The 60,948-nt window shown below is 49.1% G+C and overlaps 2 protein-coding genes across 5 annotated transcripts; both read right to left on the bottom strand.

Moving 5' to 3' along the window:
- Positions 1–3,396: 3,396 nt before the first annotated feature.
- Positions 3,397–16,283, bottom strand: Mpl (MPL proto-oncogene, thrombopoietin receptor). Of its 3 annotated transcripts, none has more exons than XM_038334965.1 (12): positions 16,205–16,283; positions 15,922–16,054; positions 15,459–15,637; positions 14,618–14,916; positions 14,085–14,247; positions 13,736–13,862; positions 8,714–8,904; positions 8,374–8,516; positions 6,237–6,396; positions 5,935–6,031; positions 3,913–4,000; positions 3,397–3,648 (listed from the first exon to the last, which is right to left on the bottom strand). In XM_038334965.1, exons 1-12 carry the CDS (start codon positions 16,281–16,283, stop codon positions 3,397–3,399), a joined length of 1,911 nt encoding a protein of 636 aa, XP_038190893.1. The 3 variants fall into 3 exon arrangements, with proteins under 3 accessions (XP_038190893.1, XP_038190895.1, XP_038190896.1); XM_038334967.1 differs by having other exon boundaries at positions 14,618–14,736; XM_038334968.1 differs by lacking the exons at positions 3,397–3,648; positions 5,935–6,031; positions 6,237–6,396 and having other exon boundaries at positions 3,935–4,000.
- Positions 16,284–30,506: 14,223 nt separating this feature from the next.
- On the bottom strand, positions 30,507–50,743 carry Tie1 (tyrosine kinase with immunoglobulin like and EGF like domains 1). 2 transcript variants are annotated; one of them, XM_038334985.1, is made up of 23 exons: positions 50,515–50,742; positions 47,217–47,534; positions 47,025–47,135; positions 45,621–45,776; positions 45,350–45,481; positions 45,069–45,209; positions 44,754–44,882; positions 43,598–43,743; positions 43,202–43,346; positions 41,139–41,297; positions 40,844–40,981; positions 40,349–40,639; positions 39,502–39,792; positions 39,062–39,252; positions 36,354–36,564; positions 36,104–36,214; positions 35,717–35,907; positions 34,588–34,701; positions 34,417–34,487; positions 33,442–33,482; positions 33,266–33,362; positions 33,045–33,144; positions 30,507–30,952 (listed from the first exon to the last, which is right to left on the bottom strand). In XM_038334985.1, exons 1-23 carry the CDS (start codon positions 50,570–50,572, stop codon positions 30,881–30,883), a joined length of 3,414 nt encoding a protein of 1,137 aa, XP_038190913.1. In that variant the 5' UTR covers positions 50,573–50,742; the 3' UTR covers positions 30,507–30,880. The 2 variants fall into 2 exon arrangements, with proteins under 2 accessions (XP_038190913.1, XP_038190914.1); XM_038334986.1 differs by lacking the exon at positions 40,349–40,639 and having other exon boundaries at positions 50,515–50,743.
- Positions 50,744–60,948: the final 10,205 nt, after the last annotated feature.

Below are 60,948 nucleotides of genomic sequence, written 5' to 3'. Positions count from 1 at the left end.
AGCCTAGCAGTGCTGACGTGTCTTTAATCCCAGCTGATGTGGGAGGGTCTTCTGTTTGAGTTGATTTCATTGGTTAATACAGAAACTGCCTGGCTCATTTGATTGGCCAGCCCATAGGTGGGCGGAGTATACAGAACAGAATGCTGGGAAGGGAAGTTAATTAATCGCCATGCCTCACCTCTCTGGGGCAGATTGCCGTGCCTCTCCTCAGGGAGAGAGATGCAATGAAGCCAGCCGCCAGGTCAGACATGCTGAATATTTCCTGGTAAGACACCGCTCATGGTGTTACACAGATAATTAGATATGGGTTAGTCAAGATGTGAGTAAGAGGCTGAAATTAATGGGCCAGGCAGTGTTTAAAAGAATACAGTTTCTGTGTAATTATTTTGGGGCATAGGGTGGCAGGAAGCCGGCCCACAGCACCACACTACACCCAGCACTCTGGAGACAGTGGCGGGGATCTCTGTGAATTTGAGGCCAGCTTGGACTACAGAGTGAGTTCCAGGACAGGTCTACACAGAGAGACCGTGTCTCCAAAAACCAAACCAAACCAAAGTAACAACAAAAACAGAACCTTACCATTTATGATATAAACTAGGCAAGGGAAAGATCTGGCCACTAGAGAAGCAAGTCACTGGTGATTCTGTGGGGAGGATGAGAGAACTGAGTGCTAGTGGTCCCTTCAAAAGAACTTGTAGGGGGGCTGGAGAGATGGCTCAGTGGTTAAGAGCATTGCCTGCTCTTCCAAAGGTCCTGAGTTCAATTCCCAGCAACCACATGGTGGCTCACAACCATCTGTAAAGAGGTCTGGTGCTCTCTTCTGGCCTTCAGGCATACACACAGTCTGCAGGGTTAACCGTGAACCCAGCCTAGTGTGCTAGAACTGCCATAACCAAGTACCACAAAGTGGGTGTCCTAGGTGATTTACTGCCTCACAGTTGAGGCTAGAAGTACCAGACCAAGATGTTGACAGGGATGGCTCCTTTAGAGAAGTCTGAGGAAGAACCTGTTCCATGCTTCTGGCTTCTGCTTCCAGTGGTTTGATGGTGTTTCCCAGTGTCCTTGCTATTTTCTCGTGGCTTTCTCCTTCCAAGGCTTTCTCCTTCCTTTCTCTAAACTCCGCCCCCCTCCCCAGTACTAGCCATACTGACTCATTTTGACTAGTTTTGTGTGTAATAACCATGTTTTTTTTTTTAAAAAAAAAAAATTACATTTGAGGTACTTGGGTTTGAGACCTCAACCTCTGAATTTTGGAGAAAGGGGATACGATTTTTTTTTTTTTTTCGAGACAGGGTTTCTCTGTGGCTTTGGAGCCTGTCCTGGAACTAGCTCTTGTAGATCAGTCTGGCCTCGAACTCACAAAGATCTGCCTGCCTCTGCCTCCCGAGTGCTGGGATTAAAGGTGTGTGTCATCACCACCTGGCAGGGGATACAATTTACCAATATCTTCCCATAGAACTCAAGCAGAAGCCAAAACTCTGGGAAATGATCCAGTGCAGACCCTGTGAAGGGTGTCTGTGAATTGAGGTGGAAAGAGATGAACTTGTGGCAATCGATGGATACAATACATTTGTGATTCACACCCGCCATTCCCCCGCCGCCATTTACAAAGACTCTCTTTTCCAAGAGACTCAAAACTAAGCATTTGAATTATTTATTCCTCTGCTCCCACCTACCGAAGGCAGGAGGCTTAGTCCCCCTAGGTTTGATGTCTCCCGTACTGCTTGGTGTCTAGGGTTGGTACCAGCTTTGTTATTAGCCCCACAAGGGACTATTCCTTGGTGGTTTTCCAAAAGCTCACCCTCCCCTTTAGTAAAGAGCCTTGTATTAAGCTTGTCAAATTGTCTGGGAGTGGTGGTGCATGTCTTTAATCCCAATATTTGGGAGGCAGGAAAAGGTGGATCTCTGTGAGTTCAAGTCCAGCTTAGTCTACAAAATGAGTTCCAGTACATCCAGGATTGTTATACAGAGAAACTCTGTCTTGAAAAAAACAAAACCAGCTGGGCGTGGCGGCACATGTCTTTAATCCCAGCACTTGGGAGACAGAGGCAGGCAGATCTCTGTGAGTTCGAGGTCAGCCTGGTCTACAGAGTGAGTTCCAGGACAGGCTCTAACACTACACAGAGAAAGAACCCTGTCTCGAAAAACCAACCCCCGCAAAAAAATTAGATAAACTTGTCCAATTACCTAGTATGTCCATCTGTCTCTGACAAGACCCTGAGTAGCAAATTGGGTAGAGTTGGAGCTAACAAAGACCCAAATGTTGTATCATCTGATTGAGAAATTGGATGGCTTAGAGAAATCCGTAGCTCGAGTGGTTCAAGTTTATTTACCATTGCACAGGAGAGGCATGAAATATGAAGGAAGTTGGCATGGAATTAAGGCATCATCGTTCAGAAAGATTTCTTTAATTTAGGCAATATTTATTGAAGGCCTATTACCTATCATGCCCCCAATAGTATCCAAGGTGCTGGGGGAAAGGACAAATCCTTGCCCTCATGGCTCACTATCCAGTAGCAAAAAACACACATGTAAAAAGTCACATAAAGCATCATGGGCACTATAGTAAAAGTCTGGGCTGGAGACAGGAACTTCTAATGGTCATCATAAAATAAAGGCCAGAACAGGAGATAGAAAAGAAATCATTAGGACTCTAGTCGAAGTATGTTGAGTATTTAACATATCTTTGCCAATGTGTCCTCAATTGTTTCTGCAGCTCTGTGGGGTTCTGTTACTGTCCGTGCTCTGTAAATGACAGGGGAAGGCTTAGAGGCTTTCCGCTCTTTGCCTAAGTTTGCACAGCTAGCAGGTGTGAAAGACAGGCATAGAACCTGGCTCTAGCTCCAGAGTTGGTTCCAGTGCTGGTATGTTCAGAGAGGCAGGTGCAGAGCCAGGGTGGAGGAAAATGCCGAGAGAGCAAATAAATAAATGATTAACAAGACCCTCTTGGATTGCATAATTAAAAAGGCTTGATGTGAACTTGGCCTGCACAGTTTCATTAGCAGCATGGCAGTAGGGGAACTCACTCTAAAGGGTCAATGGGAGGTGGGGGAGTAGAGACTTTCCCATATAAGAGGAGTTACAGGGCATGGAAACTTTAGTTCCAGCAGGCAAATCTCTGTGAGTTCGGGGCCAGCCTCTTCTATATAGCTAGTTACAGGCAATCAGGGTATATAATAAAACCCTGTCTCGAGAGAAGAAAAGTCAGAGGAGCCTGGTGGAGATTAGCCTAATAGTGGCTATGGAAAAATGGCTCTGAATTTGTCAGCAGCAGTATGGCAGGATGAGTGTTAGAAAGCCCAAGGAGATGGGTAAACAGAATGGATGATGGTGGTGTTAAGAATGGATAAGGTAGTATGTGGGAGCCCTAGGTCTGTGGTAGCAAGGGGAATGCTTTCAGGGTTGCTGCCAATAGCTGAGTGGTAGGTAGGAGTGGTTGGCAATGTGGGTAGTGCAGCAGGATCCCGGCTCAGCCGCGGGTGGACATACAGACAGGGGTATGGTCCGCAGGCAAGGTTGCAGCCCTCGGTAGTCCATCTGGGGCTGGGAGGAGCACAAGGGCAAAGGAGTCCTCTCTGAGGACTTAGGGAGGATTTCCAGGAGGCTGGGCTCCACTTCTTCACAGGTGTCGGGAACCGTGGTCTTAGGCTGAGAGAGAGAGGAGCCAAAGGAGATAGATGAATCCCAGCCCTTGGGAGGCAGAGGCAGGAAGATCTCTGTGAGTTTGAGGACAGCCTGAATTGGAGCAGATCATAGGGCATGGGGTGGGTTGGGTTAAATAATATTTAGGCGCGGGGGTATCTCCTAGGGATAGTACGTGTCGAGGCAAAGACTGTGAACAAGTTGCATTGTGGGAACAAGAGTCAGTGGTGGTGGGGTGACTGGAGGAAGGGAGGGCCGGAGTGTACTCACAGGACTTAGGGCTGCAGTGTCTCTAAGGTACTGGCCTAGGACCCGATGTAGGTCTGGAAGGGAGGGCCACAGAGCATGCCTCAGTCTTCTGTAGAGAAGGAAGAGAGAGGAGTCTGACTTGGGATTGATTTGGGAGTGATGAAGAGGGCACCAAAGTGAGGCAGAGAAGCAAACCTGAAGAGACGGGGCATAGCCAGAGCATGTCGGCCTTCCCTGAACACTGCTGATTGGGTACCATTCCTTCCCCATCACCCTCTATCTCGGGGTCTGCTGTTCTTCTTAACTTACTGCATATTCATTGTATTTTTATGTTAGTTTGTCCTTCTCTTACTCCACCAGAACACAAGCTCTGTGAGAGCTGGAAGATTGTCTGTTTTCCACTTCTCGATCCCCGGCCTTGAGCCCACAGTAGGTGCCCAAGAAATTGCTACAGTGAAGGAGGAAAAACAGTGGAGCTTCTTGCAATGTGATGGCAGAAGGTTGTCTGGGAAGAGTACCAATTAAGGTGTACTGAGGAAACTTCCAACTTGATGACCCCAGATTTTCATGTTCAGGGGTTTCAGCCAAAGGTGTCCAACCTATTCCATGACCTTCACCCCCATCTCCGGGGAGAAGTAGATTTCTGATCTCAGAAAAAAAAAAAAAAGCCTGTGTGCCTATTAGCAATACCACTTCCTCTTCTCTGTCCACGTTTTTTTTTCCTTGTCAGATATGGCTACCTTGAATAGAGGCTCCATTCTAGTTTGCTCTTACACAAAGGCAGATTAAAAGTTCAAAGAAAGTCAGGCATGATGGCTCATGCCTGTAATCCTAGGACTCAGGGTGGGGCAGGGTGGGGGGCAAGGTAGGAGGATTGCCATTGCCATGAGCTTGAGGTCACGCTGGTCCATACGGTGAGTTCCAGGCCAGCCTGGGATACAAGTAAGAACCTGCCCCCTCCCCCCCAGAAAAAAAGCACAGCACTTCTCCGGAGTTCCAGAGAACCAAAACACACACTCTACACTTTGACTCCTGAGCTAGGTGTTCAAGAATCAGCAGGTTCTTGAACCAATTGAATGACTGAGGTGGTGCGGATTTTATCTTTAGGTTTACAATTTCTCCCCAGCCCTCACATAAATGAGTCATTCATTATGACATTTATTTAAGGGCCTTCTACTTGGCAGGCACTATGCTGAGGATTTAAAAATGACCAAGAAAGGTATGATGGGGAAGACGTGTAAAGGAATAAATGCTGGGCTGTGCGTGTAGGGCAGGGGCAAAGCCCTGCTTAGCGTGCATGAGCCCTGGGTTCAACACTCCTCGCACCAAATACATAAGACTAATGCAGGAAAACATTACGGGAGCACAAAGGACCAACCAGTGAGGGAAGGCCAGGAGAGGTTAAGAGTTAGTGAAGAAAGTTATTTAAAGATGACTGGGTAGTCAGCCTAAGAGGATATTCCAGGCAGCAGGGACATTGTGTGCAAAGGCGTTGAGCAGTAAAACAGCCTAACTGGGGGTAAGTCAGGACTTTGGCAAGGCTGATTATACAGGGTAAAAGATTTTGTAGAGCTTTGTTGGGTTCTATTCTGGGTAGCTACTGAAGGAGTTAGGCAGGTCACCATAGGCTAATGTGTATTTAGAGAAGAGGCACTATTTCAATGAGCCAGGCAGTGTGCTGGGCCAGAGAAAGGAAGCTTTGTTGGATTCCTTTCCTGAGGTGGACTGACCAGGCCTCAAGGCCAACTGGGTGAGGTGGGGTTGGGAAGACGCCCACAAGAACGCTGATTTGGGCCAAGGTTGGACAGTAGCCCTGTCACTGAGCATCTAGGTGGTGGGGCTGTTGAAAGTGTCCACAGAGTGGCCAGGCTGGAGTGTAAAGAGAAGGTGCCACTCCCAGAGGAGTGTGGAAGCAGCTGAAAGGGTGGGTGTGGATGTTCTGTGGGCCCAAGAGCAGTGTCATCAAGTGACTCTAGAATTCTGGTTCAGAGGCCACTGGCCTTGCAGAGACCACGCCCCATCACCCTCTCGGCAGGGCTGTACCTGTAGTGCGCAGGAAACTGCCACTTCAGCAGCCCCAGGCCCAGGAGGACACTGAGGCACAGCACCAGGAGCAGAGCAGTCACCAAGGAGATCCAAGCTAGGGGACAAAAAGCGTGTGACTTCGGTCGACCCTCGGCCCCGCCTAGGGGCGTGCCGGCTCCAGCCCTGGCTCCACCCTCAGCTTCCCAAGCGCCCAACACCACCCTGAGACAGAGAGACCCCGGGAGCTCCGAGGCCCGCCCATCGCCCCGAACCACGCCCTCTACGCGGCGTAGACCAGCTTCAGCCCCGCCCATCCTCACCGGTCTCGGAGCCAGTGTCCACCCTAGTTGGGGGAGACCAGGCGCTCCAGGGGCCTTGGTAGGTGGGGCCGTTGACCCTGGCGCGCAGCTGTAAGCTGTAGCGAGTTCGGGGACGCAGCTCCAGGGTCCCTCCCCGAGCCCCGAGGGACGGCTCCAGCACCTGAGAGGACAAGCGTGGAGCGGACCCTCAGAGCCACACAGACCGTGTCCACAAGTTCCGCACGAGGCGTGCAGGATCAAAAGCCCTGCCTGAGTTCACGCCTGGGAACACACCCCGGCACTCACAAAGCTGTGCATCCAGCCACAAGATGTGGGGACCCGGCTACGGGCGCTCACCACCTACACAGGTCATGCCTTGGATTAGAGACATGCTCGGACCCTCAGAGCCACACAGACAGTGCCACAAATTCTAGAGCGCAGAGGACGCCAGATTTGCGCTAGCTGCCGGGGGGCCACAAACACTATTTTGCACAAGCAAGGATACACTTAGCAAACATTTGAGTTGCTTAGGAAATGCCAAACATTGAGCTAGGCGCTAGAGACAAAGGTAAGTGAAGTGAAATACAGCTTTATCTGAAGAAGTAAGTAGGCAGATAATCGCAATTAATTAGTGCAAGGTACCATGGGAACACAATGAAACAATACTGCCTAGTTTAGTATGCCAAGAACACGGATGATCAAAGGGAAAACCAGGAGTGAAGCGTGTTTAATACGTTATTCAAATTACTTTTTGATAAGTAGGAGAGAGGGAAGTGAAAGGAGGAACCAAGGATGATTCTAGGCTCCGGTCTTGGGTAAGAGGTGGCTCCATGGTCAAAGAGGTGAGAGCAGTAATCTTGAAAATAAAAACTGCATATGAGTCTACTTTATAGAAAGTTTAGCTTCAGTCAGATGAGTAATGCCAAGATAGTGGCCAGCTTTGGTTACTATGCAGGGCCACTGTAGGAGGCATAAGGATCTAATGGAGTTTTGTATATGTTATATGTAGATTTGGGTAACTGACAAATTGGCTACATGTATGGGATACACATGAAAAATTTATGCTATATTTAAGGTTTGTATACATTATTGTTTATGAGCTATATCTAGTAAAAGTACAACTGGGGAGAAAATGAGTTTAGCTTCAATACAGTGCATCTGATCTGTTGGAGATGAAGTTGTTTACTAGAGTTGTCTGGTAGGAAGATACATATATGTGTGTATGTATATATATATACATATATGCATGTATATATGTACATATATGTACACATACATATATGTACACACACATATGTATATACATGCTAACTGAGATAAAAACAATGTTTGTGTATTGAGTACCTTTCTATATGCCAGGAATTTATATATTAAATTTTTTTAGATTTATTTTAATTGTATGAGTGTTAGTCTGCATATACATATGTACATCAGGTGTGTGTCTGGTACCCTCAGATTCCATGAGGAGAAACTGGAGATATGGAGTTATGTGGGTGCTGGGTTCCCTGCAGAAACAAATACTGCTAACTGCTGAGATATCTCTCTAGTCCTTATAGTTAATTTTTATTCAATTCCAAGACAGGTTTCTCCCCATTTCACTAATGAGACTTCAAAAGTTTAAGTAATTGGCATGTGGTGCTTAAATCGCTTTCTATGTGGGGTCTAGAATGCGAGGCTGTTAACATTTAATTGATGTATAGCCATTGAAACCGTAGGGTTTGAGCCACTCACCTAGGCAGAGCAGACATTATCTAGGAGAGAGCATTTTGGATGGGGTACTAGTAAGAACAACTTGTGTCATGAAAGAGTAGACAGGGGGAGTCAGGGGAAGAAGAGATAAAACTCAATCAGAGAGATAGGGAGGGGATGAGGGAGGCCACCAGCTCACAGACAAAGGGAAAGAACTTTTTATTAATGGTTCTGGGATGGAACCCGGGCCTCCTGCATGCTAAGTGAGTGCTATGCCACTGAGATCCACCTCCAGCATGGGGAGAGAACTGTTCAAATGGAGTAGCCCACGGTGCCACATGCCCACGAGGGAGTAAGACAGCAGCTGAATCAGTTAAACATAGACAAGTCCAGAGACTGATACAGAGACAGTGTTGGCATGCGGAATGCCATGTGTGGTGGTCCACAGGCATGCGTTGCTTTATGGTACCTTCCAGTCCTCGTGGCCTTCTCCCGTGTAGCGGAGCTGGTAGCAGGTCTCTTGAGCTGCCCAGGATGACTGGTGCTGCCACTCCAATTCCAGCCTCCCGCTGGAGACCTCTCTCCAGTGCAGGCTTGGGGTGGGGAGGAGCACTGCAGGGGTTTCAACAGGGACTGTGCTAAGCCCTTTTGTGTATTATGCCTCATGCCACCAGGGCCATGGGTCAGAAATGTTAAATAATAATAGATATAAAGACATGAGCAAAGATGAAAGAATGTAGTCTATAGAGTTCAAGTTTCAGCCTTCCAGTTAGACTTGGTGAAGGTGGGAATTATGTGGGGATACTTACCAGCCTGGTGGATCCAGAAAGGTGAGCCCAGGTAGCTGTGAATGTCACCATGGGCTGTGGTCACCTCTACAAGGATGTGAATAACACTGTCATTTTGTGGCTTGAAGTGGCAGCGGGAGAATAGTGCAGGCTGTGATGCTGGCTCTGTTTCTTCTTCTTCTTCTGCTTCACATTTCTCCCAGGTGGGATCTCTAAGAATCAATCCGAGAGAGTCACTGAGTCAGGTTTGCCCCAGACACCTCTCCATCCTCCCCAACACACGGGCACTGTGTCCTGCATGGATCATGACTGAAGTCCTCCCTCACTGCCTTGGGGCTCCAGGGCTCTCTCTGCCTTTGTGCCATGAGGTCTAGCCTCTTTCCTTGAGGAAAGGGCAGGCATGATATGTGAAAATAATGTGGTTATATGATGGAACCCACAACTGTGTACAAGCTTAATAACAGCATCAATGATAACAAGAATAATAAGACATGAACATAATCTATAGTCAGCACTCAGCCTCCTAGTTCATACCTTGGTCAATGGTGTGACTTCTCTCTGTTCTAGCTCCCTTCCTTTGAGGAACTGTTTTGATACCTACCTTGCAGGCTGTTTCCAAGATGAAAGAGACGATCGTTTTAGAAGCAAACGTATTTATATTTTCAAATTTGTTCTTAATCAGCAGCCTTCTGACATTGCTTCCAGAATTTGTTTCCCAAAACTGATTACTTGCTAATTACACCCAAAACACATATCACAGTGTGACCTTTGCTGTTGCCCTGTGAAGTGAAGTCACCATTGTCGCTTGCGTGGGTTAAAGTAAATTCTAATGGGTGGGCATGTTACTGCTTTTTTCCTCCCTCTTTCTTTTTCTTAAAAGACTGGTTCAAAAAAAAAAAAAACCAAACAAAAAATAAAAACAAAACACTGGGTCTCATTATGTAGTCCTGATTGACTTGGAACTTGCTAAGTAGGCCAGGCTGGCCTTGAATTTGAGAGGCACTCGCCTCGGATTACTGGGATGAAAGGTGTGTGCTTTTTGAGGCAGGGTCTCACTCCTAGCAAGGCTGGTCTCAAAGGCCTCCTCTTGATTCTAATCTCTTGATGATCTTATCATTCCTAAAGTGGTCATTCTTGCATTCACACATCTACCCACTTAATCAACAAATAGTTGATACTCAGGTGCCAAGCATTGTGCCAGGCCTGAACACTATAAAGATAAAAAGTAATCTTAAAGGTGCCTCCGTGTCAAAGGGCAAGTCACAAACACAAACAGCGTGTTCTCCTGTGTGGAGCACGGGCTGACAAGAGAGGTCACAGCAGAGCATAACTGGGCGGGAGGGTCAGGGATTGCTTCCTGGCGGGGACAGTGTTTACACTGAGGCTCAGACTATGAATAGTTAGGGAGGGGGACAACTGGCTATTCCAGGCACATGCTTTGCAGACATAAAAGAAGTATTGTGCTGTGGGGTGATTTTTCTTTTCTTTTCCCTGAGGCAGGGTATCACTGTGTAACAGTCTTGGCTGTCTTGGAACTTGTTCCATAGACCAGGCTGGCTCAAACTCACAGAGATCTATCCACCTCTGCATCCCGACTTGTGATAGGGGTGGGGTAATTGTGTAGTAGATTCTGGTTTAGAATGAGGGATGGTTTTAGGACCAAGAGCTTGCTAGTAAATGGTAAATGGGACTGCAGACCCTGTCATGGACAGCCTCTTTAAGGAGCATGAACTTTTGGGGGGATGGTAAGAGAGTCTCACACTACCTACTTCTGGCATGCCTGGAGCTAGAGGTGAGCCTCCTGCCTCAGCTTCCTAAGTATGGGGATTAGAGCAGGAGCCTGACCTTAATCTCATAGTTAGGAAAACTCTCAAATATCGTAACCAGGGAAGGGTCATACACGTTGTAATTCAGAAGACTCCTCTGATTGCTGTTTGTGGAGAGCATTTGGGAGGGGAGAGAAGCAGAGAACTCCACTAGGACATTGTCCTGATTTTCCTATGCAAAGTAGTGAAGGCGAGAAGACGGTGGAGACAGAATGAGAGAAAGGATGCAGGAAACTTCTGTTTTAACACGGCTATTTCTGATTAGACCTGGGGGGCAGGGGAAGGAAGAAAGTCCAGGGCGATTGAGGTGTGGTAGAATAGAGCAAGAGAAAATTTGGGTTAAAAAAACGGATTGATCCCAGCACTCGGGAGGCAGAGGCAGGCGGATCTCTGTGAGTTCGAGACCAGCCTGGTTTACAAGAGCTAGCTCCAGGACAGGCTCTAAAGCTGCAGAGAAACCCTGTCTTGAAAAACAAAACAAAACAAAAACAACTGATTGATTTTATTTGTTTTGTTTTTCGAGTCCGAGTCTCTGTTTTGCCTTGGCTGTCCTGGAACTTGCTCTGTAGACCAGGCTGGCCTCGAACTCGCAGAGATCCGCCTGCCTCTGCCTCCCCAGTGCTGGGGTTAAAGGCGTGCGTTTCTATGCCGGGCTTGATTTGCTTTTGTCACCTTAAATTCACCCATGGATTAGAGCTGCACCCTATGAAAATCTGTGCGACCATTTAAAAGAATAACTACTTTTTTTGTTTGTTTTTTGAGAGAGGGTTTCTCTGTAGCTTTGGAGTCTGTCCTGTCACTAGCTCTGTAGACCAGGCTGGCCTGAAACTCACAGAGATCCCCCTGTCTCTGCTTCCCAAGTGCTGGGATTAAAGGCATGCTCACTCCACCACCGCCCAGCCGAGCTACTTTTTTTTTGGACTGAGTTCCAAAAAATATTTAAGCAAAACAGTAAGCTAATGAACCATTTAGGGTTGTGGGGGGAATAGTTTGGTGGTACCTCATTTGCTTAGCCTATGATCCTGTCCTTAGCATCATAGAAACAAAAATGAGAACAGGGCTGGACAGAGTTAATCCCAGCACTCAGGAGGCAGAAGCAGGTAAGTTCAAAGTCAGCCCATGCTGCATAGCAATTGCCAGACCAGCTTGAGCTACATAGTGAGATCCTGCATCAAAATCAATCAATAGTATAGATAATAAATAAAAATTTCATGAATGTGAATATATAGTGTGATATAATTTATATTTAAAAATTAAACATTTTTATTTGCTTTGTTTTTCAGAACAGGGTTTCTCTATTATAGCCTTGGCTGCCCTGAAACTGGCTCTATAGACCAGGCTGTCCTGAAACTAGCTCTTCTAAGACCAGGCTGGCCTCAAACTCACAGAGATCCACCTGCCTGTCTCCCGAGTGCGAGGATTAAAGGCGTGTGCCACCACCACCCAGTTTACAGCAAAACTCTTCAGAGTGACTCTCGTTATTCATTTGTTGAGGGTTTTTTCTTGCATATGTGTCCTTGTGTATGTGTATACACCTGTGAGTGCACATTCATGTGAATGTGAATGCACATGAGGAATCAGAGGACATCCATGTGGTTGCTGGGAACCGAACTTGGGACCTTTAGACAAGCAGGCAGTGCTCTTAACCACTGAGCCATCTCTCCAGCCCTGTACTAAGGTTTTTAATTAAATAATCACAATAAGGATAAATGTTAAATTGCATCTGATATTAGTGTTTAAAAAGGAGAGACTGGGTGGTGGTGCACACCTTTAGGTCCAGCCCTCGGGAGACAAGGCAGGTGGACCTCTGTGAGTTCAAGACCAGCCTGATCTACAAAGCGAGTTTCAGGACAGCCAGATCCATTACACAGAGAAACCCTGTCTCACAAAAACAGAAACAACAAAACAAGGAAAGTTACATAGTAAACAAGCATGTATAAACATGCTAACAAGATGGTTCCACTGGTAAGGACACTTGCTGCCAAGCCTGACAACCCAAGTTCCATCCCCAGAACCCACATGGTGGAGGAATAGACCCGACTCCCTTACGTTGTCTTCTGACTTCTGCTGGCACACATGTGCCCTTGACCCCTGCAGCAAAGTAAGTAAGTTTTTTAAAAATGCGTAATTCTGCTATTGGACCTAATAAAGAAGGGGCGGTTTCCGGAAATCTGAAGGATAAGGGACAGTAAAGAGGAGAGAGAGCCAGATAAGCAGCCTGTCAGAGGTCAGCAGAGCAGGAAAGGAGCCTGTGCTGGAAGAGAGAGATCAGCGGAGTGTAGCATAAGACGAAGCTGAAGTCACAGGCACAGCGCTCCAGCAGACAGACTTCGTTAAGATCAGTGGGAACTTATCAAGGGTTTTAAAGCAGGGGGTGTTCTGTTTATTTCTGAACTTCTGGATCTCTCCAGTTCCTGTGTGAAGAACTCTTTCCAGCAAACGAGTGGGAGATGATAACCCCCCTCACCCACCTCCAGGACTGGGGATTGAGCTCAGGGTCTTATGCATGTCAGGCAAGCCCTTTATCAAGTAATCTGTCTCCCCAGCTTAATGGATTGTAATCGGGCAATGGCAGCGACACAACTTTGGGCACACTTAGTATGCAAAACCAACAACATGGTAATAGACTGAATTCAGAAAGGATGAAGGTTCAGAGGGGTGTTTGGGAGATGTCCCTGAAGGCCAGGTTGCGTTTTGGATAGATTTACTAGATCACAGATCACAGGATATTGCAGTACATACTTGAGTAGCAGAAGGTTGTGACCAGTAAGTTTCACAAAGCTCTGCAATGTGGGAGGTTAGCATCAGGGGGAGCAAACTGAAGGTAAATAGAATTGCCAAGGGTGTCCGACCTTTTGATATTGTGAAATGACCTGGTTACATAAAAAAAAAAAAAAACCCTCAAACTTAAGCGCCACATATTTGGGTCACACAAAAACTGCGTGTCTTAAGTAAGTTTTTGAGTTGGGTCAAGGTCATAGCTGTCCTTGGTCACATGTGGCCTTTGGGTCCTATGTTGGACATGCCTGCTAGGCCGTCTCAAGAGTCCAGATGAGATGATTAAGTCTGACGAAAGCAAGCCATTCCCAGCAGAAGTGAAGAGAGACAATGAAAACACTCATCGGAGTACGGGAGAACAGAGAACAGCGCCTGGAGGGGACCCACAGCCACGTTGACTTTCCGCAGGTTCAGGCTCACCCAACAGTTGCAGTCTTACCTGGCTGTGGGGCAGCATCGTGTCCTGCTGTGGTGGAAGAAGCCTTGGGAGCTAGTGTGGTCCCGATGCTGCCACTGGCAGATAACCTTCTTTAGATCCAAGGTAAAACACTGAAGTCCAATTGCCACTGTGGTCAAAGAAGAGGGCTGAGGCTTTTTATTCAGGAGCATCCCTAAACTGTCTCCACACACACACAGCAGAGCATTCTCCCCTAGTCTCTGCCTGAGCACAGCTGTCCTGTGCAATGCCAGGTTTGAGATCATCAGGAATGACCATGATTCCCAGCCCAAGTCTCCCTGGAGGTCTGTCTTAATCCCTTCCCCATCTCCTCATTCCTTTACTAACCCACCTGCATCTCCTGGAAGGTCCACAGTCACAGGAAGGGACCAGGGACCCCAGGAGCCACGAAGGGAGACCCCATCTGGTTGGCTGCGTAGCTGGAGCCAGTAGGATTTGCCAGGCTGGAGCCCTGAGATGAGGCAGCTTCCACCCTTCATTGTCAGAGATGGAGCCTGGGGGGGGGGGGCGGAAATCCCAGACTTGCTTCTCAGCTAAGACAGCTCACATACCTCATATTTGAACCATTGTGCAAACCTTGGCTCCTTGATGGATAGATACACACCAGAGCAGGGGCTGTGCTGACAAATTTTGGGTGGTGTTTAGGAATTTTTACAAAGTCTCGATTTGGAGGTCTGAAAGGCTTCATTATGCTAGTGTGAATGATCCAAAGTGGGAGACCCCTAGACAGGGCTCCTGAAAGCTAGTCAGAGTCTACTGGCCCCTCAAAGGCCAACCCTATTCAGGGTTCCCTAAGGATGACCTTTCTTTTTCAGGGGACATGTTGGGGTAGGAAATAGGAAGAGGAATAGAAAGCTAGAATACTTCTCCAGGTGGGGAGGTCCTCATGGGTCCGTGCTGTTGGGGCACTGTAGGCCGAACACATGGAGGTCGGTCATGAGCAGAAACTGGGTTCAGCATCCACAAAGTGGGGCAGCAGGTTTCTGTGGAGAGCAGCTGCATGACGGAGGGGCCAGTGGAGTTGCTGGGGTCCGCAGGGCCATAGCGGAGTTCATGCCTCAGGAAATCACTGATTTCAGGAGCAGGGGCCTTCCAGTGGATCTGAAGTTCCCCTGGTTGGCTCCCACCCCTGGCCTTGATGATACTGGGGGGAGCTGGCAGGCCTGAGGGCAAGACAAGGCACATCAAATCGCTGAGTGCCAGTCTATGGTTCAAGCCATGGACTGCAGAGAGGGCTGTGGAAGACTGAACAGAGCAACTCTGAACTAAAAAAAAAAGGCACTGGTTCTCATCTCCATGGAGGGGGTAAAGAGGGGGCTGCCTGTCCTCTTAGCCTCTTGAGAATAATGAGCTGACTATGGTGTAATGGTTCGCTAGATTTGTAGCTCTTAAAGAAAGCAAGGATCTCTTTCCATCCCTGTTTCCTTGTCGCCTGGCACACATCGGTGATCTAACTGTTGAACAGGTGAATATATGTATATGTTAATGAGAGGAGCAAGATATCCTTGATGTGAAATGATTTATGGGAGAAATCTAGTCCTGGGTGCCAAGGCTGGGAGGAATAATAAGGGCAGTGGTCTGAGATGCCTCTGGGAATCTCAGAGAGAAGGGTGCCCACATTGTCCCCAAAGACTACAGGTGAGCCTGATTCTGGGTGCTTTGGCAGGCAGCAAATGGAGGGACAGTGTGATAGCAATACCCTTACCTACACTGTCCACAAAGAGCTCCCGCTGTGTCAAAGTTTGGTTGAGGACCACATTCTTCAGCCAGAGGTGCAGCGGAAAGAAGAGGCGTACTTCATCCTGGGCTGGAAACCGGCACACGTATCGGGTTCCAAAGGTGGGCACCCTCTGGGAATGCAGGGGACATGCACGGGGATTCTCTCTGTTGGCACAGGAGAGGTTCTACCTACACAGTCATCATGCTCATCCCCGACAACCCAGGTTGAACCCATGCCCAATTTCTGTCTCCATTATTGCCATTTTCTTCTCGCTGCTTGCGGTAGGAATTCCATAGGGACTTGAGCTGGCCCATTTATAGAGTGGTGATGTATTGGGCATGCAATTGGAGTAATCCTCTGATAGGGCCAAAGACAGGGAAGCTAAGAGTGTGACTCAGCTAAACATAGGGACAGATAAATGGGGATCGGGGCTCAGTCCAGAACCTACCCTTTGTAGGCATACAGCAGCTGGTACGTCCCACTGGGTGCTGCCTCTTCCTCATTCCAGAAGCAAGTGAGGTCCTCAAATGTTTGGGAGAAGCAGTTCAGGGGCTCTGTGCCCAAGGCCAGCAAGAAGACATCTGAGAAACAGTTGGTGAGTCGGGCTCTAGATTCTTCCAGTCATGTTTGTGGGTAAGAGTAGGGGACCAGTGGGAGTCTCTTACCCTGTATCCCCTCCCAGGGCTCCCTTTGCCTGAGCATAGATAATCTCCACCCTCTATACACCTCACCTTGGTTGGTGACTTGTGCCTGGTTTGGAGGGACCAAGAGGAGGCAGGAGGTGACCATGAAGAGGGCCCAAGAGGGCATCTTCTCCCGCACTGTGTGCCTGCCTTAGCCCATCCTCCCTTCAGGAAGCTGGGCCCCAATCCCCTCCCGGGCCAGCCCCTCAGGTTCCTGTCAGATACAGCCCCACGTCCTGTCCCTGTCTCTGCCCCTCTGGGGCCCTTCCAGACCACACTGGGGCCAGGGGCCAGGGGAGGGGGCGTGGGCAGGAGGAAAAGAGGAATTCAAAAGAGAAGACATGAGTCTTTTCTTGGTAGGGACATGGTGGTATGTATTTGCCTGTGACTCAAAAGGAGGCACCATGTGGGTGCTTGCACTACCGTGGAAGAGCATATGGTCATCAGGACAGTGTTCACCATGCTACACGGGGTGACTCAGCATCCATACAGTAGCCTTATTTCCAACAGGAAGATGAGAAAGATGGGGTACAGCAAGGTTAAAAGGTTACTCAAGGTCACATATCCAGGAAGATGGAAGGTGCGGGAGATTACACTTCAGAACCCGAGTGCTCAGTAGTCATGCCACGCTCCGGGATGATCTGCCTGTCTCCCTCAAAGACGTGCCCGGTGGTGGCTATTTCCATCTTAACAGGTTCTGGGGCCCTGTGTATAAACAAACACACGCTCCTGGATAGGAATGGCCTGTCTATCAAAGGTGGTCTTCTCGGAAACCTTAGTGTTGTCTATAGACAGCAGTGACCGAAGCCCTGGCAATGTGTCAGGAATGCAGAATCCCAGGCCCTTTCCTCGACTCTCACAAACACTGCATTTACCAAAATCCCCAGATGGTTCAGTACACAATAAAGTTTGGAAAGTAGGGCCTTCAGTATTTCTGTCTGGTTTGCTCAGAATGAGGAACACTTGGGTCTCAGCTCTTCAGCTGTGCCTGCTTCATGCCATAGCAGGGGAGGGTATATGCTTTCTTCATGGGAGCCAGGCCTTCGGGCTTTGCTGGACCAATAGTTCTGAAAGCTCCTGCTCTTGGCTTAGGGAAGAGATGGATTGGAGGGGAGCAGCAAGTGACCATGCTAACACCACATTTGCCCCTTCGACTTCATCTGGGCTCCCAGGGGTGGCTCTGCAGACTAAGCGTTCTCAGTGTCACCTTCCTTTCTTCTTCCTTGTGCGTTAATTTTATCAAACAGAATTTTAGGAGCTGGGTATGGGAAGAGGGAAATCTTTTAGGGTTCCTCTACAGTCTTCTTTTTTTTTCCTGGCACCATTTCCTTGTCAGCTGTAACAATTCAGTTAGTCTGGCTTAGTCCTACTAGTTCCCAGGTTACAAAGGTCAGACGTCACACTTTAAATGCCCCCCCATCCTCTTCTCAAATATAGAGCTACCCAAGCTCAATCAAGTCATGTAAGAGGGGACACACATAATTTCTGTGTTCACATAGTCCCAGACTTTTGGTAGGAGGTGGATGCTGATGACTTCAAAGTCGGCTATGATTTCACTCCCGGGCTCCAGATTTGGGTAACCAACTGCTTATTTGGCTTCTTCTCTACTTGTGTGTCTATAATATTTAATATGCCCAAGCTGTGCTGCATGCCTATAAGCCCAGTGCACAGAAGGTAGAAGCAGGAGGATTGTGAGTTTGAGGCCAGCGTAGACTGCATAAGGAATTTCAGATCAGTCTTGACTGCATGGGGAGACCCTATCTTTAAAAGCGAAACATGGGAACAAATGGCCAGACTCCGAGTGGTTGCTTGCCAATAATCTCAGCTACTTGGGAGACCGAAGAGGGAGGATCACTTGAGCCCATGAGCTTGAGACTAGCCTTGGCAGCATAGTGAAAGAACCTTTATGGGGGCGGGTGGGGGGGCGAAGTCTCGTGTAGTAGAGCACATCTTTAATCGCAGAACTTGGGAGATAGAGGTAGATGGATCTCTGTGTGTTCAAGACCAGCCTGTTCTACAAGTAAGTTTCAGGCCAGACAGGGCTACATGGAGAGACCTTGTCTCAGAAGGAAGGGAGAGCGGGCAGGAGGGAGAGAGGTAGGGAGGGAGGGAGGAAGGGAGGGATGGAGGAAAAAAGGAGAGAAGGAAAGAAGGAAGGAAGGAAGGAAGGGAGGGAGGGAGGAAGGGAGGGATGGAGGAAAAAAGGAGAGAAGGAAAGAAGGAAGGAAGGAAGGAAGGGAGGGAGGGAGGGAGGGAAGAGGGGAGGGAGAAGGAAGAAAAGAAGAAAAGAGCAAGGTCTAGATTCTGGTTCTTATCCCTAACCCTGTGCCTTTTGTTTCCCTATCTCGCCGTCTTTGTAAATGGCATCTCCACCTACTCAGTGTTTAACCCTAAACATTAGTACTTGATTCTTTCCTACACCAATTAATTAGCAAGTGCTGTGACCAGAGTCTGCACACTTTGAACCTCTCCAAACCCCTCATCCTATGTTTGGCTCACTGCACTGTGATCCTTGGCTCCGCTCTCTCCTATACATCGGCATGGCAGGCAGATGCTGTTGTGAGAATCACCCTTGGGCAATTAAAAGAAAGGAAATTTTGTGTTGTTTAATTTATTATTAGCTAGTGAGTATAAAATGTATGTGTCATAGCATGTATGTCAGGTCAGAGAACAACTTTTTTTTTTTTTTTTTTTTTTTTTTTTTTTTTTTCGAGACAGGGTTTCTCTGCAGCTTTAGAGCCTGTCCTGGAACTAGCTCTTGTAGACCAGGCTGGTCTCGAACTCACAGAGATCCGCCTGCCTCTGCCTCCCGAGTGCTGGGATTAAAGGCGTGCGCCACCACCGCCCGGCTCAGAGAACAACTTTTGAGAGTTGGTTCTCGCCTTCTACCGTGGGATCTGGCATTTGAAGTTGGGCCATTAAGTATTCCAGGCAAGTATTCTTGCCAGCAGACCCATCTCACTGGCCCTAGATTGGTATGTTTCACATGCCTATCCTGTGTCTCCACTCCTCATTAAAATCTCCAGACAAGTTCCCAGTAGCATTTGGAATACACTGCAAATGCCTCCTGATGGCACACCAGGTCCCAGCCAAATGGGCACGTGCAGACTTGAACTTCACCTCCCTTCGTTTCCTTCTTCATCCCCACCAGCTGTCATAGCCTGATTGTGGCTCTCGCCTTAACCCCAGTCCATCTCAAGCTGTTTGCAACACTTGGTATTCCTCCTTCTGGTCTACAATGTCGGCTTCTCTTGGTTTCCCATCCTGTAGCATTCTCTCCGTGTTCTCCTGAACCTTCTTTTTTTCTTAAGTCTTGCTGTTTCCATGTATCCTTGCTTGGCTCTTTGTGTTATCTGAGTAATCACACTGCTTCAACTCTTTCTACAAACCAGTAGCTCCCAAGACCTCATCAATCTTAGCTGCTATTGAACATCTATCTCTGTTCGTTCTTCCTTGGAACTTCAAAGCCATCAGGTCCCAAGCAGAAATGTTACCCTCATCTGCCCTGTGAGCCTCTCTTCTTATTTCTTGCACCTCCTATGGGCTAACTGGGTGTCTGAGCCTTAAACCCAAGAGTGATTTGTAAGCGGAGTCTGCTCTTTTGTTCCTGGCCTCCTAGAAACGAATAAACACACAGAAACTATATTAATTATAATACTATATGGCCAATAGCTTAGGCATATTCCTGGCTAACTCATATTTTGAATTAATCCATTTCTATTAGTCTGTGTATGGCCACGAGGCTGTGGCCTTCCAGTAAAAGTTCTGGGTGAACATCTTTCTCCTTCAGCAGCTATATGGCATCTCCTTGACTCTGCCTACTTTCTCTCTATGTATCTCTATTCAGATTTCCCGCCTGGCTGTACTCTGCTAAGCCATTGGCTGAAACAGCTTTATTTATCAACCAATAAAAGCAATACATATACAGAAGGTCATCCCACATCAGTGATTCTTACATCTTCCTTCTCGCTCTACTCCTGCGTCCAAGTCCCTACCAAGTTCTGTGACTTCTAAGGGAGGTGGTACACTAAGCATAGAGTCCACCGGGACTCTATAACTGTCAGAGAGCTGAGATGGGGGCCTTTGGTTCCTGCCTAGGAGGATGTTCAACTACCTGTCAATGTCATTGTCCTTTTTCCTCTGCATTTGTGCAACTAGAAAGAGCTACTGTCCCCAGTCCTTTATTGTAGAGGTCCAATGCTAGCCCAGATCCACAGTTATTTCTCTTGATCAGACTCCAACATAAACTATCTTTCCCTGGACCAGTGTGGAGGCACAGAAATAAAGACACAACTCTCATGGCTTTATAGGCAGGGAGATCCTCAGTAGTCCCTCATGAAGTCTTGAGTTCACATCCTGAAGAATTTTTCTTGTTTATTCTCCAAACAGTCTTTATACCAAAACTTAACTTAGGGGAAATACATTAGCATTCTGTCTCCTAGGTAACCAGGTAAATGGCTTTCAGTCACATCCACAACAACCTGTCTGCTGTGTATACTAGTTGTCACATAGGTTTGAAATAGCATTTCTATCAGGCATCCTCCAAATTATAAAGAAGGAGCAACAACATCCTGACCTTTTGTTAGGTTGCGAGGGCCTGTTTGGTAGGCTACGTGACCATCCTCAGATGGGGCCTATGGCTTTAGAGCCTGGATGCCACATCATATAGAAATATGGGCCTACACTTCATTTCTGTAGAAAATCAAGCAGGAGCTGGCACATGCCTAGGACAGAGGAAATCATGTAGTTCTGCCTCATTTGGTTAAAAAGTCCTGAAGACTCCAAGGTCCAGGACAAAGCAGCAGGCTTGGCTTACATAAGCTGGTATTCGGGCTGGGGAGATAGTTCGGGCAGTAAAGAGCTTGCCATGCCAGCCTGATCACCTGAGTTTGATCCTTAGACTCCCTGTGAGAAGAGGTGGGTGATCTAGGTGTGGTGGTTCATGCCTTTGATCCCAGCACTCAGAAGGCAGAGGCAGTAAGATCTCTGTGAGTTCAAGGCCAGCCTGGTCTGAAGAACAAGTTCCAGGACATCCAGGACTGCATAGAGAGATTCAGAAAAAGTCGAGTGAGATGGTGTATGTGCATGCTTGTAAACCCAGTACCAAAGATGTATTGATAATAGATCCCTGGGCTACTAGCCTGATTTACTTGTTAAGTTCCAGGACAGTGATAGACCATGTCTCAATTAAAAAAAAGTGTCATGTCATATAAGAAATGACACTCAGTATTGTCCCCTGGTCTCCAAATGCACACACAACTGCTATTTAATATCTGGGTAGCTATGGCTCAGAGAACTGGAATTGCTGGTTGTGCATTGGCCGGGACAGCAGTGTACTTTTAAACCAGTCTGCAGAGGAGGGTGTCCTCTTCATACCACTTGCTGTTTTTTTGTGGCACAAATCCTGCTGCCATAGACAGTTTGTGGCTCCTAAATAAGATGCCATTGAACAGAGGGTTTGAAGAGAGTTGGCTCTGGACCTGTGTTCTTGCTCTTTATCTCCCAATTGATTCAGATTTCCCAACCTCTGCCAGTTTTAGCAAATCAGAAAGTCTGGATTCAGGTAGCTCTAGGCTCTAGGATTCTCCATCTCTCCATCTCTTTCTCAACATTGTCAAACATCCTTTTTGAAATGATTCCATTTATTTATTTATTTATTTTTTGGTTTTTCGAGACAGGGTTTCTCTGTAGCTTTGGAGCCTGTCCTGGAACTAGCTCTTGTAGACCAGGCTGGTCTCGAACTCACAGAGATCCACCTGCCTTTGCCTCCCGAGTGCTGGGATTAAAGGCGTGCGCCACCGCCGCCCGGCTCTCCATTTATATTAGAATATTAGAATACTCTCCTTGATCAATGTCATCTTATTTGTTTCAAATTGTTGTTTGCATTTGTGTGTGCCTTGTGTGTGTATGTGTATACACGTTCCTATATGTATAGTTACATATGTGTGCATGTAGAGAGTCTCAAACTTGATGTTGGTTATCTACCTTGGTCACCCTCTGTTGATGTAAATCACAAAACAATCCTATACCCTCCGTTTGATTTGTTGAGGTAGGATCTCTAGATGCCAATCCCAGTTAGTCCAGCTAGCCAGTTTTCCCCAGGGATCCCTTGTTTCTGCTTCTTAAGTGCTGGGACTATAATACCCATGCCTGTACAGGCTCGTACTTGGGTTTTGGAAACCTGAACTCTAGTCCTTAGCAAGGGTTTTAGCCACTGAGCCACCCTCCTAGCCCAGGCAACATCATCTTAAGTTTGCCATTCTGGTTTTATTTGTTTTGTTTTGTTTTGTTTTTTTTTTTGGTTTTTCGAGACAGGGTTTCTCTGTAGCTTTGGAGCCTGTCCTGGAACTAGCTCTTGTAAACCAGGCTGGTCTCGAACTCACAGAGATCCGCCTGCCTCTGCCTCCCAAGTGCTGGGATTAAAGGCGTGCGCCACCACCGCCCGGCTTAAGTTTGCCATTCTGATAATCTACAAATGGTGTCTTGTTATACCGTGTCTTTTCTGAGGCTCAAATATCCTTAGATTCTTTCCTTGCTTAAAATATTTCCAGGGAGTGCAAGCTGGTACAGCCCCTTTGGCTGTGTGGTGATTGCTCAGAAAACTAGGAAACAACTTTCCTCAAGACCCAGAAATATCACTTTTTGGGTATATATCCAAAGGATGCTCAACCATGCCACAAGGACATGTACTCAACTATGTTCATAGCAGCTTTGTTTGTTATAGCCAGGACCTGGAAAGAACCTAAATGCCCTCAACCGAAGAATGGATAAGGAAAATGTGGTCCATTTACACAATGGAGTACTACACAGCAGAAAAAATAACAACATTTTGAAATTTGCAGGCAAATGGATGGGACTAGAAAACATCATTTTGAGTGAGGTAACCCAGACCCAGAAAGACATATGTACTCATATGTACTCACTCATAAGTGGTTTTTAAACATAAAGCAAAGAAAACCAGCTTACAAATCACAACAATGAGGACCCTAAGAGAGATGTACATGGATCAAAACAATATGGGAAGTAGAAAAAGACAAAATCTCCTGAGTAAATTGGGGGCATGGGGACCTTGGGAGAGGGTTGAAGGGGAGGGGAGCAGAGAAAAATGTAGAGGTCAATATAAATCAATTTGAAAAAATCTTTTCAGAGCTCCCCATAGTCTTTAGGCTTGTCCTTCCATGCAGGAACCCGGGGCCCTTCTCGCCTTCGCATCTCCCAGAGTTGGGATCTCTCCCTCCTAATGTGCTATTTTCTAGTCCCTGAATCCATCCAAACGGAGGACTCCCCTCATTGTCACGGCTTCCTCAGGCACAGAGCCTCCCAACTCAACAGCTCACAGGGACTTTCTTTGTGTTTTTAGACCTGTTCTTGAGTTCAGCCTCTTGGGAGTCCTTTCTTGTCTTCCAGCAGCTTGTAATGAGGGGACAGACTAACTAAAAAAGAGGGAAAGCAAGATGGATCAATTGAAGGCACTTGTTATAAACCTTAGGGCCTGAATTAGATCCCTAGGGCTCAAGTGGTGGAAGATGTGGTGGCATTTAATTTGTATTTTAATCTGCTTGACGATCAGAGAGTAAAACAGCCCCACTGGCCAGCCTTACAGACCAGGCAGTGTGACACACACCTTTAATCCTAATAGCAACTAGTTGCCATAGAAACCAGGTGGTGCATGCCTTTAATCCCAGTGGTGCACACCTTTAATTCCAGCCCTAAAAGGGATTTTAGGATGGGAGGAGACAGATCTCAGTCTCAGTCCCATTCTGAAATTCCTGGGGACAGGAGACTGAGACTGAGGTAAGAGAGAGTGGCCGGCTCTTTTGCTTTTCTGACCTTTAGGTTGAACCCAATTTCTCTCTCTGAGTTTTTATTAATTGTGCTTCAGAAAGGAGAAAACAGACTCCCACAAATTGCCCTCACTTTCACTTGCCCACTATGACTCACAAAAGTGGGCACCCACAAATAGATGTTTTTTAAAAGTGCGTGTGTGTGTGTGTGTGTGTGTGTGTGTGTGTGTGTGTTTTGGGGTTTTTTTGTTTTTGTTTTTGTTTTTGTTTTTTGAGACAGAGTTTCCCTGTAGTTTCTAGAGCCTGTCCTGGAACTAGCTCTTGTAGACCAGGCTGGCCTCAAACTCAGAGATCCACCTGCCTCTGCCTCCCTAGTGCTGGGATTAAAGGCATGCGCCACCACCGCCCGGCTGTATGTGTGTTTTTTGTGTGGAGAGTTAGCTTAGCAGTTAAGAGCACTTGTTGCTCTTGCAGAGGACCAGGGTTTGGATTCCACCATCCCCGGAGTAGGTAAAAACCGTGAGGTTGTTCCAGGGGATCTGGTATTCTCTTCTGGCATGTACAAATGAATAAAAAAAGAAAATCTTTTAAAAAGAGAGATTCAAGTTCATACCCTTTTCACGATCGCCTTTCCTGTGCGGCCAAGAGCAATGCGATAGGTCTTGTTCTAAAATGACGAGGACATAGTTTTGGTAGGAGGCCATAAAATAGATAAATATACCGAACCGGGGGACAGAGGAGAGGGAGAGCCAGGCTGAGGAGGATGGGCAGTAATGAGACATTAGTCGAAGCCCCACCCTTTAAACAGTGGTGCCCACTTCTCAGATTAAGCTCACTCTCTATTCTGTGACGGTTAGCTTCCCTGCAGCATGTCCAGTGAGTGTGTCCCATGCCCCAAATCTTACATCCTCAGCAGTTTGGGAATAACAGAAAAGGCATCATGGCACCTGTGGAGCTGAGAGGATGGCAGCCATGGAAACTTTAGGGAGAGCATGAGTTCAGATTGAGAATGGTGAGGATGTGAACCCAGGGAGGTCTCTGGTAAAAGCAAAGGGGCAGGGAGCGGTACCTCACATAGGTGCTCGGGAGATCCAAGTGGAAAATCTTGAATTCGGAGGCCGGTCCAGATTACATTGCATGTTTGAGGTACATTGCCTGTCTATACAATGAGCTATAAATTTAAAACGATTTTTATTTATGTATATGTGTGCATATATGTGTGCTCATGAAGTCCAGATGAGCGTGTCAGACCCCACAGGACTAGAGCTATAGGCAGTTGGAAGCCACCTGATACAGGTGCTGGAAACTAAACTTGGGTCCTCTATAAGAGCAACAAGTGCTCTTAGCCACTGAGCCATCGCGACAGCCCTGGATATAATTTTTAAAACGACCCCAAAGAGCTGCTAGCCCTGAAAACCTTGAGAACACATCTTTCCCTTTTCTGTCCCGGTAGAACTGCGCCTCTGCGGGTGGGGGAGGGAGGCGTGTGCTCTGTGCCTCTCGCTTCTGGTTTCAGTCATTTGTCACACCATTTGGTGTCACACCATTTGGTGTGCCTTGCCTGCTGGGGTGTTTTGATATGTGAGTTAACCGGACTATCTCACCACCCTAGCTAGAGGACATCCCCAAGAAGGAACTCTACTGGGGTTAGGACAGTGGAGGGTGCTCTTCCTGGTCACTCCCTCTCTTATCCTCTAGCTTCCAGAAACAAACACTTCTCCCTGACAGCACTATTGTGACACCCTGTCCTCCTCTTTTCGGAAGAGAAGCCAGGTTCAGAAGGAGTAAAGGAGTCGCCCAGAGTCATTGTGAAAGGGGACAACTGAGACTTGAATTGAGATCTGTTTGTCTCTAATGGCTATTTTTTTTTTTTTTTTTTTTTTGGTTTTTCAAGACAGGGTTTCTCTGTGTAGCTTTTGTGCCTGCCCTGGAACTAGCTCTTGTAGACCTGGCTAGGCTCGCTCAGACTCACAGACATCCACCTGTCTCTGCCTCCTGAGTGCTGGGATTAAAGGTGTGCACCACCACTGCCCAGCCTAATGACTAGTTTTTTTTTTTAAAAAAAAAAAAAAAAACAAATGTTATTTTTAATTATGTATAGACATGTGTGTGTCTACATATTGATGTGTGCATGTGAATGCAGGCGCCCAAGCTGGCCAGAGGCATGGAATCCCTTCAAACTGGAATTGCAAGCTGACTGACAGGGATGCTGGGAACAGAATTCTGGTCTTCTGGAAGTACAGCAAGTGCTCCTAACTGCTGAGCCATCTTTTCAGGCCCAAAAGGCTATTAAAAAAAAAAAAACTTACACAGATTCCTTGGCCAAAGAGCATCTTGTAGCACTTTACTGTGTACTCCTTATTTATCTAGAATCATGTACTAGGCATGGGGTCTTCTTGAAGTTGGAGGCTGAGTCTAAAACCCCCTCAGAAGGGCTGTGATGTTAGCAAGTGGGGAAGTACCCAGGAGCATCTCCAAGGGAGACGGCTGGATGGGTGCAGCCTGGACAGTCGGCTGTGCTGTCTCCTGTCCTCTGCGAGACATTCTGGCTCCTGAGCTGCCCTACTTAGGCGGCTGCTCTGTCACCTCTGAATCGAAGGCCCAAATCCAAAGAAAGAGGAGACTGGCCCACTACAGCAGCTTCGGGTTGCCAATGGAAGAAGGCCTGGGTGAGATAAGAGATACACAGGCCTGCGGAAGGAGCCTGCGCTGCCCAGAAGGCCTTGCAGGAAATCGCCCCCTTCCTTGAGGGCTAGAGGGAGTGAATGACTCAGAGCAAATTGGTTTGACTTCCGTATTTTACAGCCAGGACTGGGGTGAGACCTTTCGACCAGGTGCCCATCAGCCTCGCCTTTCCCAGGGGTCTTGGTCTGTCTAATAAGACTTTTCTTCTGGCTTTTTCCATTGCTTCTCTGGAATCAAGGTAGCACGACTGGCTCCGTCTCTTGTCCCAACTCCTGCCCAGGCCACGTCCTGTGAGACCAGGGCCAGGAGTGGAGTAGAAGGACACGAAGCGAGAGTGGGTGGGGCAGTTGAGACAGAATTTATGGCTGTGTACTGTGCTCATCTTTCTCAGTGGGGGCTGTGGTCCTTAGAGTCCATAGGGGGAATGGAGGACTCTCCTACGGGAGAAAGGCGCCTTCTTGACACCCTAAGATGTGCCGCAGGCTTAGTGGTGAATTTGTAAATGCACTGGGCCCGGAGCAGCTCTCTCCCGCTACGCCAGAGAAGAAGCTGAGAGATCCTCCGGAGCCAGGGCCTCTAGTTCAGAATGGCAGCCTTGCCACTTACCGTCAGGTTTTAAGTCAAGTTGCTTACCCTCTCAGACCCTTCTCTTCTACACAGTAAGGGTGATGGAAATACCCCCCGGGTGAGCGTGTTGAAGACCCAGAAGACTTAATGTGCGCAGAGTGCGCACCGTACCCAACCCGGAAACACGAAACCATTGTCTGTTTTAATTCCTTTAGTGGTAGACGTGGATCCAGTCCTAGACTCCTCCCTCGGCTCCTACTCTCGTGGCCAGCTCCCGCCCACCCTCCACCACAAGGGCTTCTTCTGGCTCCTTCCGACCACATACCCTCGGGTTCTCTGCACACTTGGTTTCACGCCCGCTTTCACCGATCTCGTTGCCACTACTCTCTAATCCTTTGTGTAATTACAGTCAATTATCTATGCTTATTTGCATACATAGGCATGCACACGTGCCGCAGTGCAGGTACAGAGGTCAGAGGAGTCCTTTCTCTTCGCCATGTGAGACCCAGGAATTGGTCTCAAGTGGCCAGGCTTTGGTGGCAAGTGCCTTTACCCAGTGAGCCGTCTAACTGGTCCTCTATAGCTTCATTTTTGGAGACAGACTCTCTAACTCGCCCTAGCGCTCACCCCCAAGGCTAGCCTGGCTGGTCATCAGGCCCCAGGGACCATTCTGTCTCTGCCTCTCCAGCAGTGAGGTTGTGGTGTATACTGCTACACCCAGACTTTTATGTGGGTGCCGAGTATTGAACTCAGGTTCTCAGGCTTGTGCTGCAAGCCCCCTGGGCTCTCTGAGCTTTGTACCCTGCCTGTCCTTGTATTTGTACCACACTGGCTTGGTTTTTGTTGCTTTACGGTAAGTTTTGAAATCTGAAATTGCAAGCCTTCCAATTTTGATTCTTCTTTTTGTTTCAACTATCCTGGATTTGTTGCAATTCCATATGAATTCTAGGATACGTCTGTTTATTTCTGTAAAGAGAGTAATCGAGATTCACCTTCACCCCTTACTCTATATAACCTAACAGGTGTGTGCTTCACCTTTACCCCTTACTCTATATAACCCATGTGCTACAGGGCAGCCAGAGTGATGCTTCAAAAAAAATTTAAAAATGCCAATCTTGGACCAGCTGGATGGCTCAGTGGGTAAAAACACTTGTTACACCACCCTACCAACCCACATGTCACCCCCAGAACCCATTCAAGGTGGAAGGAGAGAAATGCCCTCTGACCTTCATGTACTCACCGTGGCACACTTGCCCACACACATATCACGCACACACAATAATAATAAAAATAAACAAAATGCAAACCTGATCCAGACACACCTTTACTGACAGCTCTTAAAGATTTTATTTATTTATTTAGGTTTTTTTTGAGACAGTGTTTCCCAGTAGCTATGGAGTCAGTCCTGGAACTCACTCTGTAGACCAGGCTGGCCTCAGACTCACAGCAATCCACCTGCCTCTGCCTCCCGAGTGCTGGGATTAAAGGTGTGCACCACCATCTCCTGGCTAAACTTTTTTTTTTAAATTTATGCGTATGTGTGTGTAAGCTGTGCATGTGTATGTTGGGTGCTTACAGAGGCTATAAGAGGGCATCGAATTCCCTGGAACTGACATTCCAGTAGCTTTGGGCTGCCTTGTGGGTGCTGGGAGTCTGAGTTAGGTCCTCCGAGTCATCTCCCTGCACTAATTTTGTTTTTGCCTTTGCACGAGCTGCTCTTGCTAACAACCCATGTCCTTGAGGCTGCCTCTAAAGCCCAAGATGGCCTGGCCTTTGTCACGACTTTGATGGAAGAAGGCCCTCTTTGTTCCAGCTCTGGGAAACTAGACCAGGACAACCTTGAACTTCTGACTCTCCTGCCTCTACCTCCGCGGTGTTCGAATTGCTGGTTTATAATACCATGTCCAGGTCTACAGCGCTGGGAACTGCAACCAAGGACTTTGTGTGTGCTAGGCTGAAACTGTTAACTGAGCTACATTCCCCAGACTTGAGCAAACTTTTTTTTTTTTAAAAAAAGATATATTCTATTTTAAAAATTATGTATGTGTGTGTGTCTAGGGTGGCAGTGAGGTGTGTCATGTGGGTGCAGGTACTTGTGGGGTTAGAAGAGGGGGTTGTATCCGCTGGAGTTGGAGTTGTAGGCACTGGTGAAAGGTCCGATGTGCGTGGTGGGATCCAAACTCCCATCCTCTGGAAAAGTAGTGCATGTTCTTAGTCATTGAGTAGCTCTGAAGTTTTATTCTAGCACATTCCATCTATCCTACATTAGCTTCCCATTTACTACAATGGATTTCTTCCTCCTGATTCATCTCAGGCTCCGACCATTCAGCTCTGTTCAGCACAGATCTTGCTGTCTTTTGATATTACACCATCAGCGGACAGCACTCAACGACGCACGAGATCCAGCTCCAGGACTGCGGAAGATCTCATTCAGTACCAGCGACAACAAGGCGAGGCGTCTAAAGTCAACTCCTTTCTCAGGGGAGGAAAACAAGCTCAGGGAGGTTAAAAGATGCGATGAAGGCCACACAGATAACGTGTGCCCTGCAACTCTTGAGCCCAGGCCTGCAATTCTAGCATCTGTGTTGTTAACCACACTGTCATTCCAGGCTTATGTCTTTTTCAGGGGGGGGAGGAGGGTGTTCATCTGATTCACTGAAAACAAAAATTCCGTTTGTTTCCTAAGAATCAGTGGGAGAGACATCTGAGGACAGTCCTGAGCAGTCAAAGGAAAAGCCAGTTGGAGGCCACACATCATGGATGGGGTGGGGATGGGACTCCCTTTCAGCTAGGAGAGAAACACCTCCCCCAGCACCAGCACGAAGGAATCTACCTCATCTGGCTAAAGTTGGGAGGTGCCTCTGCCTCCCTCCAATTAGCTGTCTGTAAGCTGGTGACCTGCCAGGGAGGGATGCCTGGAATCCAAGTGCAAGAGGGGAACAATGACCCCAAGTCCAGCCACCATCTGTCTGAGGTAGGATGTCGCTTCAAGCTGAGCCAGGGTTCAGCCAGTCCTGGCATGGACTGCTTTGGGCAGAGCAAAGATTCTGAGGCTGTGGTGACTCCTCAGAGATGCAGGGAGACACTCTGGGAAGGAGGCTGGGAAGCAGGAAGGGGAACAAGGAGAGATGGTAATGCGATTGGGATAGAGATGGGGACTGGTGGCACATGTGACCAATGGGTGTTCCAGAACACCCCGCACCCCTCCCGAAGGGCAGCGCTATGGGACAGCGCTCTTTCCTCGGAAGTCCAGGTTTCACTCTTGGGATTAACTCTTCCCACCTTGGACCAACCATCTGTAAAACGAAGACAGGTGGCTACTCAGCATGTTTATTTTTTCTGAGGTCAAGCAGAGAGTGGGAGTGGCTAAACGGGGTATTAGTGGCATGCATTCTGCTTTTGGTGGAGGATCAGAAGAGGGGTGTAGGGAGCAGAAGAATGGGGAGCACACACGTGGAGGAACACAATGAGCCGGAAGGAAGGATAAAAAGGGTGGCTCTGAGAGCAGCTGCCAAGAATGGGGGCCCCTGTTTCCCTCAGCCCGTGTTTCTTGGATCTTTTCTTTTTTCCTCTGAGTTAAAAGACTTTCTTGAGACAGCTTGGGTTTGAGGTTAGAAGGGCCCAAAGTCACAGGTAGGTGGGAGGGTTTGCTCCGGCCAGCAGAGCCAGGTTCCAGCGTGTGGGCAACTCAGGCCTCCTCAGCTGTGGCGTCAATGCCCGCATAGGTGAAGTTCTCAAATAACGACATGTTCACATAGGCCTGTGGGAAGAACAAGTCTTAGTGGAGCAGAAGCAGGCAGACCTCTGTGAGTTCAAGGCCAGCCTGGCCAACCCAACAAGCTCCAGGCTAACCAAGGCTACACAGTGAGACACTGTCAAAAAAAAAAAAAAAAAGGCTGGCTGATTCATCACTCATGAAGGCTGTTGTTGATGGTTTGATCATTTGTATATGTGATTATTTGATCCTTCCTTCCCCCTTTCCTTTCCCTCCCTTCCCTTTCCTCTCCTTCTTTCTCTCCCCTTTCCTTTGCCTCTGCTCCCCATAAACCGTTCCCTTCCCTGCTTTTGAGACGGCCTAAGTCAGGCTGTCCTTTTATGTAGGTGGGTCATATATCTATGTGTTACTTTCATTGGTTAATAAAGAAACTGCCTTGGCCCTTTGATAGGACAGAAAATTAGGTAGGTGGAGTAAACAGAACAGAATGCTGGGAGGAAGAAGGCAGTGAGGCAGACGCAATGAAGCTCCCACCCAAGATGGACGTAGGCTAGAATCTTCCCAGTAAGCCACCACCTTGTGGTGCTATACACATTAATAGAAATGGGTTAATCAAGATGTGATAGTTAGGCAGTAAAGGGCTGGAGATAATGGGCCAGGCAGTGTTTAAATGAATACAATTTGTGTGTTGTTATTTCGGGTGTAAACCTAGCCATGCGGGAGTTGGGCAGGATGAAAAGCAGGCCTGCTCGCCTCATCGCTACAGTCCTTGAACACGCTTTGTAGGAAAGGGGGATGACCTTGAATTTGAACTTCTTATCCTGCTTCCATGCTGAGATTACAGGTCTATACCACCAAGTCCTGTCTATGGAGTTCTGGGGCTCAAACCCAGGGCCTGGTGCATGATAAGAAAGCGCTCAACTGAACTACACCCTAGGCCATATTTGTTTTGTTTTTGAGATAAGGTCTCACTATGTAGTTCTGACCGGCTTGGAACTCACTCTGTATACCAGGCTGGCCTCAAACTCACAGAGATCCTCCTACCTCTGCTTCTGAGATTGAAGGCTTGTGCTACAGCACCCAGCCCGCTTTTTCAGAGACAAGAGTCTTCTTCTTCCTTCCTTCCTTCCTTCCTTCCTTCCTTCCTTTATTTTTCTTTTTTTGAGACAGGGATTCGCTGCTGTAGTTTTACAGCCTGTCCTGGAACTAGCTCTTGTAGACCTCAAACTCACAGAGATCCTCCTGCCTCTGCCTCCCGAGTGCTGGGATTAAAGGCGTGCACCACCACCACCCGGCTTGAGAGACAAGAGTCTTACATAGCCCAAGCTGACTTTGAACTCAGTCCTCCTGACTCCATCTCTCAAGAGCTGGGGGCATAGACACACATCACAGACAACCCGCTTCCTTCCTTCTTAAGGTAATTATTTAATCAATTCATTATTTTCATGGGTGGTGGCACACACTTTTAATCCCACTTTTAATCAGAAGGCAGAGGCAGGAGGATTTCTATGAGTTCAAGACCAGACTGGTCTGTAGAATTAGTTAACAGAGAAACCCTGTCTTGAAACAAAACAAAACAAACAAAACAAAAAACACCAAAAAACCCCAAACTAAAAAAAATCTACAAAAAACCCTGTTTTCATATTTATACATTTTGCAGTATTTCTTCTTTCATTTTAATCTGATAATTCATCTATTCACATGGCTATTTGACTCAGTTATTGTTACATTATGTTTATTCATATGAATATTGTATCACCCACTAATTCCACTTATTTATTTAGCCCTTCCTGTATCATCCAGCCCCTCCTCCATTTTGGGTGACCATTCATGCATTTTCTCTGGCCTGGACCAGGTGAGGAGAGGGGTCCCAGGATAGAATGGGCTTGGAGGAAGACAGACTAGCCATCTGGAATTTAGAGGAGGGATTTGCTGTTGAGACTAAGCAATAACAGCTCTGAAAAGAGTATATATGTGGGCCTAGTGTCTAAACCTGGCATGGGCTGCATTCTAAATGCAATCAGCTGTAGTGATAGCCCCAGCTGAGGGAGTTTGGGTAATGTGTGAGGGTGGGAGACATAGTGGCCTCATACGAGAGCTTGGAGGGTGCCCATCCCCACCTTGCCCATGCTCTTACCTTCCTGGCTTCTAGCATGCGGCCCAACTGTAGCGCGATCTGAGCAAAGGGGGGGCGCTCATAGGGACGATCCCGCCAGCACTGCCTCATCAGCTCGTACCTGTGGATGGGAGTGGTGGTGCCGTAAGAGGAGGGACTGACTGGGGGCAGCTCACAGATTCAAAGCCATGGCCACTCATCTCAGAGTTGAGGTCCCAGAGCTCCAGGGGCCATGAACTCACACTTCATCGTCACAGTTTCGAGGCTGCTCCATACGGTAGCCCTGAGGCAACTTCTCGTAGAGTTCAGCACAGGTCATGCCACAGTAGGGCGTGCCACCTGCAAAGGGTACAAGACTCCCTCAGTCCAGGGCCCCACGGTAAGGTGGGATGCTCTGGAGAACTGGGTGTAGGCTTACCAAGGCTCACTATCTCCCACAGGAGGACCCCGAAGGACCAGCTGAAATGAGAAGAGAGCACTTAGTGACTTGTGGGAGACACATGGTCTAATCTCCCCATAACCAAGCTGCCTAACCATACCAGGTCCTGCACACGGCTTCTCTGCTAGTATCTGGCCTTGGCCAGTTGCTGTCTCTATTCCAATGAAGCTCGTTCATAACTCCTGGTCCCCAGACTCAACTAATTGTAGTAACATTTTGTGTATTTCTGTGTGTGTGTGTGAGAGAGTGCGTGCGTGTGTGTATATACCTCTGTATGTGCATGTGTGCCTGTGTGTGTGAGCACATGCATGTGTGTGTGCATACCTGTGTGTGTGTGCGTGCCTGTGGTGAGCACATGCATGTGTGTGTGCATGTGTGTGTGTGTGTACCTCTGTGTATACATGCGTGCCTGTGTGTATGAGCACATGCGTGTGTGTGTGTGTGTGTGTGTGTGTGTGTGTGTGTGTGTGTGTGTGTGAGTGCGGGTGCACAAGTGTATGCCTGTGTGTGTGAGGCACAAAGGGGTCTTAAGGGTCACGCACAGGTAAAAGCCTCAGGTGGCCATGACTTTACCCTTTAGATAGGATGGTGGGCATGTTCCTTGAGTGTTCTTTCTTGTTCCCCCTAATGACTACCCAGTTTTTCTGGATCTCACTGAAGAATTCCTTGGTCTCTTACACAAAGAAAATCCTAAATACTTCCTACCCCAGTCCTGCCACTGAAGTTACTTCCAAGATAAAAATCCCTCCAGGTATTAGGAAGCCTCGGAGCTTCCCTCTAAGATGGCAGAACCTCCCAAAGCATTCTCAGAACTCACTGTTGCACGCCTGGATTCTACTGTTGACACCCGAGTCGTGCCTGCGATAACCCAAGACATTGCTGAGGTGCATCTAGGCGATGCCCGAGTGTCCTCAGGGGTCATGCCCTCTGCCCCTCCCCACCTGTCATACTCACACGTCACTTTTGGTGGTGTAGACGCTGTAGTTGAGAGACTCAATGGCCATCCAACGCACAGGGAGACGGCCCTGTGAGGGAAAGGGTCAGAGGCCAGGATGGAAGAAAGGGCTAATTGAGGGGCTCGAAGGGCAGGCCCAGGCCTGGGCCCTAAGTGGGAATGAGACTTGCCATCGTCTTCTTCACGTATACTTCCTCCCCCCGAGAGAGGCCAAAGTCTGCAATCTTGGAGGCCAGGTTCTCTCCAACCAGCACATTTCGGGCAGCCAGGTCCCTGTGGATGAACTGCAGGCAATGTAAGAAGTCAGGGACTAGAGGGCTGACGGGCCCGGAGCATGGGGCCACTAGGAGCCCCAGCAGCTTCCCACTCACGTATGCCTCAGTCACAGATCAGCTGACAAGGGTCTGAGCAAAGTCAGTGCTGGTTCTCACTCATTCCTTCCCCTGACTTGTCCCAGCTCTCTTTCTGGGACAGGTGTAATTGATTTACTGCTCTCTCCTCCATCCCCTCCTCCTGTTCTTCTTTTTCTCTTCTTCCACCCTCTCCTTCACTTCAACAGAGTCTTGCTATGTAGTCTTGGCTAGTCTGGTACTTATTATGTAGCTCAGGCTGGCCTTGAACTCTTGATTCTCCCACCTCTGTCTCACAAGAACTGGGATCTCAGGAACTATCCATTCTACCCTTCCTCTTTCAATGCCTTCTGTCTCATTTCCCCTACTATCTTGTCCCCTCTCCCTTATTGAAAATCCCTAAGTGGCTTCCATGTTCCAGGTCCTCCCCTTAGTTCTGCATCCTTTGCAGATCAGTTTGCCCATCAGTTTCTCCCTGATGCCCTTCTCCTTTCAAAGACTCCAATTTTTGCTGCCTGTAAAATGCCTTTGCTCAGGCTGGAGTGCCCCTCTGGCAGCTGTCCCCTGGCTCAGCTCATTTGAGAGCCCACCCTCACCCTCTTCAGTGGATTTCCACGCCCTCCCTGCTGGAGTCGCGGTGCTGAAATGGCAGCACTACACTGTCTCCAGCCCAGGCCCGTCTCTTGAGTACGAGTTCGGGATCTACACCTCTCCCCTTCAACACCTCCACCCAGGATGTCTCTCAGGGACTCCAAATCTAACACCTTCTCCCTATCTACCTCCTGTCCTCTTCTCCCACTGCGTATCATTGACGGGCACTTGGTACCAGGCACTGAACCTGGCGCCGGGTCCTTCCTCCTCACTGTTCGAACCTGCTGTTTGACCACCTGGCCAGGTTTGTGCAGAGGCCTCCCCCCTCCCCCACTGTTGCCACCTCACTGGCACACACCTGCTTCTCACTCAGGTACTGCATGCCATTGGCTGCATCACTGGCAAAGCGCAGCAGCTGCCGGGAGCTGAGGGTGGAGGCTGTTCCATGCTCTCGAGCAAATGCCGGATCAGTCTCCAGGACCCTGCTTTTTCTCAGGAAATCTAGCAGGTTTCCATAAGGGGCATATTCGATAGCAATATACAAGTAACCTGGGAGGTGAGGACCAATGGTGATGGTTTAGATACAGGCCATGTGTTGTTATGAGCAGTACCTGATTTTAAGAGACAGCCTGCAGGATGCAGGATGTAGGAAAATTCTGTGTTGAATGAGGAACCTAGGGATCCCCACAAGCCACTAATGTGGTAGAGGTGATAGCCTGGAAGAGGTCATGAATTAGGGGCTCACCTCGGTTCTCACAGGCTCCCAAGAGGTTGATGATATTGGGGTGGTGTCCCAGTTTGCACAGGACTTCCAATTCGCCTGCAAAGTCGCGATGGTCATTTTCAGAAGCATACTCTGCACAAAGAAATCAGTGTCAGCTTTTGCCATGGATAACTCTGAGAGGAGGTCAGATGCTGGTGGGAGCTAGGTAGGTCTGCTATTTGTGGGATTTAGGAAGAGAAAAAGGCTGGGGTCTGGAGTCACATCCAAGGACCTTTTAGCATCTTGATGGCTGCATTCATCTTGAGCCCGTCCTTCTTGATCATGGCCCGGATGACTTGGCCGAAGTTCCCCTCCCCGATGAGGTCCTCAAAGGTGATGTCCTCCCACTCCAGCACAGGGTAGCTCAGGGGCTCAGGCTGTGGCTTTGGCCGCCGGGTCAGTGTCAAGGTTCCTGAACTGAACTGCAGGATTGTCTCTTCGCCCTTCATGGAATGGGATGAATAGACCACCAGTCCACACAAGAGATGTGGGGGTAAAAGGAGGATCAGAGAGGCACACAGAGAGAGGGTCCAGTGATTAGACAGATGGACAGAGACAGACAGTGCACAGAAAATACAGGTGACAGAGCCACAGATGAGTTTCGGGTGCACAGGTGTGTAAGAAGACAAGTCCAGTGGTATCAGCCTAGGGGTGTAGTGTGTGGGGTTTTCTACAAGGTGGAACTCAGGGCTAGTGGGTAAGTTGCCAAATCCTGAATAGGTCAATGAACCAAAAACATTCTAATATTTAAATGGAAAATTGCAATGAGATGTAATGGGAAAAAGTAAGCTTCCCATTATTGTGCAAACCCTATAACTGGGCTTTAGATATTCATTTACTTATGCCACCATGGGTGCATTTCTTGAATGCTTATTATGTGCTAAGCCCTGAGCAGTGGGGAGAAGGTGGACAGGTTTTCTTCTTCACAGCAGAAGAAGCAGAGACGATCTTTGTCCCTCGACTTGGTGTTTAGACACAGCTCTAAGCCCAGGCAAAGCCTCAAGGACTGTAACAGAGAGCACTGCCCAGCTTCCTCTACGAAGCAGGGCTATGCTGGGCAGGGTTGGTGGCAGGAAAAGGCAGCAGCTGAACAGGAGTAAAGAGTTGCAATATGAGAACCTGAAGCAAGGTCCAGATGGACCACGCAGTGGCCTTCCTAAATGAGCGGGTGCCCGGTTTGGCGGGTAAGCGCTGGGGACACAGGTCACATGGACTCATATGAAGTGTGTGCAGCAGAGGCATACATTCTGTGGCTGCATCACATGCAGGTGCATCCGTCCATTCAGAGATACACAAACACCCAAGGGCCTGAAGGTGTGCCAGCACAGGGACACAGACACACATACATGGAATGCACATCTGCACCACTACATGGCACACGCATGAACATGAGCATCTGTGTGCAGGCACACAGAACAGACATCTATATTGAGATGTGTAATGATCGTATGACCACTAAAGGTTGCTTTCTCGCTGCCCTGCCTCAGCACCTGGCCCCGTTCCCCTCTCCCTGCCTCCCATGGCAGTGACAGCTTCCTGGCCTCAGAGGCAAGGTCAACACAGCTCAGACAAGGAAGCCAGTTGACTCTCTGGACTCTCGGTGGGATTTTTAAAGGCACAGCAGAACCAGAGTTGAACAATGGACTTTCTATATGAGAGCTGGCCCAAGACAGACAGAGAGAGAGAGAGAGAGAGAGAGAGAGAGAGAGAGAGAGAGAGAGAGAGAGAGAGAGAGAGAGAATGAGAGAGAAGTATTTCTTCCTCTCTTTTCTTTTTGCCATTTTTGGTAACTCTGAATTTCTTTTAAATGACTTTAAATAGCAACGACCCGAGCCGAACGGGCCAAGGCTAGAGTTCTGACTCTGAGTGACAGAGCGGGGTGTTCTCAGAGGAGCTGGGACCGCCAGGGGGTGGACATGACAATGACAAGATAGGGTGGAGATGTCAGCAGCCCTCCCCCATCCATGTCTGTGTAGGCCTGAAGGCCAGAGGGCATGGCCTGGCTGTAAGAGGACGAAAGCCTACACGAGTTTGAAGAGTGAGCCTCTCTCCTCCAGGAGGGCAGGTGAGGCTACAGGCCGTGCACACTTCTAGAGGGTCAAAGGCTGGCTATGTGGAGGGCATGGCCACACACAGATGCCCTTCAAGGGGTATGGGTAAACATGGGTGAACGGTTTCTCAAAGGAGGGCTTGCATAGTGGCGCACGCCTTTCACCCCAGCACTCAGGAGGCAGAGGCAGGCCGTCTCTGTGAGTTCGAGGCCAGCTGAATCTCCATAGAGAGACCCTGTCTCAAAAAAGGAAAAAGAAAGATAAAAGATACTGGAGGCTGGGATGAGAGCTCACAGTCAGTAGAATTTAGGACACTAACCACATATGCGTATAGAAACAGGCTGGCTCCCAAGTAAGGAGAGAGGCCAGCGTGGGCCAGGATATTGCTGTGTGATCCAGGCTGATAGTACCCTCAGAGGGTGGGTAAGTAAAGAAGACACATCCAGATGGTGGCCTCCAAACCTGGAATGAGACCTGGCGAAATATGGACAAACCGTCTTCTTTTTAACTGAGATTGCTAATTATTCAGCCATTAATATGAATGTGCTCATGAGCTGAGTTCAGTTCTAAAAAAAGGGGGGGGCTGGGCACTGGTGGCCCACATTTTAATCCCGGCACTTGGGAGGCAGAGGTAGGTGGTCTCAGTGAGTTCGAGGCCAGCCTGGTCTACAGAGTGAGTTCCAGGACAGCCAGGACACAGAGAAACCCTGTCTTGAAAAACAAAACAAAAACAAAAAAGAAAGTTCTATTTTGTACCCTAGAGGGTCACTGAATGTAGCTTTAAACTTGTGGTATGAACAGGCAGGCATGTGCAGGCCCATATGCGCTTAAGTGTATGTGGGTACAAACACACACAACAGGCGGTATCATGTGGGCATGGGACACTGACCGATCCCGACTGGTAGGTGAAGGTGCGTCTCCGATGGAGACAGCTTCGCCGGATGCACACCAGGGCTAAAAGCGCAGCCAGGATGGTGAGGCAGGTGGCAGAGATGGAACCCACCACAGCCAGGACCAGCTGCTTATCCAGGCCCTCTTCAGCCGCCCGGCTCTCTTGGGCTGGGCCCTCACTCTGCAGTCCTAGACATAATGAAGGACAGACTGGGTCAGGGGACCCAGAGGTCACCGTGGGATCCCACAGAGGGAGAGTCGGAGAGCCTGGTACCACGCTGTGAGGAGGCGTATAGATGACTAGAGTTAACGAGAACAGTTTCTGAGGTCAGAAAGTCAGGGCTTGTGATCCTTAGCTCCAAGTTGGAGGGAAGGTGGAGGGGCGCATGCAGAGTACAGTCTTGAGGCCTAGGGATCCTGCAGGGCCCATTCTCTCACCATTGCCCAGAGTGGCCTCCTCTACTGTGTTGCTCCAGTCGCCGAGACCCTGCACACTGGCCCGCACCCGGAAGAGGTAGCGCGTGCTGGCATTGAGGCCACGGACGATGGTGCTTGTCTCCTCAGGCCTGTCTACATCCATCCACTTGGGGTCTCCTGAGCCCCCGGCCACCTGAATCTCCACAATGTACTTAGATATAGGACCAGATGGAGCCTCGGGATGCTGCCACGTCAGCTGGATCTCAGAGTCTGAGAGGGCTTGGGCACGGAGGTTCCGGGGAGCTGGAGGCCCTGGGGAGGTAAGAGTGGGAAGGAAGGGATAGATTGGATGAGACTATCTAGCTGTAGGGCCAGACGCGATTGCTCTAGCACATATTCTTCTCTGTGGATCCCAGCACAGGAGCCACGAGCTACCTTCCAGGCTGTGCTCATCTCTTTCCCCAGGTCACCTCTACCTCCAAGCTGCTTCTTCCCTTGGTCACCCTGCATTCCATGTCCTCAATCGCTTAGCGCCCTCCCCGCCCCCTTCCCTCGCCACATGGCCCTGTTCTTCACATGAGTCATAATTTCCTCACACATTCCCACCCCACATGCTCCTGGTGACCGTGTCTTCCTGGTATCTTCTCTCTTCCCCATGCATCCTGGGTTCTCTCCAGTCTCTTGTAACCTCCCTTATCCCTAGCCCATCATTCCCACAGTGGGCCTACTGCTGGGGACAGAGACACATGCGCAGTAACCTCCCTTATCCCTAGCCCATCATTCCCACAGTGGGCCTACCGCTGCGGGCAGAGACACATGCGCAGTAACCTCCCTTATCCCTAGCCCATCATTCCCACAGTGGGCCTACCGCTCGGGGGCAGAAGCACATGCGCAGGGGGTGAGGCAGGGCCCAGGAGGGTGCAGTGATAAAGCCGCACATCCAGCTGGTAGTGGGTGCCAGGCGTGAGTCCAGTCAGGAGGGCGGTGCGGGCCTGGGGGGATGAGATGTTCTCCCGCCTCTCCTGTCCCCGGGCCCCGTCCCACAGGCGTAGCAGGAAACCATCACCCAACAGTGGTACTGAGGGTAGGGACCAGCTCACTCGTAGCCTGTCAGGACCCTCCACATGCCAGCCCTCTAGCCACGGCTGCAGCAAAGGCTCTGTGGCCAGAGGTCAGGAGAGGTCAGAATCATCCAATGGGTCCTTGGGGACTAAACGGGATAATAATCCCCAGTGGGTAGGGCTGGGACAACCTCTACTGGGAAAGGCAGGGTTCTTTGGGGGTGGACCAAGACAGACATATTCTGGGTGGGAACGGCAGTAAACCCTGGGGGATTAAGAAGGAAAGACTCTTAGCTTCTTACCAGGACAGTCAGTAGTCATAAGGGTGGGAGGCCCCCAGGCTCCCTCTCCTCCTTCCCCTGGCCGACTCAGCTGCACACGAACACTGTATCCTGTCTTTGGCTTCAGGTTCATCAACGTCACATTCTCACTGGGATCCACTGCAGGTGAGGTGTGCCACACACATCCCTCGGTCCCAACCATGTCTTGAAGCTGCCATCCCCCTTCAGCTTCCTCTTCTTTTGTATCATCCCCTCCCTCCTTTTCTCTTTCCCCCCATTACACACGACTCTACCCCCTAACTCAGCCCCCACTCACCCACGATAGCAGACCAGTCAATCATGCTGTCCTGAGGCCGATAGTGCAGACGGACAGAGGAGATGGGTCCATCCCCATCAAAGGAGACCAACGGAGACACCACAAGCTGACGGCTCTGCTTGGCCAGGAGCCGAGGAGCAGTCAGAGGCACTGGGGGTACTGCCAAAAAACTGGGAGGAGTCAGAGTCCAGGAAGAAGGGAGCACTCTGGGATCTGGAGATTATCTAGTTTGGTGGGAGGAGACCAAGTTCACCATGTGACTGGGATGGCCAAGGTCAGAGAAAGCAGTTCTGGTCTTTGGGTCGCTTGGGCCATAGGGACTTGACCATAGGCCATAGGAGTCTCAGAAGGTGCTAGGTGAGAGTGAGTGGCCAGGTGGAGGTTGGGAAACAGCTCTCTGTCCTTGCAATAGTGGACAGAGAGAGGCTGGGAGGCAAGGCGGGACCACCTAGGTGTCACGTGCTCTCTTCCCTCCCTTCATCATCCACCAATTTGTTGATTTATTTTAAAGACAAAACATGCCTGCAATGCGGCACCTGCTCCACACTTGGCGCTTGTTGTGTATAACTGATCATTCCCGCAGGCCATGATTGAAGAAGCCGAGACTCAGAGATATTATACAACTCGCCTAAGGACACACAGCTAGGAGACCTGGAGCTAGGTCTGCCGGATCAGGCTGCCTCAAGTCAATCAGCTTTACCCTAAAATAGTATTTGTGTTTCTGCCTGGTTTCCTACCCAGCTGCTGCCCTGATTCTGGCTTCAGTTTTTCTCTCTAGATTATTGTATTAATGCCCAAATAGGTTCCTTGACTTCTTTCAGACTGGCTTTCCCGGAAAGCATAAAGCAAAGAAAGGAGAGGGAGAGGGAGAGGGAGAGGGAGAGGGAGAGGGAGAGGGAGAGGGAGAGGGAGAGGGAGAGGGAGAGGGAGAGGGAGGGAGGAGTAAAGGAGGGAGACTGAGGAGTGTAGAAGATGCAGGATGGTGAGGTGAAGGAGTGTCAGGGGGCAACAGTTTGTCAGGGGCAGGTACAGATATGGGAAAGATGAGTTTTCAGCTTGGATCCTAAGGAGTCCCCGGTGCCTGTGGCAGGAGATCAGAGTCCAGGCTAAGTGGCTGGTATACAGTGGACCCCTGAATCACACACACACGAACTTCCACGTTGGCTTTGGGATCAGAACCTCGCAGAAGATGCCCCACCTCATGGAGGTCCACCATGTAGGGCTGGCATCAGGAGAGGGGTCCTGACTGCAGAACACAGTGGTACTACCAGAGAAGGGTTGGCACCTTGGCAACAGATGCCGTTTTAGGTAACGGCATTTGTCCTTTATCTCGAGGGTACCTTCTGCCAACCATTGTGCTAACTACTTAGATGCATTGTCTGGTTTAGTCTTCCCAAGCAGCCTAGCCCCTGTTACACAGCGAGAAATGAGCAGAGGGGCTGTAACTTGCTTCAGGTGCAAGAGAGCAGCTTGGAATCCAAGTCGAGTGGAGGCCTGGAGCCAAAGATCTGGTAAAAGAATGAGAAGAGAAAAGTGGGGTCTGGTGGATGGGGTAGTAGGATGGAGATGGTGAAGGATTGGGAAGAGGAAGAAAATGAGGAGAGGGAGTGAGAGGAGATGAAAACAGACAAGGGGGGGAGCAGAAGGAGAGCAGAGCCGGGGGTACTGGGCTGCAAGGCTTGTAGTGCTGAAGCAAAAAAATGCCTAGTCCATGGAGAGGGTGCTCCGTGCTTTGCTGTGAGCGCTTGGTCATTCTCTCCTTACCCACCCAACAGACACCTGTGCATGTATCCCTTTTGAGGAGGCAAGCAGGTTTGCCTGTCTGCTGTCCTCATGTGTCCCTGTGAGGTGACTCAGGTAAAGGAACAGCACTTCAGAGGTGGAGTTAAAGAGGCCCTGGGTGCAGTGGCAGATGGCACATATATGTGCAGGAGACAGGGCGAGGCTGGAGGATACTTCCGGTTTCTGAGGTCTTTTCCAGGTAGAACCTGCTGGGACCAGGCTGGGTTCCAGCTTTGATACTGAGCACCATTTATCCTCTGGAGCCTTAGAACACCACTAACCTTTCACATTGACCTTGAAGCGCCGGCTATCTTGGCCTCCGGACGTGGATACACGGCATTCCCAGAACCCGCTGTCCCCAAGAGTCAAACGGGGCACCTCAAACTCAGCTGTGGTCCTGTCTGGCTCCACGATGGCCTTGGTAGACTATGAGAGACGAGAGAGGGAGCCTATGAGTAGAGAATGTATGCTCCATGAGCCAGATAGGAGTCAGCATTGACTACTGCTGGAACATAGACCCAGTAACTTCCCCTCACCAGTTAGCCTGCCCCATTTAAGCCATTGCCTGGCCAGTGGGCCGAGCCTACAAGTTCCGAGGGGGCTAGGGGCCCAAAGAATGAACTGTCAAGCTGGTGAGACAGGGGGAGTTGGTGGTAGTTGGGGTGACTGGGGCTGACCAGGAGCATGGTGCCATCTGGCTTGCGGAGTTCCATGCTGCCCCGTACTGGGAAGGGATTCCCTGCAGCTGCACAGTTGATCCGAGGCATTGTCCCTAAGTTGAACTCCAATTCAGTGGCCACATTGAGAATCTGGGGGATCCGGTCTAAAGAGAGAGAGAGAGAGAGAGAGAGAGAGAGAGAGAGAGAGAGAACAGCCATCCTGAACAATCCTGAGGCAGCCATGTGACCACCAAAGTCCTATACTCTGCATCTCAGAGAGGATCCCACTGTCTGCCCTGCCACTTAAAACTAAAACCAGCAAGGTCCTGCATGGTTCCTTCAGGCCCTGGTGCCCCACATCCAGTCAGGTGTAGGGTTCGCCTCCCCCATTTTTCCCATCACATTTCCTAGGATCTTCTAAGACTCAGAGGCAGGCCCCTTATCACCAGCCCAGCTCAAATTCAGGCTGAATTCTCTCTCTCTCTCTCTCTCTCTCTCTCTCTCTCTCTCTCTCTCTCTCTCTCTCCTCCCATACTTCCTCTCTCTTTCTCACTGTCTATGATATAGCCTAGGCAGGCTTGTAGCACAGACTGGTCTTGAACTCCAGGCAATTTTCTTGTCTCAGCCTCCTGAGTGCTAAGATTATAGGCATGAGCCATTAGGCCTGCCAACTCCTTCATTTCTGGTCCTCGACTTCTGGATTCCACCCACAATGAGAGGTTCTTCCTCAAACAGTGAGCATTACACACCCTTCGACAATTGCTATTCAGTTCCTCACGTTAAGTAGCAACCGTTGGCTTCTATTCAAAGGCCCCATCACTTGACCTGAACCCTTCTCCTAGGCCCCATCTTCATTGGCCCAGTCTACAGCAGGGTCTTAACTCCCTGGACTTTTCTGCACATTCTTCCCCAAACATCTCCCTGTGTCTTTCACATTCGATTGCAGATCTTGACTCCTCCCCCAAAGACTCACATGGACCAGGGTCTCCTCTAGATCCTGTGCCCACCATCCCCCTTGAGGCTGCCAGCCTTCACAATATGGGTGCCTGAATGGTGAACTACCTACCACACCCGAACCCCTTGAGGGGAGGACTTGGGCACCACCAACGAAGGAAAGAGCAGAGAGCTGCGTTTGATGAAGGATCACCTGTCTTGAGGGTTCGGTGGCACATACCTGACTTCTCACAATGTACTCCATGCCATCCAGAGGGGCAGACACAGCCGCTGAACCGGTCACAAGTGCCACCGTTTTGACACTGGCACTGGAGGCGGCAATCAGCCCCAAAATGACCAGGGGCACAAGCTAGGAATAGAGGAGGTATAGTTAAAATGGGTATGTCAGGGCCAGCAGGGTACAGATGGGGCACAAGCTCTCCAGTAGGCTGGTGTGGTGGGGCACTAGTAGAGCATTAGATGGCTTATGTTTAGGTCAGGGCCATAGTGAAGGGTCTGGCACACTTAAGCCCATAGGAGGCAGCTTAGTCCATACCTTCCTGGCACTGGTTTCCCCTCCAGCCGGATCCACAAGAACAGCCATAGGGATCTGGGAGGCAGAAGGTGAGACCCCGGCAGCCTGCTGTGCCTGGGCACTGTTCCTGGCAGCTCTGCCCAAAACGACCCTCTCTGCAGGCTGAAAATAAGGTGTGTGGTATCTGCATACAGAGTATACAGACCCCGAAGGGCCTCATACTCAAGTTTCATCAACATGGTTTCAGAATCGTGCCCCAGTCAGGCAACCTTTTCTGCCTAGCTCCCAGCTCTCCTACTTACCCTGCTCACAGCGGGTACCAGTGAATCCTGGGGGGCACACACATTCGCCATCATGGTCATGACAGACACCTCCGTGCAGGCAGCCTGGGCATTCCTTGCCACACCCTGGCCCCCAGCGTCCAGCCCCACAGCCTGGAGGAAAATGTTTTCAGTAGGTGACCTTCACCTATCTGTCCACAGCTGCTGAGGACTAAGGGTAGCTCTGCGGCCCTCATGGATCCTGAGACTCACAGCCCCCCACATCACCCGGCCTCTGTCTTCTGCTCCTCACCCCGCACGATGAGCCGAAAGAAGGCACTGCCCAGGGGGCTGGCTTCTAGGTAGGTGGCACTGTAGATGCCACTGGATGGTGGCTGCACATTTTGGAGCTGCAGTTGAAACCGTCCATCATGGGCCTCGTGCCAATCTAGGGTATGGAAGTAGGATCCTGGCGGGGGGACACACAATCAGGTCAGGGCCCTCAGCACCACACGAGGGGCTGGTGTTACCTCTCTCTGCCCTGGTCACACCAATGTGGCTTGTGCACATTGATTTGACTTGGGGAAAGGTGCTCACCAGATATGGTATCCAAGCCAGGAAGCAGGAGAACATCCTCTTCAGGCTTTCTGAGTCCTTCCTCTCCCACTTCTTTATTTTACAATACGGCCATTTTCTCGTGCCTTTTCTAGCATGCTAGCCCTATGTGCCACCTCCCCTGCCGACAGCCAATGAGATGCGTTTATAATAGACTCTTCCATCCCCTACTCCTCTTGTAGGCTCTCGGAGCTTTCCATCGCACCAGGCTGGACCCCCCCCCCCACTCTTTGCAGTTCCTTCCACCAGTTTGCTCAGCCTTCCAGCTCCAAACCTCATCACGCCCTGCCTGACCCCTTACTTTCTTGAATTCCTAAATGCTTGTTTGCCTTCTAGAAACATCTGGTATTTCAGACCTCCTTGCCTTTGCTCTTGTCAGCCCTGTCTCCTATAATCTCTCTTTTGCCTTTCAGGGCTCTCTCTCAGCCTCTTCATCTGGGACCCATACTATTAGACAAGGGTTCAAGCCCTGCCTGGCTCCCTCTTGCTGCTCAGAACTCTAATCAGACTGCAAAGACTCGGGTCTCCCTGCCCGCTTCTACGTTTCCTGTTGGTGCAAAGCCTTCCCTCCTGAGTCAGTCAGCAGATCAGGGGGCTGAGGCAGGCATTTTGGGAGCTACTCGGGGAGCGGGGGGGGGGGGGGGGGGGGAGTCCTTCCGTGGAGTGGATAGGGACAGCATAGTGGGCAGGAACAGAGCTGAGACCCGCATATCTATGTGGACTCCAGCACATGCCTGCCTTGGGCATCAAGGATCTGAACTTGGCACTTCTCTGAGAGAGGTTAGACTTCCCTTGACCTGTGCTGGGCACTTGTTATCAGCTGTCTTCTTTCCCATGGGGACTGCTGCTCTTCTTAGGCCACGTGACAGCACCTGCTAACTCCCAGGAGAGAGTCAAAGATGAGGGCTTAACATAGGGTTTAAGAGGTAGCTGGCCACAGGCTCTCGGCCCTCTTACTACAGGAGGTGAGTTAATGGGAGGACTCTGGAGGCTGGCCTGGAGGACGACAGATCTATCACAGTGATGAGCTGGGTATATGGAGGGCAATGGAGGTCCTGGGGTGTCACAACCAGAGCTCTACCTACAACCAAATGCCTCTCACCATTGTTTTTCCATATCACATCCGTCTGCTTTGCCTTGTGCACACGTGCAGAAAGCACAGCTGTGTCACCTTTGTTCACCGTGTGTGTGACCTTGTCTGGAAACAGGTGGGCTGTGGATGAAAGGTAAGGTCAGCGATCCAGGACAGCGGCCCCTCCCTCTGCCAATCCACCCCCTGGCAAGCCAGACTCACCCCCCGGGCTGTTGTGCACATAGAGGACTCGAGTACGCCGCGTGCTACCGCCACCCACGCAGGAGAAGACGCCTACCAAATCCGAGGGCTTGGAGAAGCCACGCAGCGTGACCTTGTGTGAGCCATTGCGTGCCAAGTGCAGGGGCTGCCCAGGTGGGAAGGTGCGCACGATGCGGTCATCCTTCTCCAGCAGCAGGGGTGGGCCCCAGGCGTCTGAGCCCCTCCCTGCCCCGGCCTCACCAGACACGCAAGTCAGGAAGAAATGCTGGGGGTCGGTGATGCGCAGGTTAGCCAGCAGCGTCAAGTCCACAGCTGCACCTGGGACGGGACAGCAGCGACTCGATGGTAGACCCTGCCAACTCAACAGCCCCAGAAGCCCGCAGCTCCACCAGTAACCCTGGTGTTAATGTTAACTTCACTTCATCAAGGATTTCCACCCCGTTCCCTTCCCTTCCACACATGCTCGCCCTTTGCCCTCACGGCTCTTCATCCTAAAACATAAACCCAAGGTGCGCATCCTTCTCCGACCCCAGACAGATGGGGCCCTTGACAGCCGAGCTTCTGTCTTCTTTCCTTTGTCCCCGTCAAGTCCCTGCCCTGGCTCCTTTCTGAACCATCTCCACCACAGCTATCTCTAAGCCACTTGTACCTGACCTACCACGGAGGTGCAGGTTAGAAGACTCACTCAAAGTGGAGAGTCATGCAGACACCCTCCTTGTCGCCTAAACAATTGAGAGCTGTCTGATTGACTGGGATCGAAGGTATAGGTTTGGGGTAGAAGTGAAGTTGCTAGCCCCACCTGGCCCAGAGGGACACGGACGCAGGTGGGACTAGGTCTCACCTTGGAAAGCTGGAGGACCAGACATAGATATCCCTCCCAGTTGCAGGTGTTGGGGCAGCGGGAGGAACACCTAACCCGCGTGGGGGAGGGGAGGGGAGATGACAGGAGGGGATGTGGAGCCAGGCTTCAGCAGAGGCAAAACGCTGAAGGGCTTTTGAAACTAAGGCAGGGTACATGGTGAGGAGAAACAGGATGAGAAAGGTCAGGGGTGGGGAGAGGTCCATCCTGCGTGCAAACAGCCTGAGTAAAGCATGAAATGAGAAAGGAGTCGTGTGGGGAGACGGCTGCCCAGGGCCAGTGGAACTGGATCTCAGAATTTGCATCTCACAGTGAGCAAGACCAAGGAGATGAGCCTAATTAGCCTGCTTCAGATCCTGGACCCCAGCCCTCTCAAGGCCCCTCATTCCCTGTCCCTTTCCTGCCTGTTAACTGTCAAGTCATCAATTAATTTAAATACCACTCAGCATATATCTTTGGCGATCTATTGTTAGTAAAAGAAGTTGGCATTTACTGGTAGCCTCACAGGTACCAAATGCCCTTTCTCCGTGGCATCCTCACGGCCTCCAGTGAAGTTGGTTTCCTTGCTGTAATAATTATTCTCAGGCTTCCTTGAGCATGTTCGTCTACACCCATGGCTTCAACTGTCACCTCTGAGTCAGGAGCTCTGGTGTGGCCTTTCAGCTCCAAATGCATTTCCAGTCGCGTTTCCTAAGACCTCATCTTTCCCAAGTTCCCTGACTAAGAGGCAACGCCCATTACCTGAGACACTGACTTCAGAGTCATCTCATTCCCAGTGTCATAATAATTAATGTTTATTGGATGTCAATTATGCATCGGGCTCTTTAGTGATATTCTCTTCCTTTCCGGTCTGGCTGTTCTAGGAGGTGGGTGTTATTATTCCCATTTTATGACCAGGAAACAAAAGCTTAGGACTTGTCCAAGGTCATACAGTTAGAAACCAGCAGAGTCAGGTTATCCAAGTCTCAACTCCTCGTTGCATAACCCCCAATCTGGCACATACTCCTATAGCTCTCCTCCCAAAACTTGTTGGCCATCTCTGTCTCCCGTACCATTGTCGTTCAGCCCTTGTCTTTACTGACTCGGACCATTTCAGAAGCCACAACTTCCTTTCCAGCTCCTTCTCCAAAGTGATGCCACCAAGACTCAAAAACACCCTGTGACTCATTTGCCTACAATGCCCCATGATTCCTAGGTACCTTCAGGATAATGCATACAATCTGAGCATCTATGTGGCTCACACTTGGCCCCTCCAAGTCTTTACCTCCAGAGTCCTTTTTCCCATGGACTTCCATGCCTCCCAAGCTTGCTCTTACTCCTCCGGCAGCTACCCCTCTTAAAGAAATCTTTCCTGTTTTCTCGGCCTACTACAGGAGGCAGAGCAAGCGGGCTCTCTCTTGTCAGCCCTCCTCAAGTTCTCTACGTCTGTCTCTGTTTGGCCCTTGTCCCTGGCCTGTGCTCTCCACTAGACTGAATCACTCGGAGGTAGCTTCTGGCTTCTCGTCCTCTCATCAGCAGACCGAAAGAGTCTGTCACCCATTTTCAGAAACCTCCTCCAAGCCTTCTGCACACAACTCCGTTTAAACAGCAAACATATCCCCCGGGAGGTCAGCATCATTCAATTTCCACCGAGTAGGTTTAGGAGTCTCCAGAGACTCTGCTAATAGAATGTCACATCTGATTTATTATTATTATTATTATTATTATTTATTATTATTATTATTATTATTACTACTACTACTATTATTATTATCATTATTTATTTTGAGACAGGGTCTCACTCTGTGGACCAGGCTCTGCCTCTGCCTCCTGAGTGCTGTGACTGAAGCCACCATGCCCAGCTGTCAATGAATTATGGACTAAGGGTTACTTCCAAGGTCCCAAACAATGACTCTCTTCTGCCCTCCCCATGCACAGGCTGTTCTAGCACCTGCCTGAGTTTTCCCCACCCTGATCTCATTTTTTGATGGATCAAAATTATGATGATGAGGATGACAGAGTTTCTATTTTTCCTTCCTATTTTTAAACTGTGTTAAAATACATATACCCTAGAGTTTACCCTCAGAACAATTTGTAAACATTGAATTCAGTGTTAATAAATACACTCATATTATTGTGTAAACATCACCACCCATTTCCACAGCTCCTTTTGTTTTCATTTTTGACAGGGTTTCACTAAGTCGCTAAGTGACTAACATGGACTTCACTATGTAATCCAGCCTGGCCTCTCAAGGCCAGGGATTAAAGGAGTACACTACCACACCCAACTCCATAACTTCTTTCATCTCGTCAAACTGAAATGCTACAACCATTAGACAATAACTCTGCTTCCCCTCCGCCAACCCATGGCAGCCACCCTATTGTGAGGTCCATCGCTATGCTATGTTAGGGTTTCTTGGGGGAAATCAGGTGTTGGGGAGGCACCAAGGGCAGACTTACCAACATGAGAGGCCAAGAAGAGAACGGGGAGTAGGAAAGGGGACCCCCACCAGACCATACTCCGGAGGCTGATCCGGGCCAGCCAAGGCCAGCTGGGCCTGGGTCAGTTGCTGTCGGTCTGAGTGTTCAGCCTGTTAGGCTTAGTGTGCCTCGGTGCTGGGGAGGAAGAGGAAATGATGGCTGGGGTGGGAGGGGTGGCAGGGTGGCAGGGGTGAGGGGTGAAAGCCTCATTCTGCTTCCCACCCTATCGTCCTCCCAAGCCCAGCCCCCCCACAGCCTGGGATGGGTGTGTCTTGGAAGTTCCTGGAAGGGGGCCACTTGAGGTGTGTGTGTGTGTGTGTGTGTGTGTGTTATGACAAGGACAGACCTGGGGATGATTGAACTGGTTTCTCCCATCCCCTCTGTCCCTTCCATCTGTTTTGCTGGAGCATCGGAGACAGGAAAGGGAGGAAGCCAGTGGTTTCCGCCTATTGAGGAGATTTGGAGGCAGGACATTGTTCTGTTTCTGGGGCCTCCCCTCCTCCCAACACACACACACACACACACACACACACACACACATACACACACACAATGAGGCTCACGTGACTCTTCACGCATGTGCTCCAGGACACAGACCTCAATCCTAGAGAGCAGGTCACAGGGTCACAGAAGGGATTAGGAGCATGAAGACCCTTATAGTCTATTTTATGGCCTTTCTCATTCTACAGGTGGGGAAATTTAGGGAGCACCGAGGCTGTGACAAGGCTGGGCCTTAAACTGGTCTGGTCATTGGTTTCTCAGTGCTGGCTGCTCCAGGAGAGACACATTGAAGCTTACAGGGAAACACACAGGCAATGTCTGTGGCGTGGCTGTTCCTCATCCACAGTTGCCTGTAAGCTTCATCTCAATGTCTGCCTGCTGTTATTTGTTTTGTTTTGTTTGTTTTTTGGTTCTTCGAGACAGGGTTTCTCTGTAGCTTTGGAGCCTGTTCTGGAACTAGCTCTTGTAGACCAGACTGGCCTTGAACTCACAACGATCAGCCTGCCTCTGCCTCCTGAGTGCTGGGATTAAAGGTGTGGACCACTACCACATGGCAAATTCAGTTTTTTAAATTTATTTGCATTTGCATTTTATGTACATTGCCTGCATCTATCAGTGTAAGGTATGGGATCCCTAGAACAAGAGTTACAGACAGTTGTAAGCTGTTGTAAGTTGTAAGTTGTAAGGTGCTGGGAATTGAACCCGGGGCCTCTGGAAGAGCAGTCAATGCTCTTAACCACTGAGCCATCTCTCCAGCCCACTGCCTGCTATTATTTATTCATTGTACAGTTAACCATGCCTGTTCCTGGATACCGAGGGAGTAGAAATCTACCCAGGAATATGCAGCTACTTTTTCTTGTTCCAAAATGAAGACATAGTTCAGGTTAGCGTGGAACTCACTATACAGTCCAGAGTGGCATAAACTCTTTATGTAGCCCAGGTTGGCCTCAGACTCAGGATCCCCCTACCTCTTCTTCCTGAGTCCTGGCATTACAGGTATGTGTGCATACCATAGTGCCTTATCTCCAGTCAAGGGACAATTTGTGGGAGTCACCTCTCTCCTTCTATCATTTGGTCCCAGAGATTGAATTTAGGTCATCAGGCTTGGTGCCAGGAGCCCTTTTCTGCTGAGACATCCCATAAGCTCGTATCTACTCTTAGAGGCTTACCACACCTGGGAGTAGTCCCCTTGGTCTGTCTTCCAGAACCCCACTGCTGCATTTCTTAGACCTGTCTCAGCATTTTAATTTCCACGTCTCCACCACCAGTTTTCAGATAGAATAATACCCCCAAAGAACACCTACAGGGAGGTGCTTCTGTGGATCAGGAGAAGCTATGGGGAAGCCTGGGCTCTGGGTCCTCCTCACCTCTAACAATGAATGAATGGGGTTGAGAGCTCATACCAGCTCGAGTGACTTGAAGGTTTTAAACATGCTACATATTGCGCCCCCCCGCCCCCCGCTGGGGCTGGGACTTTGTTCCCATGTCAGTTCTGCTGAAGGCTATCTTCTTTTCTGGTCCAGCAGGCACAAAACCACTTTTCTGGGGAAGCTGGATCCCTGGGAAGGTTTGTTTCTTTGCTTACCCCTTTTTTGAAGGTGTAGGGAAGAGCTCCACATTGGCTTGACTCCTAGAATAGCATGAGGAAGAAGGGAGGAAGGCATCCATAGCCTTTGCTAGCCTGAGGCTGAGCAGATTTTCTGGACAGACTGAGAATGGAGGAATGGTTGATGCCTTAATCTCCAGCCCATCTTGGTACCGTTGAATCTGGGATGAGCTAGAAGTTGGAGTAGACACTTGCCCAGCAGGATATGCGCTCAGTATGCTTTTGGGGAACCTATCCCTATTTTTGGAGAAACTTTTGGGGGTCCTGATGTCATTGTGGAGAAGTACGGAGAACACTTTGGTGTTTTAAATTTACATTTTTATGTGTATGGGTGTTTTGCCTGCATGCATGTCTGTGTACCATGTGTATGCAATGCCTGCAGAGACCAGAAGAGGTGGTCAGATGCCCCTGGGACTGGAGTGACAGTTGAGGCCATTATGTGGGTCCTCCGGAAGGGGAACCAGTGCTCTTAACCTCTGAGCCATCTCTCCAGCCCCGAGACCACTTCTTGGAAATGACCATAAATAATTACAGGTGTCTTTTGTGAATGGGCAGGTTTAAGAAATCGTGACCTAAGTACACGCAAAGCTCCAGGCCTTTCGTCCTCCCCATTTTCAGCTGGGAAACAGAACACGGCTGCAATTGTCTGTAGATCAACAAAAGGCAAATGTTGCGGAGTTTGTAGACAAACATTTGCTTTATAAAATAGTGGCCTGTAAGTGTAAACACATTTTTACATATGTTGAAAGTGACTTAAATACCATCAGTTTACACACAGCAAGTGCCAAATGAAATACCACCCCACAAACAAATGTTGAGTGGGTTGTGAATACATCTGCTGTTACAATAGGAGCATTGAAACCGCAAGGCATAGCTCAAATTTTCAGCCCCTGGAAGATTAGAAGCCCAAAATAATGTGAACATAAACATTCTACATATTGCCAGGTTAACTCCTGGAACCCGAGGAATGCAAGTTAACAAGAGAGCGAAGCTAGACATTATTCCCCCAAATAAAGCATGGATGGTCCAACTCCACATCAGGCAGATAATTTACTTCTAATAAAGCTGTTCTTCCCCCAAATTGTGGAAATTCCAAAATCTGTGGGCACAGAGACACTTTTGGGAAGTTTTGAGGTCATTGTGGAGATTTATGGGCTTTTCTGGGTTGCAGGGACCCCAAGCAGCCAGACTTCCTGACCGAACAGTGACGTGGGGCTTTTGGCACACTCTCCTTGCAGGGACTAGGGACTAGGTCTTCCTTGCAGATGAATTTGTTTCCACAGTTTCAGGAAGAGCTGTCCCCCTCTCTTCCAGGACCCAGCACTGCTTGGCAGCCTGAAATAGAAGTGGACTTTTTCCAGGGAGAGGCTAATGGTGTGGCTGTACGTGGAGGTTCTAGCTGGAGAGCCAGAAAGGCATGAGACCAGAGCGGGGGTGCTGGAAGCCAGGACTTTGAAGTATTTGTCTTGGAGAGGGCTGTTTTTCTCCATGACTAGGTAATGGGGAAGCAAGAACCTCTTAAGGTTGACCAGTTTAACACAGGTTCTCAGTTTACATTGACCAAGCCGTGGTCCTACCATGCTTCCTGAACAGGCAGATTCTGCCACATATCACTTCTTATGTGAATTCTTTTGTTATCTATGTGTGTGTGTGTGTGTGTGTATTGTACATATATATGTGCATGTGTGTATGTGTGCATGCTTGCATGTGCATGATATATGTGCCCATGTGTGTGTGTGTGTGTGTGTGTGTGTGTGCGTGTGTGCGTGTGTGTATGCCCATGCATGCATACACATGCGTCTGTGTGCTGGTATACACTTGAGCCAGAGGTCAGTTGGTATGAGGTGCCCTGCTGTATTATATCACTCTCCCCTTATGGAGACAGAATCTCTCACTGAACTGAGAGCTAGGCTGGTGGACAGCAAGCCCTGGTCACACTCTGGTCTCCTCTACTCTCACAATACTGAGTTACAAGCACACATGTAGGCACACTGGGTTCGTGTGTATGCTGTGGGTAGATCGAAGGTACCAGAAGAGAGCCTCAGATCCCCTGGAAAAGTAGTTACAGACAGACGTGAGCTGCCATGTATGTGCTGGAAATTGAACATGGGTCCTCTGGAAATGCAGCCAGTGCTCTTAACTTCGGAACCATCCTTCCAGTCACACTGTGAGAGATTTTGATTTTGGGTTGTAACAAAACTGTCTCTAGCCCTGTGATTGATTGATTGACTGACTGATTTATAAATAGAACAAACATAGTTATTAAGAAAAATCCAGAAAGAACTCCTGAGAGTGGGAGGGGCTTCAGGGGACCAATACCTACTCACTTGAGCCCCAGTCCTGTTCTCCTGAGCTTTGGAGACAGGGTTTCTCTGTGTAATTCTAGCTGTCCTAGAAATCACCTTGTAGACCAGACTGGCCTTGAACTCTCAGAGATCCACCTGCCTCTGCCTTCTAAGTGCTGGGAGTAAAGATGTGTGCCACTACATCCAGCCAGATTTGAATTCACAAATACCTGGGCTGGTCTATACATTTGCTTTGTATGATTCTGCTGATTATGCATTTGAATTTGCAACAGAGTCAAATCATTACATCAGCTTCTTGGAGCTTATTCTCAGTCCATCTTTGTAAGTTCTCTGACTGGGGCAGGACCACAGATGGCATTTTGAGTGGCATTTGTCTAGCAGGGCTATGGTCAGAGGGTTGTGGGGTAGACGACTGAAGCCACAGTGACCTTGCTTCTGGAGGGTCTCTATTGTGTTGGGAAAGTGTCTGTGATGTAGTAGGGCAGTGGAATCAGAGATCGTGGAGACAACATCTCTATCTTTACATAGACGCTTACGGCATAGTGCGAGGAGACTGTATGGGCAAGTCCAACAGGCCCTGCTGACATGTACCAGTGTCTGTAGTAACACAGCGAGACTTTCAACCCCTGGGATGAAGTTATGTTATTCCTATGGATTGATTTCAAAATGTAGGTGCTGGTAGGAAGGGCAGACATTCCAAGAAATGCTAAGGTTGTGGTTTTGGATGTGTAGCTTCTGCCCTGGACCCCAGAGTCCTGGAAGGTCCAGATCATGGGAGATCTGTCATGTGCTTGTTTGTTTGGGACTGGCTGGGTCAAGTTTTCTTCATGTTAGACTATCCTCCACCGCCAATCTGGCTACCTCTACTCTCCTTTCTCAGCACCTGGAGACTGGGGAGAAGGAGGAATAGAAGACCACACTATGGCTGGGGAGGAGGTCACGCTGGAGGGATGAAGGATGAAGAGGGATGAGGGATGGTTGGCTAAGGCCTATTGAGTTTGTGTGTCAGAAGGAGGGGAGAGAGCATCTCTCAGGCTTACCTGGCCTTCATTCTGATACTTGTGATGTCAAGGATGAGGCTGATAGTTCCTGGCTGGGTTTCCTACTGCCAGGGTAATGGGCCAATGGAAATGCAGCAATGGCTGGCACTCCTAATGGCTCTCCACAAGTTACCAGCTCCGGTGCATTTCATTCTTTGCTGGAAGAAATAGCACTTTAAGAAAAGATTGTATCTGGGATAGGAGAGAAGACTGGGTGGCTGAGTGCTTACTGCTCTTGCAGAGGACCTGGGTTCAGTTCCCAGCCGCTCACAACTGCTTAAAACTCCCATTCCAGGATACCCAGCGCCCTCTTCTGGCCTCTGCAGGCTCCTGCACTCACGTGGTGCACATGAACTCATACAGCTCACACACATACACATAAAAAATTCTTTTCAAAAAAGAAAACAAGACTTTATTTTTAAAATAGTTTTGGATGGTGCAGAGAGTTTCCATCTACCCTGCACCCATGTTGACCTATTGGTTTCACCTGACATTAGCATGGCTCATTTCCTGGAATTTACGAACCACTGTTGACCAGTGTGATTAAACTGCACCCTGTAGGTGCTAGGGTGGGTTCTGGTGTCGGTGCAGAGGTGGGTGTGGGTGCAGGGGTGGGTGCTGGGGTTAAAGACCATCGCTTATTCAGATTTCATTCGTCTTCCCCGTGTCTCTTTTCCACAGATTCCCCCTCCCCCCCCCCCACACACACACACTACATTTAGCTGTTGTGTTCCTTTGGGCTCCTTTTAGCTACAAATTCCTCAGGATTTCCTTGATCAGGTGACCTTGGCAATTTTAAGGAGCACTGCTCTAATATTTTGTAGGCTGTCTCTCTACTGGAATTTTCCTGGTTGTTTTGGTCATGTTTAGACCGGATCTTTGAGTTTCTGGGGGTGAAGTGGTCATGTCGTATCAAAGGGGCATAGTATCAACACAGGGCTCCTCATTGCCTTTGATCTCTTAGTTGAGGATTTGTCGGGTTTTTCCACTGTAAAATAGTATTTCTTCTTTTCTACCACCCTATTCTTGCTTAAGGAGTGGGGATTTGTGTGTTTCTTTCTGGAGGGTGAAGCATTTACATACATTACTTGGAATTCTTTTTTAATTATTACTTTATTTATTGGCACATGTATGCACATGCATACATGAGAGAGCATGCCAGGGCCCATGTGTGTAGGTCAGATGATAACTTTTCAGAGTCAGTGCTGTCCTCTGGGTCCTGGGGATGGAACTCAGGATGTCAGCCTTAGCAGCAAGCACCTTGGCCTGCTGAGTCATCTCATCAGCTTTGAAATATTTTTTTTACCTACTTCAGTATTTAATCTATCATTTACTTACTGCACTGTGAACTCACAAGTATTTATTTCATATTTTCGACTCCTGTCCATCACTATGTGATTTAGTTTATCACTCGGATTGCCCTAGCTTTAGCCTTCGGGTGTTTTTTCAGGGGGCTCCTATGTACTCTTGACACTCACACAAATGCAGAGTTTGCTATTGTTTGCTCCTTCTTTAGTGCTTGCTGAAGTTTTGGCAACAACAAGGTACTCTAGAGACGTCTAGTGTGCTTCCATTGTCGCCCTGGAATCAGCTATGGCTCGGGTGCTCCCTGTCTTCTTCCACAGGTGTGGACACTGGTCCCTTCACCCTAGATGGGGGGAACCAAAGAAACCATTCCACACAAGCCCAGCTTGGTGAGCCAGTGAGTTTGTAGGGGTGACTCACAGGAGCATGGGTGACTCCAAAGCAGTTTGGTCACTAGAAAACATACTCCAGCAACCACCCCAGCACCCACCCCCACCTCCACCCCAGTTCCTACCCCTACATCTACACCAGGACCCACCCCAAACCTATACAAGCACCCATCCCCAGTCCACTCCAGCACCCACCCCTGTACCCAACCCCACCTCTACCCCAGCACTCACACCTACATCTCCACCAGCACCCACCCCGAACCTATATGAGCACCCATCCCCAGTCCACTCCAGTACCCACACCAGTACCCCCCTACATCTACACCAGCACCCACCCTGCACCTATACAAGCACCCATTCTCACTCCACCCCAGCACCCACCTCTGCACCTAGACCACCACCCCAGCACCTACCCCTTACACACTCCAGCACCCACCCCAGCACCTACCCCTTACACACCCCAACGCCCACCCCAGCACCTACCCCTTACACACCCCAGCATCCACCCCTGCACCTACCCCTTACACACCCCAGCATCCACCCCTGCACCTACGCTAGTACAGCTGAGGACCCAGCACAGTTGTGTGCCTTCAGCCCTCTGCAAACTTGCAGATAGCTAGGTTGATGAGAGCACCTCACTGCAGCAGCCCCTACTTCTGGAACTTCGAGGGGCTGCTTTGTGAGTCTTAACTTCCTCTGCTTCTGAAACCTAAATCCCATGAGAGTCTCTCCTCCAGCCAGGAACGTATCTATCCGGAGGAGATGGCTACCCAGTGCCAAAGGCCTGGTTACTCAAGAATAGGGATTCAGGATGCTAAACAGTGGTAGTACGTGGGCTTAGCATGGGTGAGGTGTAAACGTGTGTAAGTGAATCCAGGTGAGTCCGAAATAAAGGGGGATATCAAATATTTATTGAGAAACACTCCTGAACAACAAGATAGAGAACCGCCGCGGTCTTCTGCTCTATGGGGCTGGGAGCTGCTATCAGATCCCCAACTACCACCCAAGAGAGAGAGTGAGTGAGCCCCTCCTCTCTCTTAAAAGCAATCATGTAGTCTGGTAACCCCCAAAGCTATTGGCTGAATGAATTCCCACAACAGTGAGGTCCTAGGTTCAATCCTTGGCAGATATAAAGATCTGGCCTCAGATACGTTCATTGCTACTGCTTCCTAATTCCCACAGTTGACAGCACAGAGGTGTGTGTGTGTGTGTGTGTGTGTGTGCGCGCGCGCTCGCATGTGTGTGTGTGTTTGTGTGAGGATGAATTCCTGCATGTATATGTATCTACCAATATGTCTGAATGGAACTATTTGTATTATATTAAACTCAATATGAGTTCATAAATATCTCTAATTGTAATCTACTACCATATGGATGGCGGCAGTGTTTCTCATGTGAGAACTCACACCTCCCCTCCACACATAGTATTCATTCCCAGTGTTTGACTTACAAAAAAACGTGTTTTCAAAACTCAGCCCCAAAACAATGAGAACACTAAGAGAGACTTACATAGATCTAATCTACATGGGAAGTAGAAAGTAGAAAAAGACAAGATCTCCTGAGTAAATTAGGAGCATGGGACCTTGAGGAAGTATTGAAGGGGGAAGGGGAGACATGCACTGACCATGAATGAGGCTTTAGGTCCAACCCTTAGAATCCTTCCTCAAAAAAAGTGGGAACTTAGAACTAAGTTTGCCTTATGAAAATAAGAAAATGTTGGCATATAATCATCAGTGAGTCTCCTCAAAAAGCATCAACTTTTGCGAAAGGCTACTTAAAAAGCCAAGTTTCTTCTGAGGAGACTAGCTAGGAAGGGGAGAGATGGCTTAGAGGGGTGGGGCAGGTTCTTCCAGACTGGGGAGGCAGGTGGCTTAGAGGCTAAGAGCGGGTCTTCTCTTGGAGGGAACTAGAGTTTGGTTCCCAGCATCCTTCCTGGGGGGTTATGAATTGGTAACTCCAGTTCCAGGGGATCCGATGCCCTTTTCTGGCCTTCATGGGTACTTATAGTCACATGCACACACACTCACATACAGGGCACACATATACACACAATCTTTTAAAATATTTAAAAAAGAAGATGAGGGAGAAGGAGGAGAGGAAGAAGAAAAAGGAGGAGGAGAAGGAGAAGAAGGAGAAGGAAAAGGAGAAGGAGGAGGAGGAGGAGGAAGAGGAGGAGGAGGAGAAGGAAAAGAAGATGATTAACCAGAAGACCCCAAGAGAGAGTGGTGTGCTCTATCACTATCAGAAAGTAAGATGTAGCAGATCTTACTGACCTGGCAAATGTTCCTTTTGCAACATAATGGTGACCTTTGTCCCACTGACATGTGGAGTCTTGTCTCTCCCTGGGTTTGGATGAGGTCATGACTCACTATCATCAGAAGAATGTAAACAGCAACTAGGAGCTAGCTCCTCTGGTAAAGCACTCGCTACAGAAGCATGGGCACCTGAGTTAGGCGCTCCAGCACCTGTGGAAAGCCCTGGAAGATGTGTCTGTGATTCCAGCACTGAGGAGGTGGAAACAGGTGGCCTGGAGCCCACCGGCCAGACAGCCCAGCCCAATCAGAAGGCACCAGGTTCAGTGAGAGACCCTGCTAAAAAAATAAGATGAAGGGGCTGGAGAGATAGCTCAGCAGTTAAGAGTTCTTACTGTTCTTACAGAGAACTTGGGGTTGAGGCTCCCAGCACCTTTATGGTGGCTCATAATCACCCGTTAACTGTAGCTCCAGAGGCTCCTATTCCTTCTCCTGGCCTCCAAGGGCACCAGGCACAAATGTAATGCACAGGTATACGTGCAGGCAACATAAAATAAAGTAAATAAACCTTTAAAAAAAGTCAGTGACATAGGGTTAGGTATTTAGCTCAGTGGTAGTGTGTTTGCCTAGCAAGCACAAGGCCCTGGGTTTGGTCCTCAGCTTGGAGGCAGGGAATAAGTGACAAAATCAAAATGCACTTTAAAAAAACAGGTGAGAAACTTCTAAGGAAGACAATGGTGTCAGCTCTCGCCTTTCCGTGCACCTGCATGAACATGTGCATACACACAAACCACAAACATCAGCGTGACATCATGAAATTCAGAAAAGGGAAGGCATCTTTGTTCAGGGAACCACTTCATTGTAACCTGGAACTGCTGTGTAAAAAAACAGTCTGAAGCCACCATCCTGTGAGGAAGCCCAAAGAGAGGGTGGGGTGCTTGGCCAGTCTCTGCTCCTGCACTTCCCTTTGCGCCTGAAATACTAAATCACTCTCACTTGTTCTCTGGCAATGGT

The sequence above is a fragment of the Arvicola amphibius genome, chromosome 6 (assembly GCF_903992535.2).
Source record: "Arvicola amphibius chromosome 6, mArvAmp1.2, whole genome shotgun sequence".
NCBI classification, from domain to species: Eukaryota; Metazoa; Chordata; class Mammalia; order Rodentia; family Cricetidae; genus Arvicola; species Arvicola amphibius.
The sequence above is the reverse complement of the archived record's forward strand: the minus strand, read 5'-3'. Positions and strand labels throughout refer to the sequence as shown.

Excerpts from the sequence above, each read along its gene's own strand:
- Mpl (XM_038334965.1), bottom strand. The coding sequence starts at position 16,283 with ATGCCCTCTTGGGCCCTCTTCATGGTCACCTCCTGCCTCCTCTTGGTC. Across the intron at positions 13,863-14,084 it reads GGACCTTCCAGGAGATGCAG|TGGCAATTGGACTTCAGTGT; the intron begins GTGGGTTAGTAA and ends CTTTGACCACAG. Across the intron at positions 3,649-3,912 it reads ACACTGCAGCCCTAAGTCCT|CCTAAGACCACGGTTCCCGA; the intron begins GTGAGTACACTC and ends TCTCTCTCTCAG.
- Tie1 (XM_038334985.1), bottom strand. The coding sequence starts at position 50,572 with ATGGTCTGGTGGGGGTCCCCTTTCCTACTCCCCGTTCTCTTCTTGGCC. Across the intron at positions 45,777-47,024 it reads TGTGATATGGAAAAACAATG|GATCCTACTTCCATACCCTA; the intron begins GTGAGAGGCATT and ends TCCCCCCGCCAG. Across the intron at positions 34,488-34,587 it reads TATACGTGAAGAAGACGATG|GGCCGTCTCCCTGTGCGTTG; the intron begins GCAAGTCTCATT and ends TTTCCCTCACAG.